Below are 71596 nucleotides of genomic sequence, written 5' to 3' on the forward strand. Positions count from 1 at the left end.
TGTTGGTGCTGACCTTTAAAGCCCTAAACGGCCTCGGTCCAGTATATCTGAAGGAGCGTCTCCTCCCCCATCGTTCTGCCCGGACACTGAGGTCCAGCTCCGAGGGCCTTCTGGCGGTTCCCTCACTGCGAGAGGCCAAGTTACAGGGAACCAGGCAGAGGGCCTTCTCGGTAGTGGCGCCCGCCCTGTGGAACGCCCTCCCATCAGATGTCAAAGCGATAAACATCTACCTGACATTCAGAAGACATCTGAAGGCAGCCCTGTTCAGGGAAGTTTTTAATATGTGACATTTTAGTTATCTTTCATCTTTGTTGGAAGCCGCCCAGAGTGGCTGGGGAAACCTAGCCAGATGGGCGGGGTACAAATAATAAATTATTATTATTATTATTATTGTTGTTGTTGTTGTTGTTGTTATTATTATTATTACCATTGTATGTCTATATATTAGTGTGGTATTATGCAGTTTTTCCTCCACCCACGCCAGGCTTGTGAGTTTTTCGCTGCCCACTCTTGGAGACAGCACACTGGGTTCCTTGGGCCTTTGATGTGCTCCAGCAAGCCGGCTCTTTGTATTTTTATGCAGGCCACACCTATCGCTCCAAAAGCACACTAGTGGATGGTGATTATCAGCCACTTTCAGGTGGGTCTCAGTGCCTGTTGCCCCCTCGCTTGTCTGCCCTGCTTGCTAGCCTCTTTCTTGGACCAACGCCAGCACCAAAAATTCCTTGCATACTGGTTAGAGGTGGCCGGGAGATGGAGATGTTCCTTGCAGAGGCCAGAAGGAAGGCTTCCTTCCTCTGAAGGGGAAGGTCTGGAGGAGGTGTTGAAGGGAATTAGAAAGAGACAAAAAGTTAATATATAATAAGAATAGATACAAATTAATCGTTACTTAAAACAAACCGGGAATGGAAAGGAAGATGACGAGGCGAAAGCTGTTATAGGAGGAAGAAGTGAACATAAAAGGACGAGGGAGGAAAGAAACGTAGGTATTTTGCAGGGGGGCGGGGAGAGACATAATAAGGTAGAGGATGAAAGGAGAATGGGAGAAGAAATCACGGGAGATGAGAAAAAATATTACTTTGAGAGGCATATAAGCATGGGAGGAGAAAATTAGAAAAGGTCTCCTCCATTTAGAGCCTCTGGCTCAGCAAATTCTGCTGAGTCACAATGGCCCCAGAGCAAACGCCTGTGCTTAACTTGAAGAAAGCTGAGCTGTGGAACTCCCTGCTACAGGAAAAAAACGTTGTGGCAAAGAATCCAGCTCTTTTGATAGGGGGGATACCGTCAGAAAGTGAGGCCAGTTATTGCCCAACCCGGCCTCTACCTTCCGCCATATTCTGACTATCTCTGCAGATAAATGTATGATATGGGTTGATTCCTCACAGTCAAAGGCCAGATTCCAGTTTCTGGAACAGAGTGTGGGAGCCTGGCAGCGGTAGCCTTAAATTTTATTTCCAGGTGGCAGAACAGACACTGCATGGCCCTGACAAGAGTGTTCCTTTTTCTGATCTCACTTGGTTGAGAATGGAAGGGCGGGCAAGCGGAGCACGGGGCACAAAAGCAATTTTTTTTGGGGGGGGGGAATATTTAGTTCGCATCGGAGCCCCCACGCCTTTTGAGCTGAGAAAAAGGAGAAGAGGACTGCAGTATCTTTTATTAGCATCCGGCTATTTCCCACAGCTGGGAATACTTTAGGTACCCTGAGTTCAAAAAAATCCGCCCCCCCTCCTCTCCAGGTAGGGGAATTGCGGCAAAAAAAGCCCCACCCCTTGGATTAGTTAACACAAGCCCTGCCTATCCCCTGCCACAAACCCCCCAGTTCAGAGCCGTGCGAAGTCTTGAATGATTGCGTGTCGCCTGCTCGAATTGTGAGCGCCAGCCTCGGTTTCTCCTTGAGTGTGACTGAACAAGCCCCGTGACCCTCGGTTTCTTTTTGCAGAGATGACCCCCCCCTCACTTCCTTTATTTAAAGGTAAAGGGACCCCTGACCATTAGGTCCAGTCGTGACCGACTTTGGGGTTGCGGTGCTAATCTCGCCGAGGGAGCCGGTGTACAGCTTCCGGGTCATGTGGCCAGCATGACTAAGCCGCTTCTGGCGAACCAGAGCAGCGCACGGAAACGCCGTTTACCTTCCCGCCGGAGCGGTACCTATTTATCTACTTGCACTTTGACGTGCTTTCGAACTGCTAGGTTGGCAGGAGCTGGGACCGAACAACGGGAGCTCACCCCGTTGCGGGGATTCAAACCGCCGACCTTCTGATCGGCAAGTCCTAAGCTCTGTGGTTTAACCCACAGCGCTTCCCGCCTCCCCCCCCCAAAAAAAGCGTACTGGTTAGCACCACCCAAATTTGATTAAATATCTTTCCCCATCCACTGACCACCCACCCGCATCCCAAGATTGCAGCATTGGGGTTAGGCAAAAACCCTTCAAGGCGTGCCCATCCCTGCTGGGCTGGAAAAGTTGGCAAGCCTCGAATGTTCAGAGTTCAAAAGTGCCAGGGCTTCTTTTGCTTTTTCCAAGGGGGTTTGTTGTCTTTGTGCAATTCACCTCTTCTTCCTCTGAAAATACCAATGCAGCCATTGGATGATGAAAGGCCAAGCCAGCAGGAAAAACCAGGTGCGAGGAGACAGCTGTGCGGGCCAACCTGGCGGTTCCTGGGGAACAAGAGAAGAGGGTGCGGGTAAAATCCTGGACTGGATTGAAGGGAAAGCACTGCGGAATGGCACCTGCTGCTGCTGCTGCTTCCCAGGACGCAATAAGGAGTCCTGCTTTCTCTAACTGGCTTACATTATTCCAATTAACCAGTCAGGCGAGAATGCAAGTTTGAATTGGTTAATAAATGGGAGCTTCGTTCATCGACCAGCATTTCCTTGCTGATTAACAGGTTGATGGCAAGCGGATCCAGGCAGGTGGGCTGCTATTTCGGATGGTCAGAAAAAGCATTTTACACATGCCCAGAGGCACACTCTTCTTTGTGATTACTTCCTGTGTTTCTGGTTTGGTGTTCTTTAATTAAACCAACCCACTTAGATGCCTGATTGCATCAAAGTGATAAAAGGCAGGGACTGCACTTAAGAAATACTTGCCACATACCTTTCTGTTGTGTGAGGAGTTTGGCTGACAAGGATTCAGCATTGACGTGTGGCCCTGGAAGGCAGAAAAATCACGGTGAGCATCTAGAAGCCTGTGCACTTTCCCAATCTATGATCTTTTAAAGGGGTTTTCTAAGGCCAAAAAGAATATTATGTAAATATTTACGTAAATATTTTTAAACGAAAAATAAAAGGATCCTTGGCAGTTTCATAACTGACGCTGCCTACCATTAATCTCTCCGTTCTTTCTCAAGATTATTGTCCATTTTTATTTTACCAAAAGAAAAAAAAAGTTGTGAATGGATACATTGCATTGTGAGCTTTCGCGCGGGGGGGTGTGTGTGTGTGTTTCTGAACTGTTTTCTAATTTTCCAGTAGTCTTTTCAGCTTCTTATGGAAATAGTTTTCTAATGTTTCCTCCTCCTTTTCTTATACTATGTTGTCTCGTATTTCATCAGGGCAGAAGGGGGGGGGGACACACAGTTGTACAACAGTTTGACAGGATCAGTGCTTTTTTTCTAGGGGGACGCATACCCCTAAACATTTTATGAATCTAAGTTTGGCCTCATTGAGGGGCAGTACAGTACAGTGGTACCTCGCAAGACGAATGCCTCGCAAGATGGAAAACTCGCTAGACGAAAGGGTTTTTGGTTTTTTGAGCTGCTTCGCAAGACAATTTTCCCTATGGGCTTGCTTCGCAAGACGGAAACGTCTTGCAAGTTTGTTTCCTTTTTCTTAACACCGTTAATACAGTTGCGACTTGACTTCGAGGAGCAACTCATAGCACGCGGTGTGGTAGCCTTTTTTGAGGTTTTTGAAGACTTTGGTGATTTTTGAAGCTTTTCCAAAACTTTCCCGACACCGTGCTTCGCAAGACGACAAAACTCGCGGAACGAATTAATTTCGTCTTGTGAGGCACCATTGTATTTCAATATGAGTAGGAAAATGAGAGTACCCCTAAACATATTTTTTTAGGAAAAGCACTGGACAGGATCATTACAAGATTATATTGTGGCCCCCCATGAAAAGAGACAAGCAAACGTGCAAGATAATCTGGGTTTAATGAATAAACTCAGAAGGCATTCATAAAAAACAACAACCCCACAGCTGAACACCTCTGGACAGTGTCACAGCTAACACCGTCCCAAAGAATTTGTGTGGAACACAGTTAAGGCCATCTTCACGAAACAGCTGCACAATGAAGTTAAACAGATACAGGCCACAAACCATAAAATCCAGAATGGAGAAATACAACTCTTGTTTCCTGCCACTGAATTATTTAACTCTTCTTATTGGTTTTAACTGAGTACAACTGCTATAGCACAAAACATATATGGGTAGTAATGTGTTACTCAGGGTTAAATAACTGTTTCTCTATCGCCATAACACGGAACCTTATAGCCAGAAAAACTTTGCCTAAAGATCCTGAAACCTTTAATTGGTGGGAAAGTTTCTCCATTAACAAAAGAACCCAGATCTTCTCCACTAGGGGGGCTGTTTGAAGTTTCTAAAGCTGGGCAGTCGGCTGCGAATAAGAGAGAATCATTAGCAGTTATTGATCCTATCGGCCAAAGTTCATCAGTGAAGGGACAAAGGCAGGAGGTTTCAGAGCAGGGGTCAGCAAACTTTTTCAGCCGTGGGCTGGTCTACCATCCCTCAGACCATGTAGTGCGCCGGACAGACTATCTATCTATCTATCTATCTATCTATCTATCTATCTATCTATCTATCTATTACCATATCTCTCTCTCTCTCTCTCTCTCTCTCTCTCTCTCTCTCTCTCATCTATCTATCATCTATCATCTATCTATCTATCTATCTATCTATCTATCTATCTATCTATCTATCTATCATCTATCTATCTATCATCTATCTATCTATCTATTATGGGGGGGGGGGTGAACGAATTCCTATGCCTCACAAAAAATAACCCAGAGATGCATTTTAAATAAAAGGACACATTCTACTCATGTTAAAAACATGCTGATTCCCGGACCATCCACAGGCCAGATTTAGAAGGCGATTGGGCCGGATTCGGCCCCCGGGCCGTAGTTTGCCTACCCCTGTTTCAGAGTCTAGCTGCAGCCACTGAGCAGGCCCTGTCTTGTGTCCTTGACAGATGCACCTCGGATGCCAGCGCAGCACAGAGGAGAATTTCTCCTAAAGATAATGCACAGACACCCTTGTATTGGCAAAGGTGATTTTGGTTTTAGGAAGTTCCTTGTTCCCAGATGTGCAGGAAGATGCACTGCCTGATGAGAGCTAGGGACTGTAAGTTTTTATACAACTCACGCAATGCATCCACAATGCTTTGCAATATCTCAGAAAGTTTTTCCCCCCAGCTGCGCTGAAAAATCAATGGATTTATTTATAAAAGAAATGAATGTGTCTCCCAACGTGCCTGGAAAGCTGCCTGGGATTCCAGGTAGCCGAGTCTCTCCATCACTTTCTTCATGTCCTCCTGCAAAGCTTGAATGGCGCTCATCACCTGCAGGTCAAGGTCTTGCTGGATCACGGCACCTGCACTGCTGCCGAGACCCCTCTCTGTAACATGGGACAGGGAGAAAGAGATCAAAAGAGATATGACTTAAAGGGTAAGCTACAGGTAAAGGGGGGACGCGGGTGGCGCTGTGGGTAAAAGCCTCAGCGCCTAGGACTTGCCGATCGAAAGGTCGGCGGTTCGAATCCCCGCGGCGGGGTGCGCTCCTGTTGCTCGGTCCCAGCACCTGCCAATCTAGCAGTTCAAAAGCACCCCCGGGTGCAAGTAGATAAATAGGGACCGCTTACTAGCGGGAAGGTAAACGGCGTTCCGTGTGCTGCGCTGGCTTGCCAGATGCAGCTTGTCACGCTGGCCACGTGACCCGGAAGTGTCTGCGGACAGCGCTGGCCCCCGGCCTATAGAGTGAGATGGGCGCACAACCCTAGAGTCTGTCAAGACTGGCCCGTATGGGCAGGGGTACCTTTACCTTTTACTACAGGTAAAGGGACCCCTGACCATTAGATCCAGTCGTGACCGGCTCTGGGGTTGCCGCGCTCATCTCGCTTTATTGGCCGAGGGAGACGGCGTACAGCTTCCGGGTCATGTAGCCAGCATGACTAAGCCACTTCTGGCGAATCAGAGCAGCGCACGGAAACACCGTTTACCTTCCCGCCGGAGCGGTACCTATTTATCTACTTGCACTTTGACGTGCTTTCGAACTGCTAGGTTGGCAGGAGCAGGGACCGAGCAACGGGAGCTCACCCGTCGTGGGGATTCGAACCGCCGACCTTCTGATCGCAAGCCCTAGGCTCTGTGGTTTAACCCACAGCGCCACCCGCGTCCCTGACTTAAAGGGGCGGAACCTTAAAAGGCAGCAGCTCTCAGATATAATCCTAGAGTTGATTTCTAAAGTGAGAGCTCCCAGGCCTCGGAAGTCACACCCATTCCAGATCTACACCTGTGACTGGGTGGTGGTGGTCAGGGAAAGGATTAAATCCTCTTGTGGATCAGGAATTGCTTAAGCGCTCCGGTCCTGCTTTCAAGTTTCCCATGAGCTTCTGGAAGGCCACTTGTGAGATGGGCAACTGGCCTGATTGGCAGGCTCTCCTTATTATGTTCTTATTCAGGGGTCAGCAACCTTTTTCAGCCGTGGGCCGGTCCACCGTCCCCCAGGTCATGTGGTGGACCGGACTATATTTTGGGAAAAAATAAACGAATTCCTATGCCCCACAAATCACCCAGAGATGCATTTTAAACAAATGCACACATTCTAGTCATGTAAAAACACGCTGATACGCGGGCCGGATTTAGAAGGCGATTGGGCCGCATCTGGCCCCTGGGTCTTAGGTTGCTTACCCCTGTTCTTAATGGTTGTGGTGTCTAGATTAGAGGAAGGAACATGGGGGGCAGCCACTTGATAACTGGGGGGGCAGCCACTTGATTGTAGTCTTTTTTCTTTTATCAGAGTCACTCCCCTCCTCTGAAAGCCACTAGGGCTTTCCATTGCATCAGAATGGATGACAAGCAAGTCTTAGTTTCTAAAATACGAGGTGGTGGAGCTCAAGCCCGCCTGGAAATGGCTCCTTGTGTTTTAAAAGGCCCTTGCCTACAGTCCCAAATGTTTGGGATAAACCTAATAATAATAATAATAATAATAATAATAATAATAATAATAATAATTTATTTATACCCCACCCATCTGGCTGGGTTTCCCCAACATAATATTAAAACCAGGATAAAACATCAAGCATTAAAAACTTCCCTAAACAGGGCTGCCTTCAGATGTCTTCTAAAAGTCAGATAGTTGTTTGTTTCCTTGACATCTGATGGAGATGTTCCACAGGGCAGGTGCCACCACTGAGAAGGCCCTCTGCCTGGTTCCCTGTAACCTCGCTTCTCACAGGGAGGGAAACTCCAGAAAGCCTTTGGAGCTGGACCTCAGTGAATGATGGGGGTGGGTGCTTGGAAACAGTTGCATGCAGAAGATTTCAGGTTTGGTGTTGCCGCCTCTAGTTAAAAGAATGTCTGAGAGCACCCCTGAAGAGTCACTACCAGTTAGTGCAGGAAGCAGTCTGACTCAGTGTGTGCTTAGCCTGCACATTCACTTTCTCAGAGACCACTCATCAAGGTCAGGAGGTTTTCTCCATTGCCCCAGTTCTGGGGTTTCCTCATTTTTCACAGGGGGCATCAAGAATTGTCTCATCAGAGACACAACGGTGAATGGTGTCAGGCCGGCATCGCTTGCCACTCTCCCCTAATTCTTGTTTCTGTAATCAACACAACATCTTTCCTGAGCATATGCAAAGACTGGGCAAAAAGGGCCCATGCTAGGCAGCACAAAACCCCACTGGAAAAGTTAGGCCAAACTTCACTGAGGAACACAGAAGGAGAAGAGGGACTGGGGAATCGGTGGAGGCAAAACATATGACCCAGCCCTATCTTCACAGGTCTGTTACTAATTAACCTCTGAGCAGATGAGAAGAATATTCCAAGATAGTAGAGAGTTGCTATGGAGGGGGTGGATGGGAAAGCACACAGGATGTTTCAGGGCTCTCAGAAAAAAAGATCATGAGGCGAGGCTAGAATCCATGCTGCCTGTCTTAAGCAATTTTATCGTGGGCAGCAAATCTTGGCTCCTGGGCACCAACCTTTCTAGATCCGGCCATTTGCAATGTGGAGAAGCACCTCCAAGATGGGCCATTTAGAGAGGCATACAAACACTCCAAGCAGATTTCCTTCAGCGGTTATTTTTTTTTAGGGTAGTACAGTCAAACCTCAGTTCCTGAACGGCTCCATTTTGGAACGTTTCGGCTCCCGAACGCCGAAAACCTAGAAGTAAATGCTCCGGTTTTCAAATGTTTTTCGGAAGCTGAACATCCGACATGGCTTCCGCTTGAGTGCAGGAAGCTCCTGCAACCCATTGGAAGCCGTGCCTCGGTTGTCGAACGTTTTGGAAGCCGAAGGGGCTTCCGGAACGGATTACGTTCGACAACTGAGGTTTGACTGTACCACGTTGTCCCAAGGTGGTGAATGGCCTAGAACAGCTCTTTGATCCCTCCATACCATGTGTATGCCTGTCACTATTTTGGAGATAGTTCCTTTTGTCACTACAGGCGTTTTTTATTTTCTATTTTAAAAGGCCAGATAAATTGTCACTTTATATGGCATTAATCGTGTGAGTGGCCCTTGCGGGTTTGTTTTCCTTTACCAAGAAACAGCCATAAAGGGAAGCGTATCAAAACATGGCAGATTTGATGCGACTCTTGTTCCCTTTTATTAGCTAGACCTACAGTAATGAGAAAGGGACGTGGGTGGCGCTGTGGGTTAAACCACAGAGCCTAGGGCTTGCCGATCGGAAGGTTGGCGGTTCGAATCCCCGCGACGGGGTGAGCTCCTGTTGCTCGATCCCTGCTCCTGCCAACCTAGCAGTTCGAAAGCACGTCAAAGTGCAAGTAGATAAATAGGTACTGCTCCAGCGGAAAGGTCAACGGCGTTTCCGTGCGCTGCTCTGGTTTGCCAGAAGCGGCTTAGTCATGCTGGCCACATGACCCGGAAGCTGTACACTGGCTCCCTCGGCCAATAAAGCGAGATGAGCGCTGCCACCCCAGAGTCAGTCACGACGGGACATAATGGTCAGGGGTCCTTTTACCTTACGGTAATGAGACTATGGCTAGGCCCCCATTGGTGTGGATATATATTCAATTGCATCTTAAGTGACTTGGGAGTGTCCATAACATTTTGTTTGCTATTAAGTGGGCTCCACGTACACCCAACTCCGTAACCTGTTGAATGACTGGCATTTTCAGTTGTGTTTGTTATCGTGGTTATGTTTTTGGAATGTCAATAAAACTTTTTAAACAAAATTGCCATGGGGGGAAGGGGCTGGCCTCCATTGGAAGCACAACACTGCGTGAGGTGGCTTTCACCGTTTGTCATAATCCAGATCAAGTCTCTCCTCTACGCCCCCCCCCCCCCCGCAAAATGGAGGCTTCCCTCCTGGGCCAATAGAAGACCCAGGATGTGTGTGACCAGGCTTTGTATCACGGTAGGAGACAAATAGATTAAAGTTAGTTTAAACAGTTTTACAGAACCCTATATGCGGGATGCGGATGGCGCTGTGGGTTAAACCACAGAGCCTAGGACTTGCTGATCAGAAGGTTGGCGGTTTGAATCCCCGCGACGGGGTGAGCTCCCGTTGCTCGGTCCCTGCTCCTGCCAACCTAGCAGTTTGAAAGCACGTCAAGTGCAACAGATAAATAGGTACTGCTCCGGCAGGAAGGTAAATGGCGTTTCCGTGTGCTGCTCTGGTTCTCCAGAAGCGACTTAGTCATGCTGGCCACATGACCCGGAAGCTGTACATCAGCTCCCTCGGCCAATAAAGTGAGATGAGCGCCGCAACCCCAGTCGGCCACAACTGGACCTAATGGTCAGGGGTCCCTTTAATGCCCTCCTGGTCAGAGAACGAGATGCCCTTTTCCTGCCTTCTGCTCCCATCGCTCGCCTTTCTCTCAAAAGGTTTGTTTCTGTTATGGTGGCAATTGTACAGCCCCGACTCTCCTGGCACATCTGCCGTTTCTTCGTAGCAAAAACTCCTGCTTTCTACCAGATCCGGGACATTGCCTCACAGACTTATCTCAGGATCAAACTGAATTAATTACACTGGGGCTTGTTTGCACTCGCAGATCAGAAAATGGCCTTTCCTTGCCAACAGTGCAAGCTGCAATGATTCTTCAACATCAACTGCATTGGACTGGTCATGTTGTGCGGATGCCTGATTATCGTCGTCCAAAGCAACTACTCTATTCCGAACTTAAAAATGGAAAGCGTAATGCCGGTGGTCAACAATAGAGCAGGGGTCAGCAAACTTATTCAGCAGGGGGCCGGTCCACTGTCCCTCAGACCTTGGGGGGGGGGGCTGGAATATATATATATATATATATATATATTATGGGGGGGGTGAACGAATTCCTATGCCCCACAAATAACCCAGAGATGCATTTTAAATAAAAGCACATATTCTACTCATGTAAAAACACGCTGATTCCCAGACCATCTGTGGGCCAGATTTAGAAGGTGATTGGGCCAGATCCATCCCCCGGGCCTCAGTTTGCCTACCCATGACAATAGAGGTTCAAAGACTCAAGTAAAATATAAAAAAATGTAGTATAAACTCCGACAACTGGGAAACACTGGCCTGCGAGTGCTCCAGTTGGAGATCAGCCTTTACCAAAGGTGTCGTGGGCTTTGAAGACGCTCGAACTCAGGTCAAAAGGGAGAAACACGCTAAGAGGAAGGCACGCTTGGCAAACCCTCATTGTAATCAACTCCCGCCCGGAAACCTGTGTCCCCACTGTGGAAGGGAGTGTGGATCCAGAATTGGCCTCCACAGTCACTTTCGCACTCACTGTTAAAACCGTGTTTATGGAAGACAATCTTACTCGGCTACGAGTGATCGCCAAAGAAGAAGAAGAAGAAAACTGCATTATTCAAGGACCTACATTGGACCTGTCTCCCCGTTTGTTTTTAAGTCAAAACGTTAGTCTTGTGTCTATACCACCTTTGTTGGGTTTCCCTTCCCTGGTTGGAGATGCTGAAGTCTTATATCCAGTCTTCTCTCCACTCTGAATATTGTTCAGGGGGAGGTTTGGCACGGCTGATAGCCTCCTATCCTGTGGGGGAAACGAGAGAGGAATTGAAATTGTATGGGCATGCCTAGACTGCTTTTTTCCCATTCCTGGCTCCGTTCCATTTTAACCGTCATGGCTTCCTCCAACAGATCTTGGGACAGTGGAGGTGCTGGTTGTTCACTGTAACATAATGATCAAGCCTTCCTTCCGCAGAACTACAATTCCCAGGGTTCCCTGGGGAGATGGAAGGATTGTGCCCCGAGGGACTGTTTCCAGTAATAGCTCTGAGCTGGATGTCTATTATGAGTTTTAGAGCTGCTGTGACTTGAATTACGGCAAAGCAAGAAGGCTCAATGCGCAGGGCTGTTCCTGTTTCCTAACAGCGTTGGCAAATGAAAGCCATTTCATTCTTCGCTAGGAAAGTATACCAAAGGTCAGACGTTAAGATGATGCATCATGTTCCATTATTTTAAGACTAATGGAAAGTATTGCGTTGTCTCTTGTTCTTTGCAGATTTGACCTTCCTTAGGTGAATTAATGTATATGTGTGTGAGTTAACCCACCAAGCTATTTACACAAAGCCAGATGGGCCAGTTATATATAATAAAATTGCTGTTGTTGCTGGAGTTTCGTTTCAGTTTTATCAATATTCCCAAGTCTGCAAACTTTGCCTCAATACACATAAATCAGTATATTTTATAAAAGTTTTTTTGGGGCGGGCAAATCTTACCTTTTTTTTTTTTTTTTAAATAGCTACTTCCTTCAAAGCGGCTCTGGTTTGATTTAGCAGCTCAGTACATGATTGCCCATCTCAATGAGGAGATTAAACTCATTTAATAATAATAATAATAATAATAATAATAATAATAATAATAATAATAATAATAATAATTTATTATTTATACCCCGCCCATCTGGCTGAGTTTCCCCAGCCACTCTGGGGAAAACCAATCAGTGTTAAAAACAGTACAGCATTACATATTAAAAACTTCCCTGAACTTTCTTTTTTAGTATTTTCTTTTTTAGTATTTTAAGTTGTATGTTTTAAAATAGAGTTGTAAATTCTTCTTGATTTTACTGTTTTAACATTGGTAAACTGCTTTGAGGCTGGGTTGTGGTTTTATTTTTTACAACCGTGCAGTGTATAATTTTTATCAAATTAATGTAATCAATTAATTAACAAGAGCATGTTCATAGCAAAAGAAAATCTAGATCAGATCTATCAAAAAGTAAGGAGAAGGCTCATAGTTAACTTCACAATTACCTCCCACCCCATTAGTCATCATCACCTCATCGGGTTCCACAGGTTCCAGGCTGTCAAAGAAGACCTCGCTCTCCGAATCGCCGGGCACATGGATGCTCTTGCTTTCTTTGTCAGCATAGCCTAGCCAGCAAGATAAAAAGTTATGGCTCAGAAACGGAAGTACAGATAGGAGGTTGTGCAAGCCGTCATATATTGAAGTACAGTGGTACCTCGGGATGCGAACGGGATCCGTTCCGGAGCCCCGTTCGCATCCTGAACATAACGTAAGATGCGACAGCGCGTCTGCGTGTGCGCGGATCGTGTTTCACTGCTTCTGCGCATGCGTGTGGTGTCATTTTGACCGCCTGCGCATGTGCGAGCGGCGAAACCCGGAAGTAACGGAGCGCGACCCGAACGCGCTCATCCTGAAGTGTATTTATCCTGAGGTATGACTGTATCCGAATGTCCAGATGTTACACACACACACTTTATTATTATTTGCATTAATCTATAAGCAAATTCAGTATCTTTATAGGGGTTCTTCTGACCCCCGGACTTCCCCCCACTCCTCTCCCTGGTTTTCAATACAGTGGTACCTCAAGTTACATACGCTTCAGGTTACAGACTCCGCTAACCCAGAAAAAATGCTTCAGGTTAAGAACTTTGCTTCAGGATGAGAACAGAAATTGTGCTCCGGCGGCACAGCGGCAGCAGGAGGCCCCATTAGCTAAAGTGGTGCTTCAGGTTAAGAACGGTTTCAGGTTAAGAACGGACTTCCGGAACAAATTAAGTACTTAACCTGAGGTACCACTGTAATTATCTCTTCTCTTTTCTGTGTCTAAATACTTTTATACAATCTATTAAATCTCTTTTTTAATATCCTTTATCAAATTATATTACAAGTGCTAATCCAATCCTGCTAACATTTTTAAGTGTTTACGTTTTTAAGTGTTTACTATAAAGTTAATCCATTCTTTTTCACATTTATTGTCCTCTTGATGTCTAATCTTCCCGGTCAATGTCCGGGTATGAAAAGAGTGTGGCTTGGGAGCCTCCATCCTTTGTTCTCAATATCTGACCCATGATAGAGAAAAGGCCAAGAAAACCAGGTGTGCATATTCTGATCACATCCTCAAATGTGTGCTAAATCCAAAAACAAGGTGCTTCGTATTTCTTTTATGCTATAGTGGGTTTCTCACACACACACACAATGAATTGGGTATCTTCTGTACCACTGTCGCAGAAGGTTTTGGATCTGGGCTGCGTAGCAACTCGGATTCAACATTTCATCTGATTTGCAAAAGAGAAGGACAAAGAGCTTAGCTTTGATCCCACTGCTTAGGCTATGCGCAGCTCATGAAGGCTCAAGAATCAAGCTGTCCTTCAGTGAACCAAAGAAAAGGCACCTAACTTAGATCTGGGTTTCCCAAGCTTGGGTCTCTAGCTGTTTTTGGACTATGATGATTTATTATTTATTCCCTGCCCATCTGGCTGGGTTTCCCCAGCCACTCTGGGCGGCTCCCAACAGAATATTAAAAACACGATAAAACATCAAACATTAAAAACTTCCCTAAAGAGGGCTGCCTTCAGCTGTCTTCTAAAAGTCAGATAGTTGTTTATTTCCTTGACATCTGGTGGGAGGGCATTCCACAGGGCTGGTGCCACTACTGAGAAGGCCCTCTGCCTGGTTCCCTGTAACCTCACTTCTCGCAGCGAGGGAACCGCCAGAAGGCCCTTGGAGGTGGACCTCAGTGTCTGGGCTGAATGACGGGGGTGGAGATACTCCTTCAGGTATACTGGGCCGAGGCCGTTTAGGGCTTTAAAGGTCAGCACCAACACTTTGTGCTTGGAAACGTACTGGGAGCCAATGAAGGTCTTTCAGGAAAGGTGTTATGTGGTCTCGGCGGTCACTCCCAGTCACCATCATCCCTAGCTAAAAGGTCAAGGATGTTGGTGACTGGGAGAAACCCTGACTTAGATGCTGGATTTTGGCATATCACGTTGTGGGAGGAGGGATGGCAGGGGCTCCCACTCCCAAATCAACCACTTGTTTCTCAAAGTGGGTATATGAACCAGCTTGGGCTCTGTCCAAACTTGAACCCTAAACTGATTTTAAAACTGGTTTAACCGACATTGCTTCTCCAGACACCTGGGTTTGTTTTCTTTTCTTAAAGCAGAGCTACAAATTTGCACATCGAGATCCTTACCGCCACCGCAGGTTATGTCGAAATACACCCACAATAATAATGAAAAAGAGAACCTCTCCTTCCTAATTAAATTAGTTCCCAACATTTCTGTCCCACTCTAATGTGACCAGGGAACACAATACCACTGAACCAAAAAGAGCAGGCTTAATTCCATGAATAGCAGGCAGCAGGTTAGTTCTCACCTCCAACAGTGTGCCTGAGTGCATCTTTTATTAGCTTCCATATCCACGGATAACTTTTCCCTATAAGAGTGGATTACAAAGTGGGGCTGCTTTGGGGACACCTGAGGTTACTGCAAACCCTGTCTGCTGGCTCTGATGGTGCACAGCTTGGCCATCACTTACAGGGATGCTGCAGTCTGCTCAGAGTTCATAAGATGCATGGTATCTTGCAGGAATTGCTGCAGGATTAAAACCCTTTCTCTGCACACATCCCACCTGTCATCTTGATAGGCATTTAGCTAGAATATCTGTAAATCTTGCCTGTTTGATTGCACTCTCCGTGTTCTGGTGGGATGTTCTTGGCCGGTCCCCTTAAAGAGCCGTTGTGGAGCGGGGCAGACTTTGAGCCCGTTTTCACTACCAAGAGAAGGGAACGGCCATCAAATCCACCCATAAAGTTTGGCTTATCTCCTACGAACCTCTGTGGCCTTTTCAAGATCTTTGATGCCATCTTTTCATTTAAACACGAGAGCATCAGCACCTTAAAGTTCGCTGGCTACAACGCAAATAATGGCACCCCTGTTTTCTGGCCTCAGAAATTCCCAAGGCCATCTCAAGATTTTAAGGTGATGACCACAACAGACCACTTATAGAGTGTCCACCCAATTATTTCCATCAAAGTAGGGTCACCTAGGGGACGCGGGTGGCGCTGTGGGTTAAACCACAGAGCCTAGGACTTGCCGATCGGAAGGTCGGCGGTTCGAATCCCCACGACGGGGTGACCTCCTGTTGCTCGGTCCCTGCTCCTGCCCACCTAGCAGTTCGAAAGCACGTCAAAGTGCAAGTAGATAAATAGGTACCGCTCCAGTGGGAAGGTAAACGGCGTTTCCGTGCGCTGCTCTGGTTTGCCAGAAGCGGCTTAGTCATGCTGGCCACATGACCTGGAAGCTGTACCAATAAAGAGAGATGAGCGCTGCAACTCCAGAGTCGGTCATGACTGGACCTAATGGTCAGGGGTCCCTTTACCTTCAGGGTCACCTAACACCAACCACAACCACCTGTCAAAATGGCCCATGGGGTAGGATGGATTAGGTTAAGGTCCAGACCCCAGGAAGTATCTGACCTCAGAGGAGATGACCTCTGCATTTCTGAATGAGTTACTCTCCAGGGTAAACTGCTTCCACTCCAACCAGGACAGGTGATGTTTGTGACTGAACGAGTCACAATACCTTGATACGGCAGACCTACCCACCCTTGAATTAAAGCCATTTACAGCAGTGGTGCAGAACCTCTAGCCCTCAAGGTGGTCTCGAACTCAACTCCCATCGGCCCCAGCCAACATGGGCAACAGTCGGGAATATTGGGAGCTGTAGTCCGAAAAGTTCTGGAGGTCCACAGGTACCCCCCCCCCCGGTTTAAAGGATCAAATGTCCGGAGTAGTGAAGCATTCGGAGATATAGCAAGCAGTCTCTACTGCAGATCATTTTGAGCTCATAGGATCCTTTGATTCTTTAAATTCATTCATTTCCCATGGCACAACCAGCAATGACAAGCACACATAAAAGGTAAAGGGGACCCCTGACCATTAGGTCCAGTCGTGGCTGACTCTGGGGTTGCAGCGCTCATCTCGCTTTATTGGCCGAGGGAGCCGGTGTACAGTTTCCAGGTCATGTGGCCAGCATGACTAAGCTGCTTCTGGCGAACCAGAGCAGCACACGGAAACGCCGTTTACCTTCCCACCGGAGCAGTACCTATTTATCTACTTGAACTTTGACATGCTTTCGAACTGCTAGGTTGGCAGGAGCAGCGACCGAGCAACGGGAGCTCACCCAGCCGCAGGGATTCGAACCGCCGACCTTCTGATCGGCAAGTCCTAGGCTCTATGGTTTAACCCACAGCGCCATACAGTTTTGGAAATATTGCCTGTTCTTTTAGCCATTGTTTGAGCTTCCCCGGCCCCTGCTGAAGTCAGGTTAGTCTACCTTTGCACAAACAGGGGCAAGCTCTCACCAGGGATATCCCCGTAAGCATTGACAAGAGAACCAGGATAAATCCACAAAACTCCTTCTCTCCCATAGTATGTGGGTCTGCACACACACACTTCTCGTTTCCAAGGGCCTTTGCTAGGAACTGCCAGTGCCTTCGGTGTGGGGGTGGAACAGGAAAGCAATAAAAACGGGAATCTGCCTGGTTCTCCCAACATCTTGATGACAATGGACTTTGCAGTCAATGAATATGATCAACTTCCCCTAAGATAAAGGAGCTGAAGTTCAATAAAAACTGGATTAGCATTCTTGGGAGACTTTTCAGCTAAACTGTAACTCGGATTTGAGGGTGTTGGATACAAATCCGGCTAAAATATTTAATCTACCACCAAATGACAGGCTCCATATAAAAGGCCCAGGAAGAGCAAACTGGTTTTTCGGTGAGGCTAGATCAGGGTTTCTCAAACTTGGGACTCCAACTGCTTTTGGACTACAATTCCCATCATCCCGGACCACTGGTCCTGATAGCTAGGGATGATGGGAGTTGTAGTCCAAAAGCAGCTGGAGACCCAAATTTGGGAAACCCAGAGCTAGATGAAACTGTTTGCTCAGATGGCCTGTCTGGGGCGCTGTGAATGACAGCAGGTAGACGGTGATGTTGTTTACGACACAGTCCATGGGCGTCCGTTCCACCATCAGATACCAGAATCCCTGGGTAGCTGCCATGGTCCCAGAGACCAGGGCGCTGGTGGCTTCCTCGAGCTCCCTGTACCCGGTGGGTTTGTAAGCCGCCATTTAAATTTCCCACAATGCTCCTGCTGTAAAGTGCCACTCTGGGGCATTGTGGGAAATTTTAAACCGCGGCATTGAACAGTCTGCTGCTCCATGCAAGCCCACAGCCAAGGGTCTGCAAATACAGTAGAGGGAGCGCCGATGGGCACTTTTTGAGCGTGGAGCTAACCCTGCTGGCAGCGCTGTTATCTCCACCGATGACCCAGGCAGCAACAGGGCTTCTGTTTACACTGTAAGAAGAGTGATAACAGCTGGGAGGTGGGCCAGATCTTTTCGATGGGGGTGGGGAAGTCAAAAGTGCTCTACAGAAGAGTTGCGCATGCCAAGATTTTAGAATGAAACGGGCAAGGGGAGGGGAAGCTCCTGATATCATTCTCACACAATATAGACTAAAATCCAAACCCCTTCCACTGTCCCAAGTTTCCCTGCTTTGCCCTTCCCATCTGTTATGTACTGAGTTGAATAGGACCCAAAATGCAGCAGTCTGATTGGTCCTAGAACAATAGGATTCAGAATGCAGCAGTCTGATTGGTCCCAGAACAATGCAGCAGTATGATTGGTCCACAGAAGCCACCCAATCCAGCTCCAAGTGGAAGTGAATCCACAACCTGATTGGCCTACAAGAGAATCCCAGAATTAGCCAATCACGTGCAGCCCCTTGTGTAAATAATGTATATAAAGCAGATATTTGGGGGGAACATCCATTCCTCCTCACCACTACGAGCTGAATAAAGAGCATGAAATCCACTCTCGACTCCGAGTATATTTCACCATCTTGGGAGGGAAAAACAAGGCAAGGAGGGAAGTTATTCAGAGAAGGAAACCCAACATGCGCTGAATCGCAAGTCGTCTTTTTCCCCTCGCCCTGCCGACAACAATCCTGCAGCAAAGTTGGGGGTGGGGGCTGTCTATACTGCCCAAACCCTAAGCAGGTCCAAGCAGGTTGGACTGCTTCACTCCCAGCTGATGAATGCAAATTGGTACTTGAGAAATTTCAGGGAGGGACAAGGATCAGGTGAGATTAAGGATCCCTTTTCCTACAGTTGCACGGCTGGGGGATGACCTGAAAGCAGGTCATCCAGCCAACATTCCCTTGCTGCGAGGCTCCACTCTCAAACACACTGAACAAGCTCTCTGCAGAAAAGACACACTTTACGGAGGCCAGATTAGATGGAAGCACCTGCAAAGCTCGCAGAGGCTGTGTCCAAGGGGAGCTGGGGAGGTGACTTCTACATTCTTATTTTAAAAACTGTGGTCTTGAAGCACACATCATAATAGCTGGAGAACCCACGCACCCCTCTGTCACCGCTAACAGACATACCTGTTTTCTTCTTGAAGAAGGAGTCAGGGGGCCTGGGCATATCGTGTATCACATCGTAGAGGGGTTCGAAGTATACAAACATGTCCTCCGACGACTCATCCAACGGCACGGTGTTGATGACCTGCCAAAAAGTCCTAGAGAGGATCCCGGGTGGTACAAGAACATTCCCTGGGATCCAGCGACCGGTCTGGGTGAACCTGATTCTGCAGCAATGTTGAAGTCTGGACCTAACTTTCCCCCCGGATCGTGGACCACCGAGAGTCCCACACAAGGGCTCTCAAGCAAATTATCTTGCAGAAGTGTAAATCTGACCCCTTCTCACTTGGATTTATTTTACAACATTGCCAGTGGAGTACGCTGCTGCATTTAGAGAATTCAAAGCAGAACTCAGCCAATGTCTTATCAGGAAGTCTAAACACCAGGCCTGGTGGTTTGTGCATTTTAAAACATCTCTCAGGGATCTCAGCTGTCCTTTCACTTTGAATCTCACAAACATTTGACACGTTTTAAAACGGCACAAAACTTCGGTTCTGTTCAAAAACCCGCTGGGTTCCTTCATGCTGAACTCCTTCATTTCAGAGCCAAAGGCTCTCCGAAATCCCCTACCCACAGAGATTTGTTCAAGCCCAAGCCCTGAGGTGCCTTCCTTGCCATTTCTGCCGTTGAATCGCTGTTAGGGTTGAGCTGCAGCCTACTCATATCTCATTGTAAGGAGTTTCCATGGCGACCCAACCAGGCAGACCAGGCCTGAATGAGGAGGGTGTTCCCCATTTCCTACCTTCTGAGCAGCCTTCTTCATCTCGGCGATATAAGCTGCCATGGCTTCCATTTTGGTCATCTTCCCCAAGCTGTTCCATGCATCCCTGCCAAAAAGCCAAACGTAACTTCTTACCTGGGGGACAGGTGCTTAATTTTGGGAAAGAAAGATGCCAAGAGTTCACACCGGCCTGAAAGTCAGGTCCTCTGAATTAGCAGCCCTCTATTATTTTTGCGATTATTCAGAAAGTCTATGCATAACTCACGAGTATTTTTACTTCTCGTTTTGATTAATTTTAAACATTCACTTTCCCATACAGTGGTACCTCGGGTTAATTCGTTCCGGAAGTCCGTTCTTAACCTGAAACTGTTCTTAACCTGAGGTACCACTTTAGCTAATGGGGCCTCCTGCTGCCGCCACACCGCCGGAGCACGATTTCTGTTCTCATCCTGAGGCAAAGTTCTTAACCCGAGGTACTATTTCTGGCTTAGCGGAGTCTGTAACCTGAAGCGTCTGTAACCTGAAGCATATGTAACCCGAAGTACCACTGTATGTCCCAAGCAGCGCGCGCACACACACACACACACGGCATGACAGCTCAGTTGGTAGGCTCTTCATCGCAGGGTTGTGGGTTCAAAGCCCCATGTTGGGTGAAAGATTCCTGCGTTGGAGGGGGTTGGACTAGATGCCCAGGGTACCTTCTACCTCTATGATTCTATGAATTCTATGTCAGTTTGCATTTCTTAGTGCCGAAAGTATTGATCTGATGTGTAGAAATCTTCCCTATTCTAATTAATTCAAGAGGGTTCTGGAAGTTTCTCTGTGTGAAAGAAGCAAGCAGAAGGTTCATGATGTTTGGGTTATCCCTTCAGAGAAGCTGACTGCAGCTGATTTAAACTGGTTCTCTTATCTCTTTCTGTGAAGGTCATGCTGACTATAAAAGTAAGGCCAGAAGGAGACTGAGTTTCACTATCTCTTTCTATGTTTTTTCCTTCTGGTGTGGTGTTCTGTACATAGTACAGTGGAACCTCGGGTTGCGAACGTGATCCGTGCAAGAGGCATGTTCGCAACCCACAGTGCCGCGTCTGCGCACGCGTAGGATGCGATTCGGTGCTTCTGCACATGTGCAAGGCGTGATTTAGTGCTTCTGCGCATGTTCCGAAACCCGGAAGTAACCCGTTCCGGTACTTCCAGGTTCGGCGCGTCCGTAACCCAAAAACGCGCAACCCACAGCGTTCGCAACCCGAGGTATGACTGTATGCTTAGTGTTAAAGTTTAGACTTATTATAAGTTATTTTAAGTTAAATCTGCTGCAACTGGATTTCCTATGGACAGTGCCAATCCTGAATGTATTGGATTTGTGAACATTCTGCTCATTTGCCTTCAGTTGCAGTAAAGCTCTGCTGGATGAAATACAATTGCCTTTGGTCTATTTTTTTGGAATCCTGCAACGTGTTTTTACTCTGCTAACTAAACACTGGAATCTACTCTGGATCAATACTGTGTAGAATTCAATGCCATTCTATGATTTGCACTATTTAAAAACGGCATGGTTATTTTATTAATAAATAGCAGGTGGCAGATGACCATTGTAAGAACAGAGGCCACCAAATCAAATGTTTGCTTGCAGTTCTTAAGGGAAACGGCTCGGTATTAGCTCCTGCTCAGAACAAAAGGCAGGGCATTCCAAAAGTAGGGGGCCACTGCAATGAAAGCCCTGCTTCTCATTCTTACAGTTTTAATCTCTTGCAATAAGGGCGTTTTTCTTTTGTTTTTCTTTTAAAGGCAGTGCTTGATCACCCGACTGCAACTTGACACAGGCCAAATACAGGGAGACGTAAGCCTTTATGGATCAAAGCCAGCGTCTAAAATTAAGCCCATAATTGCAACAGTTGCCCGTGCAATTGGAGCAATGCTAGCTTATCCCCATGCCCATCAGATAAGCAGCAGTACTTTGTACCAGCAGTGCAAGGCTGGGTCCATTTGTTCAGAACAGGATCAGGGGCTAAGTTCAAACAAAGCCAGTGCTTCACTAAGTTCTGAAAGGAGATGTTGGTTTTTGCCTTTCTTACCATTTATATCTGCCAATAGGGTCCCAAAACCCCGGCCTGGGGATCTGGCACCGACCCACCGTGGCTTGCTTGTAGTAGCTGTAGAAGCGCAGCATTTCTTCGTAGGATGGTCTGTAGGAACCTGAGAAAAGTGGGGAAGGTCAGAATCATCCGGAAGGTGGCAACACGAGAACGGGGCCTTCTCTGCAGTGGCTCCCTGTCTGTGGAATGCTCTCTTCAGGGAAGTTCGCCTGGCGCCTTCATTATACACCTTTAGGCGCCAGGCAAAAACATTCCTTTTTAACCAGGCCTTTGGCTGATCCGATTTACATCCTATGCCCTTTTAAAATGTTTTTTTTTTTTGGGGGGGGGGAAGCTATTGGGTTGTTGTTTGTATTTTTATTATGTATTTTGTGGTTTTATATCTTGATTTTAGTCTGTGAACTGCCCTGAGATCGCTGGGTATAGGGCGGTATATAAATTCAATAATAATAATAATGATGATGATTGATGATGATGATGATGATGATGATGATGTCTCTCCCTCTATGGCAGTGATGGCCAAACTTGGCCCTCCAGCTGTTTTGGGACTACATTTCCCATCATCCCTGACCACTGGTCCTGTTAGCTAGGGATGATGGGAGTTGTAGTCCAAAAACAGCTGGAGCGCCAAGTTTGGACATTACTGCTCTATGACTTCTGCCTGCAGCCTGCTTCTACCCAGACAGACCTAAACTCTGGCTTTTGTCTTTCTAACTGACAGGGGGGGTTGGGGGAGTGGGAGGCCTACCCATTTGTCATCTGGCACAGAGCCACTCCCTTTGCAGTGGCGTAGCGTGGGGGGTGCAGGGGGGCCCGGCCGCACCGGGCGCAACATCTGGGGTTAGGGCAAATCCACAGGTTAGGGGGCGCAAATCCACGGGTTAGGGGTGCAAATTACTTGCCTTGCCCCGGGTGCTGACAACCCATGCTACGCCACTGTCCCTTTGTTTCTCTTAATGACCCATTGCCCAGGCTCACCTATTAATTCCAGTAATTGAATTTGTGCTGGATCCAGGAATTAGAAGATGAAGCCCCTCCCCCTAAAATAAAACTCACAACTCACAAACATTATTCTTTATAAGCCACTTACATGCCAGAATAGCTTCTAGGTGGCCTACACTTACAATTATAATTTTATAATTATAAAACCCCTGCTCACTAAAACAATTCCATCAAAACATTTAAAACCCCACATTTAAAACACACAATCAATCATGCCCGTTAAAAACCAAAACAGTCAAAACAATTAAATTAAAACAAAACAGATTGATCAGGAAGTTCAAATTCAGTACATGCAACTCCCGATTTAGGCGCATCTGAATGACGCATGATTGTGCATGGCGCCAAACCCAATAGTAGCCCCAAAATGTCATGAAAAGGAATGGGGGCAGAGCAGGCTGTATTATTATTTATTATTTATTAATTAAAAGACTGAGCTTGAACTTCCTGATCTGAGCCAGTGTGGTGTAGTGGTTAAGAGCGGTGGACTCGTAATCTGGTGAACTGGGTTCGCGTCTCTGTTCCTCCACATGCAGCTGCTGGGTGACCTTGGGCCAGTCACACTTCTCTGAAGTCTCTCAGCCCCACTCACCTCACAGAGTGTTTGTTGTGGGGGAGGAAGGAAAAGGAGAATGTTAGCCGCTTTGAGACTCCTTAAAAGGGAGTGAAAGGCGGGATATCAAATCCAAACTCTTCTTCGTCTTCTTTTAATTGCTCAATTAATTATGTTTTTAATGGGCTTGGTAGTAATGTGCATTTTAAATACGGCTTTCAAAAACGTTTTGATGGAATCGTTATAGTTTGTGTGTATGGATTCTATAATTGATTTTATACTTGTAAATTGCTTAGAAGCTGTTCTGGCATGTAAGCAGCATGCAGCAGTGGTAGTAAGTAGTAGTAATTTATTTATATGCCTAATAATAATAATAATAATAATAATTTATATGCCGCCAAACAACAGCAACAATTTATATGCCACCCATCTGACAACAACAACAATTTATATGCTGAACAACAACAACAATTTATATGCCACTCATATAACTGGGTTCCCCCAGCCACTCTGGGCGGCTTCCAGAACATTAACATTTCAAACACAGTAAATTGGAATATAACCCATCTTGGTGAGGATAGGGAATCAGGGAGTATAACACAGCAGTAAGGGAACTATGCAAGCTTCAAACTAAGAATCTAAGTTCCAGCTCTTGAGGATCTGTAATGGTTCTAGGGGTTGCTCGTGCGTAAGCCGGTGCAAACACCTGGCTGGGTTGCCTGAGTGAACCTTTTCTGTCCGGACAGCCACTCTCCCGTGGCTGTCTCAATCGCTGGCAGAATCCGTTAGTGGGCGTTTCTTCAACTTCTTCCAGCAAAGAAGCTCTTTGACGCCTAGTCTCCTCCTACTCTCTCTGCGCGAAAGCCTTCTGTGCAAGGAGGGCGTAGGCAGCGGAGGACCTCTACTCTCCCCGGCAAGGAGTCATGGGACCGCCCCGCCGCTTCCCCCATCTGCCCCCCTTCTCCACTGGTGCTACGCTGATTCTCTTCCCCAGAAGATGGGCTGCCTCTCCCACTCCCGGGACGCTCTCTGGAATCCCTCTGGATTTTGCTCTCTCCCTCCGGCACTGATGGCAGTTCCCTGACAGAATCCCAGATTCTTTTTGGGGTTTTCAAAAGTTGTTGTTGTTGTTGTTGTCGTCTCCTTATGGCTGTACACACAAGCTTGGAGAATTTGATGTCAGAGGTCTGTGGAGTAGGTACAGCAAGTAACCATAGAGCATCCCCAAATGGGCTCTCACCATTTTTGGGCAAGCCTTGAATGACCCGGACAGCAGCGTCAAACTGCTTTTGGTAATCGGGTTCTTCTTCCTTCATCCCCATTGCCGCTGCCGCCAATCTTGGAAGAAAAGCAGAGGTGCTGAGGAAAACCGAGGGCTCTGGAGGGAGAAAGGTAAAGAGATTCGTTTGCTGCAGCTTCTCAGAGGGACAGCGCAAGAGTGATGAAACCAGCATTTGAAATTCGCCAGGTTGGCACCTGGCAATCCGCCACTTGCAACCAAGTGAAGATACTGGGGAGCCAAGATGACGCCCGATGTCTGCACCTTTTGACAGGCTGACACACAGCAACTTTTTTTTTCCTGTGGTGCTGTGACACGAGCCTGATTTTAGCTGGAGCTTTCAGCTTTGTAATCTTGTGTGTGTGTGTATATATCTATATCTATAGATATATCTATAGATATATAGATATATATCCTAAACATTCTGGATGAAATCCAAATACAGTGGTACCTCAGGTTACAGACGCTTCAGGTTACATACACTTCAGGTTACAGACTCCGCTAACCCAGAAATAGTACCTTGGGTTAAGAACTTTACCTCAAGATGAGAACAGAAATCGTGCAGCGGCAGCACAGCGGCACTGGGAGGCCCCATTAGCTAAAGTGGTACCTCAGGCTAAGAACAGTTTCAGGTTAAGAACGTATGTAGCCCAAGTACAATCTTCTTAATCCCCGCCTCCACAGAGAATTACAGACTCTCCCAGCTCTCACTGGGAGTTTTCCTTTGCTCTTCCAGTTTGGAGAACTCTGGGAGAATTTCACTTTCCTGTCTCTCAGTCAAGATACTTCTGCCATCTCTCTGCCTCTCTCATGTGCAAGTGGTCCTTGTTCCCAGGGGCATCCCAGAAGGGGAGACTCCAAAGGGCTAATACCCTTTGTATTATATAGGGGACTGGGTGGCGATGTGGTCTAAACCACAGAACCTCTTGGCCTTGCCGATCAGAAGGTCAGCAGTTCGAATCCCTGCGACAGGGTGAGCTCCTGTTGCTCGGTCCCAGCTCCTGCCAACCTAGCAGTTCGAAAGCACACCAGTGCAAGTAGATAAATAGGTACCGCTGCAGCGGGAAGGTAAATGGCGTTTCCGTGCGCTCTGGTTTCCGTCACAGCGTTCCATTGCACCAAAAGCAGTTTAGTCCTACTGGCCACATTACCCGCAAAGCTGTCTGCTGACAAACACCGGCTCCCTCAGCCTGAAAGTGAGATGAGTGCTGCAACCCCATAGTCGCCTTTGACTGGACTTAACCGTCCAGGGGTCCTTTAACTTTTTTTACCTCATACATTCAAACCTCGACTACCAAACGCCTCCGTTTTGGAACGTTTCGGCTCCTGACAGTGGCGTAGCGTGGGTTGTCAGCACCCGGGGCAAGGCAAGTAATTTGCGCCCCCTAACCCGTGGATTTGCACCCCCTAACCTGTGGATTTGCCCTAACCCCAGATGTTGCGCCCGGTGTGGCCGGCCCCCCCCTGCACCCCCCACGCTACGCCACTGGCTCCTGAATGCCGAAAACCCGGAAGTAAATGCTCTGGTTTTCAAACGTTTTTTGGAAGCTGAACGTCTGGCTTGTGTGCAGGAAGTTCTTGCAACCAATCGGAAGCTGCGCCTTGGTTGTCGAAAATTTCGGAAGCCGAACAGGATTATGTTCGACAACTGAGGTTTGACTGTACCCTGTAGTGTCTTCTCTTCAATGTGGCATTGGCCCGCTACTGGGCAGCCTGTTGCCTGGAGTATAGCTCTCTCGTGCAACTGCTACACCTCCTTACCTTACTGGTACTTTTCAAACTACACATCACATCCCGAGAACCTGGTTTCTGTTGCCAATGCCACGCTGATGCCGCCTGCTTGCCTTACCCATGCAAACAGCACTCTGGTGCTCTGTATCTAATACACTTTACTGCCTTCTTCTGATAAGAAACTCCCATTCTTCTGGTCCAATGTCCACAATTTCCATCATTCTTCCTCAGTGGCTAATGGGCACCTTGCTGTCCTACCTTGACCAGTTCACTGAATCATAGAACCATAGAATTGTAGAGCTGGAAGGATCATCTAAGTCCAAACCCCCCGTAATGCAGGAATATGCAGCTGTCCCATACAGGGATCGAACTTGCAGCCTCAGTGCTATCAGCACCACGCTCTAAGCCAGGGGTCAGCAACCTTCTTCAGCCGTGGGCCAGTCCGCCGTCCCTCAGACCATGTGGTGGGCCGGACTATATTTTGAAAAAATATTTGAACAAATTCCTTTGCCCCACAGATAACCTAGAGATGCATTTTAAATAAAAGGACAAATTCTTTTCATGTAAAAACAAGCTGATTCCCAGACAGTCCGTAGGCTGGATTTAGAAAGCGACTGGGCCGGATCCAGCCCCCAGGCCTTAGGTTGCCTACCCCTGCTCTAAGCAACTGAGTCCTTTGAGCTGAACACAGTGGCGTAGTGTGGGGGGTGCAGGGGGGGCCGGCCGCACCGGGCGCAACATCTGGGGGTTAGGGTGCGCAAATCCACGGGTAAGGGGGCGCAAATCCACGGGTTAGGGGGCGCAAATTACTTGCCTTGCCCCAGGTGCTGACAACCCACGCTACGCCACTGGCTGAACACACTATACAGTGGTACCTCGGGTTAAGTACTTAATTTGTTCCGGAGGTCCGTTCTTAACCTGAAACTGTTCTTAACCTGAAGCACCACTTTAGCTAATGGGGCCTCCTGCTGCTGCTTCTGTGCCGCCGGAGCCCAATTTCTGTTCTTATCCTGAAGCAAAGTTCTTAACCTGAGGTACTATTTCTGGGTTAGCGGAGTCTGTAACCTGAAGCGTCTATAACTTGAAGCATATGTAACCCGAGGTACCGCTGTACATGTAAAGCGTATTCAAAACACATCCTGCCCCCAAGCAAGGAAACTGTAGTTTACTGTCACAGATATACAACTCCCAGCATACTCAACAAACTACACTTGTCAGGATCCTTGGGGAGGAGGAAACATGCTTTAAATATATATGATGCGTACACAGGCTAAGGCTGAGACCCACCACAAGTGTGGCCCTCATATGTCCTGCTTTTTGCTGCCACAATGCAGGAAGCATTCATCTCTCCTGCATGGCTCAGTCAGTAGAGCACGGGGCTCTTCATCTCTGGGTTGTGGGTTTGAGCCCCACCCTGGGCAAAAGACTCCTGCGTTGCTTGGGCTTGGGCTAATGGTCCCTTTCCAACCCTACAATTCTGTTATTCTCCCCGTGCAACCCATCTTCTGCCAGCCGGGCGACAAATTGCTCCCACACTGCAATCCTTTTGCTTGCCCTTGTGGCTTGGAGCCACTCACCCCAGTGCCCACAGTCCCTTGTTCCCTGGAGCCGCTCTGCTTTTGCTTTCCGACACCTCCTCCTTTCACCTCTTGTACGATAACGTGGCTGCCCCTTCCCTTTCCCTGCCCAGTCTCCCGACTGCCAACTTCCAAGCCCAACCCAGCTACCTCCTGCCCCTTTGGGGAATCACGGAGCCATCAAACTGCAGAGTTGGAAAGGACCCTGAGGCTCATCTGGTCCAAACCCCCTAATGCAGGAATCTTCTGCCTCTCCGCAGCACTCGAACCCACGACCCTGAGATTGCAGAGTCTCATGCTCCACCGACTGAGCTATCCCAGGCCTATCCGACCACTTGCCCCCAGTGCCCACCCCCCAGCACCCGTGATCCCACGCCCTTTGCACAAGAGTCCACTTCCAGACTCACCTTGCTCCGCTCAACTTCGCTCTTTGCCCGGGCACTGCGCTGTGCCGGCGCCTGGCTTGTGTTTTTTGGCTGCTTGTCACTTTTGACCTCCTAAAGCCAGCCCACGGCTGCCCGCTTCAGGGTGAAGCGCGTCTCAGCCAACCACCGCGCTGCATCGCGTTCCACGCTTCGCGCCTCGGCCAATAGGCAGCAGCCCAGCCACCCGCCCCCCCCCCACCCGCCTTGCAGCTTGAGAAATACCGTGCTCGTGTTTTTGCTGTGATGTATAAAAGCCTCTCCTGTTTGTACGCCAGCGCCGCCCGCAGGAGAAGGAAACGGCCTTGGCTAGCAAATATTCATGGGATGCTATTCCTTGTCTAATATCGCCATCGTCGGGCGGAAGCGAAGACAGCAAGCTGATTCCTTTATCGGTGCAGTTATTCATACTGTACGTATTTATTTGCTCCAGAGGTTAAACTCAGAGACCAGAGGGATTTAAATTATGCCAGGAAGATGCAGACCGATAGCCTTCGGCTTCAGTCCAAATTCCAATTTACCCCATTGCAGGGGTGCCGACTTGAATAAAATCTTCTTCTTTGGTGATCACTCATAGCCGAGTAAGATTCTTCTTCCATAAACACACGTCCTTCCACAGTGGGGACATTTCTGCAATGCAGGAATCTCAGCTAAAGCATCCATGACAGATGGCCATCCAACCTCTGCTCAAGAAGCTCCCGGAAACGAGAATCTACCGCCTTCTGAGGGATTCCTTCTCACAGTCAAGCAGCTCTCCCTGTCAGAAAGTTCTTCCTGAAGTTGAGTCGGAATCTCCTTTCCTGTAACTTGAAGCCACGGCTTCAGGTCCTGAGGGCCTCTGGAGCAGGAGAAAATAAGCTTCTTCACTCCTCCCAGTGATGGCCCTTGAGATATTGACAGGGCTGCATGGTGTGGCTCTCATATCCATGTCCTGAGAGAGAGAGCAAAACCTTTCTCTCTCCCCTTTCTCCACCCCATGCAGAACTGCAATCCCAACTTTAATGGAGTGGCAGACAAAAAACGTTTGAATACATAGAATTGGCGAAATTGACTTATGAGATTCGGAATCAAAAAGATGCAAAGTTCGAAAAGGATTGGAGTAAATTTGTTGAATATATACGGAGTAATTGTAAGAATTTAAAAACTGTAGCAGGATTAATGTAAATCTTGTGATGTGGGTGGAGTGTACGGTAAATAAGAAACAGTAAGAAAAGACTTGAGACATGAAAACCGTTGAAGGGATGGAAGGAAGTCTGGGCGCAATAAGGCGCAGGGTAAATAAGAAGACATATAAATTTTTGAATGTAAGAGTATTTGTTTTATTTGTTGTTGTTACAAAAAAGCAATAAAAAGTATTTGCAGATTTCCAAGGGGTCAGTGCATCTGGCTGGTAAGAAGTAGGTCGGAGTTTGGAGCCCGGTCAGGGCTGGCTGTGGGCAGGATCCTGGCATTGCCGGGGGTTGGACTAGATGACCCTTGGGATCCCTTCCAACTCTGGCATGCTATGATTCTATCCAGCAGCTAAAGGAAGGGGCGGGGGAGAAAGATGCGGAACAAGGGGAGGCACAACCACACACCGCAGCAGCACACTATGGCCAGACCCACGGTGGCCTCATCCCAGCACACTTTGACCCCCCTGATTTTATTTATATTAATTCAGCTGCCTGGCAACCCATCTGCCTGGCCCCTGTGTGCCAGCTGATGCCACAAAGAGCTGCTTTGCAAGCAAGCCTTATATGGTCCTGCAAGAGGGATACCTGTCAGATGATGGTGAGAGACTTGGCAAGATCCTTGCCCGTCACTGATCATGAATAGGAACTGTGAAGGTAGGAGGAGCACGAGGCCCAGAGGAGAGGAGTGGCACAGAATTATTATTATTATTATTATTATTATTATTATTATTATTATTACTACTACTACAGTGGTACCTCAGATTAAGAACATAATTCATTCTGGAGGTCCGTTCTTAACCTGAAGCGTCTGTAACCTGAGGTACCACTATATTATCACCATCATTATCATTACAGTGGTACCTCGGGTTACATACGCTTCAGGTTACAGACTCTGCTAACCCAGAAATAGTGCTTCAGGTTAAGAACTTTGCTTCAGGATGAGAACAGAAATCGTGCTCCAGCGGCGTGGCGGCAGCAGGAGGCCCCATTAGCTAAAGTGGTGCTTCAGGTTAAGAACGGACCTCTGGAATGAATCAAGTACTTAACCCGAGGTACCACTGTATTAGCATCACCCATCACTGATGCATGTGGCTTGGCTCCCTGGCTTGACTTGTCGACAGCTGTAGATAGCTTGCCAGGTCCCTGCCTCTCAGAAATGCAGCTCTGCAGACCTAGCCCCTTTTCATGCTGCAGGGGCCCCCAATGGATCCTTTGGTTTTAAGGGAAAGGCATCTAGAGGGCTTCATCTTGCACGGGGCAGGAGTGTAGCGAGATTTATTTTGTGTTATTTGTTTGCACCGTCGCTGCGTGTGACCCTTGAGAAAGAGGTTCCTGCCCCGAGGGGCTTACAATCTTAAATTTGACACAGGGAGGGAACAGAGAAAGGTTGAGGTCCAAGGTGGCTCCTGAGTCCTCCTGCGAGACAGAAGTCAGGGTCTGTGAGTTTAGATTTTGGGATTCCTGGACATTTCCCATCTGTAACCTCTTCCTCTGTTTTCGCAATAGGGTAATTAAGGTGATTCTATTAGAATTCCCGGACGCGGGTGGCGCTGTGGGTAAAAGCCTCAGTGCCTAGGGCTTGCTGATCGAAAGGTCGGTGGTTCGAATCCCCGCGGCGGGGTGCGCTCCCGTTGCTCGGTCCCAGTGCCTGCCAACCTAGCAGTTCGAAAGCACCCTCGGGTGCAAGTAGATAAATAGGGACCGCTTACTGGCGGGAAGGTAAACGGCGTTTCCGTGTGCTGCGCTGGCTCGCCAGATGCAGCTTTGTCACGCTGGCCACGTGACCCGGAAGTGTCTCCGGACAGCGCTGGCCCTCGGCCTCTTAAGTGAGATGGGCGCACAACCCTAGAGTCTGTCAAGACTGGCCCGTACGGGCAGGGGTACCTTTACCTTTACCTTATTAGAATTCCCAGGTGTATGTCAAGCAAGGAGGGGGGGGGGGAGAGAGTGGAATTCTGGTGGAGACGGAAGGTTGCAGGAGGCTTAGAAAGGGAGAGTGAATGTTGGGGGGGAGGCTGTTTAGAGTCGGTTGAGAGTGGTGGGTTCTAGAAGAGGGGCACTTGGTGGGGGACCTGAAGCTGGGCTGGGCAGCTCTTCAGGATCAGAAGCCTAGTAGTAGGATCAAGTGTGCCCATCAGTGACCATGAGAAGGAACTCTGAAGGTAGGAGAAGATCCGAGGCCCAGAGGAGATGAGTGGCATATTATTATTATTATTATTATTATTATTATTATTATTATTATCACTGGTGCATGTGGCTTGGCTCCCTGGCTTGACTTGTCCACAGATGTTGAAAGCTTGGCAGATCCTCAGCTGTGGTCCCCAGATTATATTTTCTGTTGTGAATATCTGGTTGCTTACAAGGTTGAACCTCTACAGTGGTACCTCTGGTTACGTACTTAATTCGTTCTGGAAGTCCATTCTTAACCTGAAACTGTTCTTAACCTGAAGCACCACTTTAGCTGATGGGGCCTCCTGCTGCTGCCGCACCAGTGGAGCATGATTTCTGTTCTCATTCCTGATGGGTTTGGCCTAGAGTTGGTTAATCGCTTAATTGGTGAGCTATGAAATGAAGGGGAGGGTCAGATGCCTTGTCAATCCCAGAATGCCTTGTCAACCAATCAGAGGCAGCTTTGTCAATCCCACCAGCAGGTATCAAACTGGACGACCAGGCCTGCCCAGGCCCACTTTGCACAATCTGGAAGAGAGTGAAAGATGGAAAGAGTGGCAAAGGAATTAACAAAACAACAAACCAAAACCCGATAATAGGTGTGCAGGCCTGGCAGGCCTATGGCAGGAGTTGGAAGTTTTTTGAAAAAATCCCTAAGCCCTGGGGTCACAATTTCAGCAAAAATCTGACTTTTGGAAATCGAGTCAGATATGGTGCCGAACCCTTGCAAATACTCTCCTGAAAGCTTTGGTGATAGAAACAGAAGGCTTTTTATCACAGGACAAGAAATCAGCCCTCGACAACTTAACCGGTGTTAAGGGTAAAGGTATTAAAGGAAATGATTCATAAGGATCAAACAGGTTTCCTTCCTGGTAGGCAGATGAAAGATAACATAAGAAATATAATTAATATAATAGAGTATCTGTCAAACAGGAAGGATAAACAAGCAATGTTGATATTTGTGGACGCCGAGAAGGCCTTTGATAATATTTCTTGGGAATTTATGTTAAAGAATTTGGAATATAGGGATATGGGTCAATCTTTCCTGAGTGGTATAAAGGCAATATATTCGGAGCAGAGAGCAAAATTAATTGTTAACAATGTTATAACAGAAAACATTGCCATAACTAAGGGTACAAGACAAGGGTGTCCTTTATCTCCGTTATTATTCATTTCGGTCCTAGAAGTCTTCCTAAGAACACTAAGAAATAATGGAAAAATAAAAGGTGTGACAGTTGGTTGTAATGAATACAAGGTTAAAGCCTTTGCCGATGACTTGGTTATAACTATAGAAGATCCTAAGCAGAGTGTCAAAGATGTGTTAGAAGAGATAGAACATTTTGGTCAGGTGTCCGGCTTTAAGTTAAATAAGAAAAAAACTAAAATAATTGCTAAGAATATGGATCAGGAGACAATAGAAAAAATACAGCAACAAACAGAGATGAATGTGGTTAAGAAAGTTAAGTATTTAGGGATTACGTTAACTCCCAGGAGTATTGACCTGTTTCAAAACAACTATGTACCAATATGGAATAAAATTAAACGTGATCTAGAGGTGTGGGGAAGAATGAAACTATCATTATGGGGAAGAATTGCAACGATAAAGATGAGCGTGCTACCGAAAATGTTGTTTCTGTTCCAAACAATTCCAATAATTAAAGGTGTGACAATATTCAAAGAATGGCAAAGAATAACGTCAAGATATATCTGGCAGGGCAAGAAGCCAAGAATAAAATTTAAGATATTAACAGATGCAAAAATAGAGGAGGCTTTGCCCTGCCAGATTTAAAGTTATATTATGAAGCTTCGTGCCTTTGCTGGGTGAAAGAATGGATAAAGTTAGAAAACACAGAATTGTTGGATTTAGAAGGTTATGATAATAGATTCGGTTGGCACGCGTATTTATGATGTGAAAAGAATAGAGTGCATAAAGGTTTTGAAAACCACATCTTTAGAGGATCGTTGATTGAAGTCTGGAATAGGTATAAAAATTTATTAGAGTTTAAAACTCCATATTGGCTATCACCATTGGAGATAATGAGTGTGAAAAAGATCAATATCCCAGGGAGATGGATTACATATGAGAATTTGATAATCAAAGAAGGTAATATATGGAAATTGAAACCATATGAAGAAGTTAAAGAAAATGTGAATGATTGGTTGCACTATTTTCAGTTGAATGCAATGTTCAAAAAAGAGATGTCAGAAAGAGGTTTTCAGGAAAAGAAATCTAGGTTTCATCAAGAAATCTTGAATACTGATGCTAAAATTTTATCAAAAAGGTACAAATTATGACTTGAGTGGCATACAAAGGACAAAGAAATAAAATCAGTTATGATTCAGTGGGCCAAAGATTTTGGTTATAATATACAATTTGATGAGTGGATAAAATTGTGGAAAGAAGGAATGAAATTCACTGCATGCACTACAAAAAAGAAAATGTTATGAAAATGATATATAGATGCTATGTAACACCAGTGAAACTTGGTAAGATGTATAAAGTCAGTAATAAATGTTGGAAATGTCAGGAAAAAGAAGGAACATTTTATCACATGTGGTGGGAGTGTAAGAAAGTGAAAGGTTTCTGGGAAATGATTTATAATGAGATGAAGAAAATGTTGAAATATACTTTTGTTATGAAACCAGAAGCATTGTTATTAGGAATTTTAGGGAATGAAATTAAAAAGAAGGATGTGAAGTTATTTAGGTATGCAGTGACAGCTAGAATTTTGATGGCCCAGAAATCGAAACAGGAGGAAATGCCAACGAGGGAAGAATGGAGAATGAAAGTGATGGAATATGCAGAAATGGACAAATAAACGGGGAAATTCGGAACCAACGCGATCAGAGATTCACCGAGGACAGGAATAAATTTACAGAGTATATAAAAAATGTATGTGAGGAGCAATTAACGCTTGTTGGCTTTCAAGAAGCTCTGTGAAAATGATTGATAGAAATGTTGCTTAAAAGATATGATAAGATTAAGATTGTTAAAGCGCAATATAAATTTAAGAAATGTGAGTAAGTGTGATAATTTGGAAAATTGTCAGATAGGCTGAGGGAAGTCTAAAAGATGTATATGTTAGAAGTCGATGTTAAACATGGATGGAATGTATATTGGAAATTGAATAAAAATTATTTATTAAAAAAATCAGACCTCGAAAACATAACCGGCGGAAAAAGATTTTTTGGAAAAAATCCCTAAGCCCCGGACTCAAAATTTCAGCAAAAATCTGACTTTTGGCAATTCACTCAAAAATGGTGCCAAACACTTGGAAATCCTCCCCTGAAAGGTTTGCCAGTCGAAACAGAAGGCTTTTTATAACGGGAAAAGAAATCAGCCCTCAGCAACTTAACCGGCGATTTTTTTTTTTTTTTTTAATGCCTAAGCCCCGGGGTCACAATTTCAGCAAAAATCTGACTTTTTATCACAGGACAAGAAATCAGCCCTCGAAAACATAACCGGCGGAAAAAGATTTTTTGGAAAAAATCCCTAAGCCCCGGACTCAAAATTTCAGCAAAAATCTGACTTTTGGCAATTCACTCAAAAATGGTGCCAAACACTTGGAAATCCTCCCCTGAAAGGTTTGGCAGTCGAAACAGAAGGCTTTTTATCACAGGACAAGAAATCAGCCCTCGACAACTTAACCGGTAGAAAAAAAAATTTGGGGAAAAAAAGCAAAAATCAGACTTTTGACAATTCACTCAAAAATGGTGCCAACCGGTTGCAAATGCTCCCCTGAAAGATTTGGCGATGGAAACAGAAGGCTTTTTATCAGAGGACAAGAAATCAGCCCTCGACAACTTAAATGGTGGAAAAAGATTTTTTTAAAAAAATCCCTAAGCCCAGAGGTCACAATTTCAGCAAAAATCTAACTTTTGGCAATTCACTCAAAAATGGTGCCAAACGCTTGCAAATGCTCCCCTGAAAGGTTTGGCAGTCGAAACAGAAGGCTTTTTATCACAGGACAAGAAATCAGTCCTCGACAACTTAACTGGCAAATTTTTTTTTTGGGAAAAAATCCCTAATCCCTGGGGTCACAATTTCAGCAAATATATGAGTTTCAGGAATTCAGTCAAATATGGTGCCGAACGTTCGCAAATGCTCCCCTGAATGGTTTGCCAGTCGAAACAAAAGGCTTTTTATCACAGGACAAGAAATCAGCCCTCGACAACTTAACCGGTAGAAAATTTTTTTTGGGAAAAAAAAGCAAAAATCAGCTTTTGGACAATTCACTCAAAAATGGTGCCAAACGATTGCAAATGCTCCCCTGAAAGGTTTGGTAGTCGAAACAGAAGGGTTTTTATCACAGGAAAAGAAATCAGCCCTCGACAACTTAACCGGCGGAAACAGATTTTTTTAATAAAATCCCTATGCCCTGGGCTCACAATTTCAGCAAAAATCTGACTTTTGGCAATTCACTTAAAAATTGTGCCAACCGGTTGCAAATGCTCCCCTGAAAGGTTTGGTAGTTGAAACAGAAGGCTTTTTATCAAAGGACAAGAAATCAGCCCTCAGGAACTTAACCGGCGGAAAAAGATTTTTTTGAAAAAATTCCTAAGGCCCGGGGTCACAATTTCAGCAAAAATATGAGTTTTGGAAATTCAGTCAAATATGGTGCTGAACGGTCACAAATGCTCCCCTAAACGCTTTGGCGATGGAAACAGAAGGCTTTTTATAACAGGAGAAGAAATCAGCCCTCAACAACTTAACCGGCGAATTTTTTATTTTTTTTTTAAATCCCTAAGCCCCGGGGTCACAATTTCATCAAAAATCTGACTTTCGGCAATTCACTCAAAAATGGTGCCAAACGGTTGCTAATGCTCCCCTGAAAGGTTTGGCGGTCGAAACAGAAGGCATTTAATCACAGGAAAAGAAATCAGCCCTCGACAACTTAAGCGGGAGAAAAAGATTTTTTTGAAAAAATTCTAAGCCCCGGGGTCACAATTTCATAAAAAATCTGACTTTCGGCAATTCACTTAAAAATGGTGCCAAATGGTTGCAAATGCTCCCCTGAAAGTTTTGGCGGTCGAAACAGATGGCTTTTTATCAGAGGACAAGAAATCAGCCCTCGACAACTTAACCGGCAGAAACAGATTTTTTTGAAAAAATCCCTAAGCCCCGGGGTCACAATTTCATAAAAAAATATGACTTTCGGCAATTCAGTCAAAAATGGTGCCAAACGGTTGCATATGATCCCTTGAGAGGTTTGGCGGTCGAAACAGAAGGCATTTAATCACAGGGGGGAAAATCAGCCCTCGACAACTTAACCGGCAGAAAAAGATTTTTTTGAAAAAATCCGTAAGCCCCGGGGTCACAATTTCATAAAAAATCTGACTTTTGGCAATGCTCTCAAAAATTGTACCAAACGGTTCGAAATGCTCCTCTGAAAGGTTTGGTGGTCGAAAGAGAAGGATTTTAATCACAGGAAAAGAAATCAGACCTCGACACCTGAACCGGTAGAAAAATATTTTTTTCAAAAAATCCTAAGCCCCGGGGTCACAATTTCATAAAAAATCTGACTTTCGGCAATTCACTCAAAAATGGTGCCAAACGGTTGCAAATGATCCCTTGAGAGGTTTGGCGGTCGAAACAGAAGGCTTTTTATCACAGGAACAGAAATCAGCGCCGGACAACTTAACCGGCAGAAAAAGATTTTTCGAAAAAATCCCTAAGGTCACAATTTCATAAAAAATCTGACTTTTGGCAATTCACTCAAAAATGGTGCCAAACGGTCGCAAATGCTCCCCTAAGAGGTGTGGCGATTGAAACAGAAGGATTTTAATCACAGGAAAATAAATCAGACCTCGACAACTGAACCTGCAGAAAAAGATTTTTTTGAAAAAATCCCTAAGTCCCGGGGTCACAATTTCATAAAAAATCTGACTTTCGGCAATGCACTCAAAAATGGTGCCAAACGGTTGCAAATGATCCCTTGAGAAGTTTGGCGGTCGAAACAGAAGGCTTTTTATCACAGGAAAAGAAATCAGCCCTCGAGAACTTAAGAGGCAGAAAATGATTTTTTGAAAAAATCCGTAAGCCCCGGGGTCACAATTTCATAAAAAATCTGACTTTCGGCAATTCACTCTCAAAAATGGTGCCAAACAGTTGCAAATGCTCCCCTGAAAGCTTTGGCGGTCGAAACAGATGGCTTTTTATGAGAGGACAAGAAATCAGCCCACGATAACATAAGAGGCAGAAAAAGATTTTTTTGAAAAAATCCCTAAGCCCCGGTGTCACAATTTCATAAAAAATCTAACTTTCGGTAATTCACTCAAAAATGGTGCCAAACGATTGCAAATTCTCTCCTGAAAGGTTTGGCGGTCGAAACAGAAGGCTTTTTATCACAGGAAAAGAAATCAGCCCTCGAGAACTTAACCGGCAGAAAAAGATTTTTTTGAACAAATCCCTAAGCCCCGGGGTCACAATTTCATAAAAAATCTGACTTTCGGCAATTCACTCAAAAATGGTGCCAAACGAGTGCAAATTCTCTCCTGAAAGGTTTGGCGGTCGAAACAGAAGGCTTTTTATCACAGGAAAAGAAATCAGCCCTCGACAACTTAACCGGGAGAAAAAGATTTTTTTAAAAAAATTCTAAGCCCCGGGGTCACAATTTCATAAAAAATCTGACTTTCGGCAATTCACTCAAAAATCGTGCCAAACGGTTGCAAATGCTCCCCTGAAAGCTTTGGCGGTCGAAACAGATGGCTTTTTATCAGAGGACAAAAAATCAGCCCTCGACAACTTAACCGGCAGAAAAAGATTTTTTTGAAAAAATCCATAAGCCCCGAGGTCACAATTTCATAAAAAATCTGACTTTCGGCAATTCACTCAAAAATGGTGCCAAACGGTTGCAAATGCTCCCCTGAAAGCTTTGGCGGTCGAAACAGAAGGCTTTTTATCACAGGAACAGAAATCAACACCCGACAACTTAACCGGCAGAAAAAGATTTTTTTAAAAAATCCCTAAGGTCACAATTTCATAAAAAATCTGACTTTCGGCAATTCACTCAAAAATGGTGCCAAACGGTTGTAAATGCTCCCCTGAAAGGTTTGGCGGTCGAAACAGAAGGTTTTTTATCACAGGAACAGAAATCAGCGCCCGACAACTTAACCGGCAGAAAAAGATTTTTTGAAAAAATCCCTAAGGTCACAATTTCATAAAAAATCTGACTTTTGGCAATTCACTCAAAAATGGTGCCAAACGGTTGCAAATGCTCCCCTGAGAGGTTTGGCGATCGAAACAGAAGGATTTTAATCACAGGAAAAGAAATCAGCCCACGACAACTTAAGTGGGAGAAAAAGATTTTTTTGAAAAAATTCTAAGCCCCGGGGTCACAATTTCATAAAAAATCTGACTTTCGGCAATTCACTCAAAAATGGTGCCAAACGGTTGCAAATGCTCCCCTGAAAGTTTTGGCGGTCGAAACAGATGGCTTTTTATCAGAGGACAAGAAATCAGCCCTCGACAACTTAACCGGCAGAAACAGATTTTTTTGAAAAAATCCCTAAGCCCCGGGGTCACAATTTCATAAAAAAATCTGACTTTCGGCAATTCAGTCAAAAATGGTGCCAAACGGTTGCATATGATCCCTTGAGAGGTTTGGCAGTCGAAACAGAAGGCATTTAATCACAGGGGGGAAAATCAGCCCTCGACAACTTAACCGGCAGAAAAAGATTTTTTTGAAAAAATCCCTAAGCCACAATTTCATAAAAAATCTGACTTTCGGCAATGCACTCAAAAATGGTGCCAAACGGTTGCAAATGATCCCTTGAGAGGTTTGGCGGTCGAAACAGAAGGCTTTTTATCACAGGAAAAGAAATCAGCCCTCGAGAACTTAAGAGGCAGAAAATGATTTTTTGAAAAAATCCGTAAGCCCCGGGGTCACAATTTCATAAAAAATCTGACTTTCGGCAATTCACTCAAAAATGGTGCCAAACGGTTGCAAATGCTCCCCTGAAAGCTTTGGCGGTCGAAATAGATGGCTTTTTATGAGAGGACAAGAAATCAGCGCCCGACAACTTAACCGGCAGAAAAAGATTTTTTTGAAAAAATCCCTAAGCCCCGGGGTCACAATTTCATAAAAAATCTAACTTTCGGTAATTCACTCAAAAATGGTGCCAAAAGATTGCAAATTCTCTCCTGAAAGGCTTGGCGGTCGAAACAGAAGGCTTTTTATCACAGGAAAAGACATCAGCCCTCGAGAACTTAACCGGCAGAAAAAGATTTTTTTGAAAAAATCCCTACGCCCCTGGGTCACAATTTCATAAAAAATCTGACTTTCGGCAATGCACTCAAAAATGGTGCCAAACGGTTGCAAATGATCCCTTGAGAGGTTTGGCGGTCGAAACAGAAGGCATTTAATCACAGGAAAAGAAATCAGCCCTCGACAACTTAAGCGGGAGAAAAAGATTTTTTTGAAAAAATTCTAAGCCCCGGGGTCACAATTTCATAAAAAATCTGACTTTCGGCAATTCACTCAAAAATGGTGCCAAACGGTTGCAAATGCTCCCCTGAGAGGTTTGGCGATCGAAACAGAAGGATTTTAATAACAGGAAAAGAAATCAGACCTCGAGAATTGAACCTGCAGAAAAAGATTTTTTTGAAAAAATCCCTAAGCCCCGGGGTCACAATTTCATAAAAAATCTGACTTTGGGCAATGCACTCAAAAATGGTGCCAAACGGTTGCAAATGATCCCTTGAGAGGTTTGGCGGTCGAAACAAAAGGCATTTAATCACAGGAAAAGAAATCAGCCCTCGACAACTTAACCGGGAGAAAAAGATTTTTTTGAAAAAATTCTAAGCCCCGGGGTCACGATTTCATAAAAAATCTGACTTTCGGCAATTCACTCAAAAATGGTGCCAAACGGTTGCAAATGCTCCCCTGAAAGTTTTGGCGGTCGAAACAGATGGCTTTTTATCAGAGGACAAGAAATCAGCCCTCGACAACTTAACCGGCAGAAACAGATTTTTTTGAAAAAATCCCTAAGCCCCGGGGTCACAATTTCATAAAAAAATCTGACTTTCGGCAATTCACTCAAAAATGGTGCCAAACGGTTGCAAATGCTCCCCTGAAAGCTTTGGCGGTCAAAACAGATGGCTTTTTATCAGAGGACAAGAAATCAGCCCTCGACAACTTAACCGGCAGAAAAAGATTTTTTTGAAAAAATCCCTAAGCCCCGGGGTCACAATATCATAAGAAATCTGACTTTCGGCAATTCACTCAAAAATGGTGCCAAACGGTTGCAAATGCTCCCCTGAAAGCTTTGGCGGTCGAAACAGATGGCTTTTTATGAGAGGACAAGAAATCAGCCCACGATAACATAAGAGGCAGAAAAAGATTTTTTTGAAAAAAATCCCTTTGCCCCTGGGTCACAATTTCATAAAAAATCTGACTTTCGGCAATGCACTCAAAAATGGTGCCAAACGCTTGCAAATGATCCCTTGAGAGGTTTGGCGGTCGAAACAGAAGGCATTTAATCACAGGAAAAGAAATCAGCCCTCGACAACTTAAGCGGGAGAAAAAGATTTTTTTGAAAAAATTCTAAGCCCCGGGGTCACAATTTCATAAAAAATCTGACTTTCGGCAATTCACTCAAAAATGGTGCTAAACGGTTGCAAATGCTCCCCTGAAAGTTTTGGCAATCGAAACAGATGGCTTTTTATCAGAGGACAAGAAATCAGCCCTCGACAACTTAACCGGCAGAAACAGATTTTTTTGAAAAAATCCCTAAGCCACAATTTCATAAAAAAATCTGACTTTCGGCAATTCAGTCAAAAATGGTGCCAAACGGTTGCATATGATCCCTTGAGAGGTTTGGCGGTCGAAACAGAAGGCATTTAATCACAGGGGGGAAAATCAGCCATCGACAACTTAACCGGCAGAACAAGATATTTTGAAAAAATCCCTAAGGTCACAATTTCATAAAAAATCTGACTTTTGGCAATTCACTCAAAAATGGTGCCAAACGGTTGCAAATGCTCCCCTAAGAGGTTTGGCGATCGAAACAGAAGGATTTTAATCACAGGAAAAGAAATCAGACCTCGACAATTGAACCTGCAGAAAAAGATTTTTTTGAAAAAATCCCTAAGCCCCGCGGTCACAATTTCATAAAAAATCTGACTTTCGGCAATTCACTCAAAAATGGTGCCAAACGGTTGCAAATGCTCCCCTGAAAGGTTTGGCGGTTGAAACAGAAGGCTTTTTATCACAGGAACAGAAATCAGCGCCCGACAACTTAACCGGCAGAAAAAGATTTTTTTGAAAAAATCCGTAAGCCCCGGGGTCACAATTTCATAAAAAATCTGACTTTCGGCAATTCACTCAAAAATGGTGCCAAACGATTGCAAATTCTCTCCTGAAAGGTTTGGCGGTCGAAACAGAAGGCTTTTTATCACAGGAAAAGAAATCAGCCCTCGACAACTTAACCGGGAGAAAAAGATTTTTTTTAAAAAAATTCTATGCCCCGGGGTCACAATTTCATAAAAAATCTGATTTTCGGCAATTCACTCAAAAATGGTGCCAAACGGTTGCAAATGCTCCCCTGAAAGCTTTGGCGGTCGAAACAGATGGCTTTTTATCAGAGGACAAAAAATCAGCCCTCGACAACTTAAGCGGGAGAAAAAGATTTTTTTGAAAAAATTCTAAGCCCCGGGGTCACGATTTCATAAAAAATCTGACTTTCGGCAATTCACTCAAAAATGGTGCCAAACGGTTGCAAATGCTCCCCTGAAAGGTTTGGCGGTCGAAACAGAAGGCTTTTTATCACAGGAACAGAAATCAGCGCCCGACAACTTAACCGGCAGAAAAAGATTTTTTGAAAAAATCCCTAAGGTCATAATTTCATAAAAAATCTGACTTTTGGCAATTCACTCAAAAATGGTGCCAAACGGTTGCAAATGCTCCCCTGAGAGGTTTGGCGATCGAAACAGAAGGATTTTAATCACAGGAAAAGAAATCAGCCCACGACAACTTAAGTGGGAGAAAAAGATTTTTTTGAAAAAATTCTAAGCCCCGGGGTCACAATTTCATAAAAAATCTGACTTTCGGCAATTCACTCAAAAATGGTGCCAAACGGTTGCAAATGCTCCCCTGAAAGTTTTGGCGGTCGAAACAGATGGCTTTTTATCAGAGGACAAGAAATCAGCCCTCGACAACTTAACCGGCAGAAACAGATTTTTTTCAAAAAATCCCTAAGCCCCGGGGTCACAATTTCATAAAAAAATCTGACTTTCGGCAATTCAGTCAAAAATGGTGCCAAACGGTTGCATATGATCCCTTGAGAGGTTTGGCAGTCGAAACAGAAGGCATTTAATCACAGGGGGAAAAATCAGCCCTCGACAACTTAACCGGCAGAAAAAGATTTTTTTGAAAAAATCCCTAAGCCCCGGGGTCACAATTTCATAAAAAATCTGACTTTCGGTAATTCACTCAAAAATGGTGCCAAAAGATTGCAAATTCTCTCCTGAAAGGCTTGGCGGTCGAAACAGAAGGCTTTTTATCACAGGAAAAGACATCAGCCCTCGAGAACTTAACCGGCAGAAAAAGATTTTTTTGAAAAAATCCCTACGCCCCTGGGTCACAATTTCATAAAAAATCTGACTTTCGGCAATGCACTCAAAAATGGTGCCAAACGGTTGCAAATGATCCCTTGAGAGGTTTGGCGGTCGAAACAGAAGGCATTTAATCACAGGAAAAGAAATCAGCCCTCGACAACTTAAGCGGGAGAAAAAGATTTTTTTGAAAAAATTCTAAGCCCCGGGGTCACAATTTCATAAAAAATCTGACTTTCGGCAATTCACTCAAAAATGGTGCCAAACGGTTGCAAATGCTCCCCTGAAAGTTTTGGCGGTCAAAACAGATGGCTTTTTATCAGAGGACAAGAAATCAGCCCTCGACAACTTAACCGGCAGAAACAGATTTTTTTGAAAAAATCCCTAAGCCCCGGGGTCACAATTTCATAAAAAAATCTGACTTTCGGCAATTCACTCAAAAATGGTGCCAAACGGTTGCAAATGCTCCCCTGAAAGCTTTGGCGGTCAAAACAGATGGCTTTTTATCAGAGGACAAGAAATCAGCCCTCGACAACTTAACCGGCAGAAAAAGATTTTTTTGAAAAAATCCCTAAGCCCCGGGGTCACAATATCATAAGAAATCTGACTTTCGGCAATTCACTCAAAAATGGTGCCAAACGGTTGCAAATGCTCCCCTGAAAGCTTTGGCGGTCGAAACAGATGGCTTTTTATGAGAGGACAAGAAATCAGCCCACGATAACATAAGAGGCAGAAAAAGATTTTTTTGAAAAAAATCCCTTTGCCCCTGGGTCACAATTTCATAAAAAATCTGACTTTCGGCAATGCACTCAAAAATGGTGCCAAACGCTTGCAAATGATCCCTTGAGAGGTTTGGCGGTCGAAACAGAAGGCATTTAATCACAGGAAAAGAAATCAGCCCTCGACAACTTAAGTGGGAGAAAAAGATTTTTTTGAAAAAATTCTAAGCCCCGGGGTCACAATTTCATAAAAAATCTGACTTTCGGCAATTCACTCAAAAATGGTGCCAAACGGTTGCAAATGCTCCCCTGAAAGTTTTGGCGGTCGAAACAGATGGCTTTTTATCAGAGGACAAGAAATCAGCCCTCGACAACTTAACCGGCAGAAACAGATTTTTTTCAAAAAATCCCTAAGCCCCGGGGTCACAATTTCATAAAAAAATCTGACTTTCGGCAATTCAGTCAAAAATGGTGCCAAACGGTTGCATATGATCCCTTGAGAGGTTTGGCAGTCGAAACAGAAGGCATTTAATCACAGGGGGAAAAATCAGCCCTCGACAACTTAACCGGCAGAAAAAGATTTTTTTGAAAAAATCCCTAAGCCCCGGGGTCACAATTTCATAAAAAATCTGACTTTCGGTAATTCACTCAAAAATGGTGCCAAAAGATTGCAAATTCTCTCCTGAAAGGCTTGGCGGTCGAAACAGAAGGCTTTTTATCACAGGAAAAGACATCAGCCCTCGAGAACTTAACCGGCAGAAAAAGATTTTTTTGAAAAAATCCCTACGCCCCTGGGTCACAATTTCATAAAAAATCTGACTTTCGGCAATGCACTCAAAAATGGTGCCAAACGGTTGCAAATGATCCCTTGAGAGGTTTGGCGGTCGAAACAGAAGGCATTTAATCACAGGAAAAGAAATCAGCCCTCGACAACTTAAGCGGGAGAAAAAGATTTTTTTGAAAAAATTCTAAGCCCCGGGGTCACAATTTCATAAAAAATCTGACTTTCGGCAATTCACTCAAAAATGGTGCCAAACGGTTGCAAATGCTCCCCTGAAAGTTTTGGCGGTCAAAACAGATGGCTTTTTATCAGAGGACAAGAAATCAGCCCTCGACAACTTAACCGGCAGAAACAGATTTTTTTGAAAAAATCCCTAAGCCCCGGGGTCACAATTTCATAAAAAAATCTGACTTTCGGCAATTCACTCAAAAATGGTGCCAAACGGTTGCAAATGCTCCCCTGAAAGCTTTGGCGGTCAAAACAGATGGCTTTTTATCAGAGGACAAGAAATCAGCCCTCGACAACTTAACCGGCAGAAAAAGATTTTTTTGAAAAAATCCCTAAGCCCCGGGGTCACAATATCATAAGAAATCTGACTTTCGGCAATTCACTCAAAAATGGTGCCAAACGGTTGCAAATGCTCCCCTGAAAGCTTTGGCGGTCGAAACAGATGGCTTTTTATGAGAGGACAAGAAATCAGCCCACGATAACATAAGAGGCAGAAAAAGATTTTTTTGAAAAAAATCCCTTTGCCCCTGGGTCACAATTTCATAAAAAATCTGACTTTCGGCAATGCACTCAAAAATGGTGCCAAACGCTTGCAAATGATCCCTTGAGAGGTTTGGCGGTCGAAACAGAAGGCATTTAATCACAGGAAAAGAAATCAGCCCTCGACAACTTAAGCGGGAGAAAAAGATTTTTTTGAAAAAATTCTAAGCCCCGGAGTCACAATTTCATAAAAAATCTGACTTTCGGCAATTCACTCAAAAATGGTGCTAAACGGTTGCAAATGCTCCCCTGAAAGTTTTGGCGGTCGAAACAGATGGCTTTTTATCAGAGGACAAGAAATCAGCCCTCGACAACTTAACCGGCAGAAACAGATTTTTTTGAAAAAATCCCTAAGCCACAATTTCATAAAAAAATCTGACTTTCGGCAATTCAGTCAAAAATGGTGCCAAACGGTTGCATATGATCCCTTGAGAGGTTTGGCGGTCGAAACAGAAGGCATTTAATCACAGGGGGGAAAATCAGCCATCGACAACTTAACCGGCAGAACAAGATATTTTGAAAAAATCCCTAAGGTCACAATTTCATAAAAAATCTGACTTTTGGCAATTCACTCAAAAATGGTGCCAAACGGTTGCAAATGCTCCCCTAAGAGGTTTGGCGATCGAAACAGAAGGATTTTAATCACAGGAAAAGAAATCAGACCTCGACAATTGAACCTGCAGAAAAAGATTTTTTTGAAAAAATCCCTAAGCCCCGCGGTCACAATTTCATAAAAAATCTGACTTTCGGCAATTCACTCAAAAATGGTGCCAAACGGTTGCAAATGCTCCCCTGAAAGGTTTGGCGGTTGAAACAGAAGGCTTTTTATCACAGGAACAGAAATCAGCGCCCGACAACTTAACCGGCAGAAAAAGATTTTTTTGAAAAAATCCGTAAGCCCCGGGGTCACAATTTCATAAAAAATCTGACTTTCGGCAATTCACTCAAAAATGGTGCCAAACGATTGCAAATTCTCTCCTGAAAGGTTTGGCGGTCGAAACAGAAGGCTTTTTATCACAGGAAAAGAAATCAGCCCTCGACAACTTAACCGGCAGAAAAAGATTTTTTTGAAAAAATCCCTACGCCCCTGGGTCACAATTTCATAAAAAATCTGACTTTCGGCAATGCACTCAAAAATGGTGCCAAACGGTTGCAAATGATCCCTTGAGAGGTTTGGCGGTCGAAACAGAAGGCATTTAATCACAGGAAAAGAAATCAGCCCTCGACAACTTAAGCGGGAGAAAAAGATTTTTTTGAAAAAATTCTAAGCCCCGGGGTCACAATTTCATAAAAAATCTGACTTTCGGCAATTCACTCAAAAATGGTGCCAAACGGTTGCAAATGCTCCCCTGAAAGTTTTGGCGGTCAAAACAGATGGCTTTTTATCAGAGGACAAGAAATCAGCCCTCGACAACTTAACCGGCAGAAACAGATTTTTTTGAAAAAATCCCTAAGCCCCGGGGTCACAATTTCATAAAAAAATCTGACTTTCGGCAATTCACTCAAAAATGGTGCCAAACGGTTGCAAATGCTCCCCTGAAAGCTTTGGCGGTCAAAACAGATGGCTTTTTATCAGAGGACAAGAAATCAGCCCTCGACAACTTAACCGGCAGAAAAAGATTTTTTTGAAAAAATCCCTAAGCCCCGGGGTCACAATATCATAAGAAATCTGACTTTCGGCAATTCACTCAAAAATGGTGCCAAACGGTTGCAAATGCTCCCCTGAAAGCTTTGGCGGTCGAAACAGATGGCTTTTTATGAGAGGACAAGAAATCAGCCCACGATAACATAAGAGGCAGAAAAAGATTTTTTTGAAAAAAATCCCTTTGCCCCTGGGTCACAATTTCATAAAAAATCTGACTTTCGGCAATGCACTCAAAAATGGTGCCAAACGCTTGCAAATGATCCCTTGAGAGGTTTGGCGGTCGAAACAGAAGGCATTTAATCACAGGAAAAGAAATCAGCCCTCGACAACTTAAGCGGGAGAAAAAGATTTTTTTGAAAAAATTCTAAGCCCCGGAGTCACAATTTCATAAAAAATCTGACTTTCGGCAATTCACTCAAAAATGGTGCTAAACGGTTGCAAATGCTCCCCTGAAAGTTTTGGCGGTCGAAACAGATGGCTTTTTATCAGAGGACAAGAAATCAGCCCTCGACAACTTAACCGGCAGAAACAGATTTTTTTGAAAAAATCCCTAAGCCACAATTTCATAAAAAAATCTGACTTTCGGCAATTCAGTCAAAAATGGTGCCAAACGGTTGCATATGATCCCTTGAGAGGTTTGGCGGTCGAAACAGAAGGCATTTAATCACAGGGGGGAAAATCAGCCATCGACAACTTAACCGGCAGAACAAGATATTTTGAAAAAATCCCTAAGGTCACAATTTCATAAAAAATCTGACTTTTGGCAATTCACTCAAAAATGGTGCCAAACGGTTGCAAATGCTCCCCTAAGAGGTTTGGCGATCGAAACAGAAGGATTTTAATCACAGGAAAAGAAATCAGACCTCGACAATTGAACCTGCAGAAAAAGATTTTTTTGAAAAAATCCCTAAGCCCCGCGGTCACAATTTCATAAAAAATCTGACTTTCGGCAATTCACTCAAAAATGGTGCCAAACGGTTGCAAATGCTCCCCTGAAAGGTTTGGCGGTTGAAACAGAAGGCTTTTTATCACAGGAACAGAAATCAGCGCCCGACAACTTAACCGGCAGAAAAAGATTTTTTTGAAAAAATCCGTAAGCCCCGGGGTCACAATTTCATAAAAAATCTGACTTTCGGCAATTCACTCAAAAATGGTGCCAAACGATTGCAAATTCTCTCCTGAAAGGTTTGGCGGTCGAAACAGAAGGCTTTTTATCACAGGAAAAGAAATCAGCCCTCGACAACTTAACCGGGAGAAAAAGATTTTTTTAAAAAAAATTCTAAGCCCCGGGGTCACAATTTCATAAAAAATCTGATTTTCGGCAATTCACTCAAAAATGGTGCCAAACGGTTGCAAATGCTCCCCTGAAAGCTTTGGCGGTCGAAACAGATGGCTTTTTATCAGAGGACAAAAAATCAGCCCTCGACAACTTAAGCGGGAGAAAAAGATTTTTTTGAAAAAATCCATAAGCCCCGAGGTCACAATTTCATAAAAAATCTGACTTTCGGCAATTCACTCAAAAATGGTGCCAAACGGTTGCAAATGCTCCCCAGAAAGGTTTGGCGGTCGAAACAGAAGGTTTTTTATCACAGGAAAAGAAATCAGCGCCCGACAACTTAACCGGCAGAAAAAGATTTTTTGAAAAAATCCCTAAGGTCACAATTTCATAAAAAATCTGACTTTTGGCAATTCACTCAAAAATGGTGCCAAACGGTTGCAAATGCTCCCCTGAGAGGTTTGGCGATCGAAACAGAAGGATTTTAATAACAGGAAAAGAAATCAGACCTCGAGAATTGAACCTGCAGAAAAAGATTTTTTTGAAAAAATCCCTAAGCCCCGGGGTCACAATTTCATAAAAAATCTGACTTTGGGCAATGCACTCAAAAATGGTGCCAAACGGTTGCAAATGATCCCTTGAGAGGTTTGGCGGTCGAAACAAAAGGCATTTAATCACAGGAAAAGAAATCAGCCCTCGACAACTTAACCGGGAGAAAAAGATTTTTTTGAAAAAATTCTAAGCCCCGGGGTCACGATTTCATAAAAAATCTGACTTTCGGCAATTCACTCAAAAATGGTGCCAAACGGTTGCAAATGCTCCCCTGAAAGGTTTGGCGGTCGAAACAGAAGGCTTTTTATCACAGGAACAGAAATCAGCGCCCGACAACTTAACCGGCAGAAAAAGATTTTTTTGAAAAAATCCCTAAGGTCATAATTTCATAAAAAATCTGACTTTTGGCAATTCACTCAAAAATGGTGCCAAACGGTTGCAAATGCTCCCCTGAGAGGTTTGGCGATCGAAACAGAAGGATTTTAATCACAGGAAAAGAAATCAGCCCACGACAACTTAAGTGGGAGAAAAAGATTTTTTTGAAAAAATTCTAAGCCCCGGGGTCACAATTTCATAAAAAATCTGACTTTCGGCAATTCACTCAAAAATGGTGCCAAACGGTTGCAAATGCTCCCCTGAAAGTTTTGGCGGTCGAAACAGATGGCTTTTTATCAGAGGACAAGAAATCAGCCCTCGACAACTTAACCGGCAGAAACAGATTTTTTTCAAAAAATCCCTAAGCCCCGGGGTCACAATTTCATAAAAAAATCTGACTTTCGGCAATTCAGTCAAAAATGGTGCCAAACGGTTGCATATGATCCCTTGAGAGGTTTGGCAGTCGAAACAGAAGGCATTTAATCACAGGGGGAAAAATCAGCCCTCGACAACTTAACCGGCAGAAAAAGATTTTTTTGAAAAAATCCCTAAGCCCCGGGGTCACAATTTCATAAAAAATCTGACTTTCGGCAATGCACTCAAAAATGGTGCCAAACGGTTGCAAATGATCCCTTGAGAGGTTTGGCGGTCGAAACAGAAGGCTTTTTATCACAGGAAAAGAAATCAGCCCTCGAGAACTTAAGAGGCAGAAAATGATTTTTTGAAAAAATCCGTAAGCCCCGGGGTCACAATTTCATAAAAAATCTGACTTTCGGCAATTCACTCAAAAATGGTGCCAAACGGTTGCAAATGCTCCCCTGAAAGCTTTGGCGGTCGAAATAGATGGCTTTTTATGAGAGGACAAGAAATCAGCGCCCGACAACTTAACCGGCAGAAAAAGATTTTTTTGAAAAAATCCCTAAGCCCCGGGGTCACAATTTCATAAAAAATCTAACTTTCGGTAATTCACTCAAAAATGGTGCCAAAAGATTGCAAATTCTCTCCTGAAAGGCTTGGCGGTCGAAACAGAAGGCTTTTTATCACAGGAAAAGACATCAGCCCTCGAGAACTTAACCGGCAGAAAAAGATTTTTTTGAAAAAATCCCTACGCCCCTGGGTCACAATTTCATAAAAAATCTGACTTTCGGCAATGCACTCAAAAATGGTGCCAAACGGTTGCAAATGATCCCTTGAGAGGTTTGGCGGTCGAAACAGAAGGCATTTAATCACAGGAAAAGAAATCAGCCCTCGACAACTTAAGCGGGAGAAAAAGATTTTTTTGAAAAAATTCTAAGCCCCGGGGTCACAATTTCATAAAAAATCTGACTTTCGGCAATTCACTCAAAAATGGTGCCAAACGGTTGCAAATGCTCCCCTGAAAGTTTTGGCGGTCGAAACAGATGGCTTTTTATCAGAGGACAAGAAATCAGCCCTCGACAACTTAACCGGCAGAAACAGATTTTTTTGAAAAAATCCCTAAGCCCCGGGGTCACAATTTCATAAAAAAATCTGACTTTCGGCAATTCACTCAAAAATGGTGCCAAACGGTTGCAAATGCTCCCCTGAAAGCTTTGGCGGTCAAAACAGATGGCTTTTTATCAGAGGACAAGAAATCAGCCCTCGACAACTTAACCGGCAGAAAAAGATTTTTTTGAAAAAATCCCTAAGCCCCGGGGTCACAATATCATAAGAAATCTGACTTTCGGCAATTCACTCAAAAATGGTGCCAAACGGTTGCAAATGCTCCCCTGAAAGCTTTGGCGGTCGAAACAGATGGCTTTTTATGAGAGGACAAGAAATCAGCCCACGATAACATAAGAGGCAGAAAAAGATTTTTTTGAAAAAAATCCCTTTGCCCCTGGGTCACAATTTCATAAAAAATCTGACTTTCGGCAATGCACTCAAAAATGGTGCCAAACGCTTGCAAATGATCCCTTGAGAGGTTTGGCGGTCGAAACAGAAGGCATTTAATCACAGGAAAAGAAATCAGCCCTCGACAACTTAAGCGGGAGAAAAAGATTTTTTTGAAAAAATTCTAAGCCCCGGGGTCACAATTTCATAAAAAATCTGACTTTCGGCAATTCACTCAAAAATGGTGCTAAACGGTTGCAAATGCTCCCCTGAAAGTTTTGGCGGTCGAAACAGATGGCTTTTTATCAGAGGACAAGAAATCAGCCCTCGACAACTTAACCGGCAGAAACAGATTTTTTTGAAAAAATCCCTAAGCCACAATTTCATAAAAAAATCTGACTTTCGGCAATTCACTCAAAAATGGTGCCAAACGGTTGCAAATGCTCCCCAGAAAGGTTTGGCGGTCGAAACAGAAGGTTTTTTATCACAGGAAAAGAAATCAGCGCCCGACAACTTAACCGGCAGAAAAAGATTTTTTGAAAAAATCCCTAAGGTCACAATTTCATAAAAAATCTGACTTTTGGCAATTCACTCAAAAATGGTGCCAAACGGTTGCAAATGCTCCCCTGAGAGGTTTGGCGATCGAAACAGAAGGATTTTAATAACAGGAAAAGAAATCAGACCTCGAGAATTGAACCTGCAGAAAAAGATTTTTTTGAAAAAATCCCTAAGCCCCGGGGTCACAATTTCATAAAAAATCTGACTTTGGGCAATGCACTCAAAAATGGTGCCAAACGGTTGCAAATGATCCCTTGAGAGGTTTGGCGGTCGAAACAAAAGGCATTTAATCACAGGAAAAGAAATCAGCCCTCGACAACTTAACCGGGAGAAAAAGATTTTTTTGAAAAAATTCTAAGCCCCGGGGTCACGATTTCATAAAAAATCTGACTTTCGGCAATTCACTCAAAAATGGTGCCAAACGGTTGCAAATGCTCCCCTGAAAGGTTTGGCGGTCGAAACAGAAGGCTTTTTATCACAGGAACAGAAATCAGCGCCCGACAACTTAACCGGCAGAAAAAGATTTTTTGAAAAAATCCCTAAGGTCATAATTTCATAAAAAATCTGACTTTTGGCAATTCACTCAAAAATGGTGCCAAACGGTTGCAAATGCTCCCCTGAGAGGTTTGGCGATCGAAACAGAACGATTTTAATCACAGGAAAAGAAATCAGCCCACGACAACTTAAGTGGGAGAAAAAGATTTTTTTGAAAAAATTCTAAGCCCCGGGGTCACAATTTCATAAAAAATCTGACTTTCGGCAATTCACTCAAAAATGGTGCCAAACGGTTGCAAATGCTCCCCTGAAAGTTTTGGCGGTCGAAACAGATGGCTTTTTATCAGAGGACAAGAAATCAGCCCTCGACAACTTAACCGGCAGAAACAGATTTTTTTCAAAAAATCCCTAAGCCCCGGGGTCACAATTTCATAAAAAAATCTGACTTTCGGCAATTCAGTCAAAAATGGTGCCAAACGGTTGCATATGATCCCTTGAGAGGTTTGGCAGTCGAAACAGAAGGCATTTAATCACAGGGGGAAAAATCAGCCCTCGACAACTTAACCGGCAGAAAAAGATTTTTTTGAAAAAATCCCTAAGCCCCGGGGTCACAATTTCATAAAAAATCTGACTTTCGGCAATGCACTCAAAAATGGTGCCAAACGGTTGCAAATGATCCCTTGAGAGGTTTGGCGGTCGAAACAGAAGGCTTTTTATCACAGGAAAAGAAATCAGCCCTCGAGAACTTAAGAGGCAGAAAATGATTTTTTGAAAAAATCCGTAAGCCCCGGGGTCACAATTTCATAAAAAATCTGACTTTCGGCAATTCACTCAAAAATGGTGCCAAACGGTTGCAAATGCTCCCCTGAAAGCTTTGGCGGTCGAAATAGATGGCTTTTTATGAGAGGACAAGAAATCAGCGCCCGACAACTTAACCGGCAGAAAAAGATTTTTTTGAAAAAATCCCTAAGCCCCGGGGTCACAATTTCATAAAAAATCTAACTTTCGGTAATTCACTCAAAAATGGTGCCAAAAGATTGCAAATTCTCTCCTGAAAGGCTTGGCGGTCGAAACAGAAGGCTTTTTATCACAGGAAAAGACATCAGCCCTCGAGAACTTAACCGGCAGAAAAAGATTTTTTTGAAAAAATCCCTACGCCCCTGGGTCACAATTTCATAAAAAATCTGACTTTCGGCAATGCACTCAAAAATGGTGCCAAACGGTTGCAAATGATCCCTTGAGAGGTTTGGCGGTCGAAACAGAAGGCATTTAATCACAGGAAAAGAAATCAGCCCTCGACAACTTAAGCGGGAGAAAAAGATTTTTTTGAAAAAATTCTAAGCCCCGGGGTCACAATTTCATAAAAAATCTGACTTTCGGCAATTCACTCAAAAATGGTGCCAAACGGTTGCAAATGCTCCCCTGAAAGTTTTGGCGGTCGAAACAGATGGCTTTTTATCAGAGGACAAGAAATCAGCCCTCGACAACTTAACCGGCAGAAACAGATTTTTTTGAAAAAATCCCTAAGCCCCGGGGTCACAATTTCATAAAAAAATCTGACTTTCGGCAATTCACTCAAAAATGGTGCCAAACGGTTGCAAATGCTCCCCTGAAAGCTTTGGCGGTCAAAACAGATGGCTTTTTATCAGAGGACAAGAAATCAGCCCTCGACAACTTAACCGGCAGAAAAAGATTTTTTTGAAAAAATCCCTAAGCCCCGGGGTCACAATATCATAAGAAATCTGACTTTCGGCAATTCACTCAAAAATGGTGCCAAACGGTTGCAAATGCTCCCCTGAAAGCTTTGGTGGTCGAAACAGATGGCTTTTTATGAGAGGACAAGAAATCAGCCCACGATAACATAAGAGGCAGAAAAAGATTTTTTTGAAAAAAATCCCTTTGCCCCTGGGTCACAATTTCATAAAAAATCTGACTTTCGGCAATGCACTCAAAAATGGTGCCAAACGCTTGCAAATGATCCCTTGAGAGGTTTGGCGGTCGAAACAGAAGGCATTTAATCACAGGAAAAGAAATCAGCCCTCGACAACTTAAGCGGGAGAAAAAGATTTTTTTGAAAAAATTCTAAGCCCCGGGGTCACAATTTCATAAAAAATCTGACTTTCGGCAATTCACTCAAAAATGGTGCTAAACGGTTGCAAATGCTCCCCTGAAAGTTTTGGCGGTCGAAACAGATGGCTTTTTATCAGAGGACAAGAAATCAGCCCTCGACAACTTAACCGGCAGAAACAGATTTTTTTGAAAAAATCCCTAAGCCACAATTTCATAAAAAAATCTGACTTTCGGCAATTCAGTCAAAAATGGTGCCAAACGGTTGCATATGATCCCTTGAGAGGTTTGGCGGTCGAAACAGAAGGCATTTAATCACAGGGGGGAAAATCAGCCATCGACAACTTAACCGGCAGAACAAGATATTTTGAAAAAATCCCTAAGGTCACAATTTCATAAAAAATCTGACTTTTGGCAATTCACTCAAAAATGGTGCCAAACGGTTGCAAATGCTCCCCTAAGAGGTTTGGCGATCGAAACAGAAGGATTTTAATCACAGGAAAAGAAATCAGACCTCGACAATTGAACCTGCAGAAAAAGATTTTTTTGAAAAAATCCCTAAGCCCCGCGGTCACAATTTCATAAAAAATCTGACTTTCGGCAATTCACTCAAAAATGGTGCCAAACGGTTGCAAATGCTCCCCTGAAAGGTTTGGCGGTTGAAACAGAAGGCTTTTTATCACAGGAACAGAAATCAGCGCCCGACAACTTAACCGGCAGAAAAAGATTTTTTGAAAAAATCCCTAAGGTCACAATTTCATAAAAAATCTGACTTTTGGCAATTCACTCAAAAATGGTGCCAAACGGTTGCAAATGCTCCCCTGAGAGGTTTGGCGATCGAAACAGAAGGATTTTAATCACAGGAAAAGAAATCAGCCCTCGACAACTTAACCGGGAGAAAAAGATTTTTTTGAAAAAATCCCTAAGCCCCGGGGTCACAATTTCATAAAAAATCTGACTTTCGGCAATTCACTCAAAAATGGTGCCAAACGATTGCAAATTCTCTACTGAAAGGTTTAGCGGTCGAAACAGAAGGCTTTTTATCACAGGAAAAGAAATCAGCCCTCGAGAACTTAACCGGCAGAAAAAGATTTTTTTGAAAAAATCCCTACGCCCTGGGGTCACAATTTCATAAAAAATCTGACTTTCGGCAATTCACTCAAAAATGGTGCCAAACGGTTGCAAATGCTCCCCTGAAAGCTTTGGCGGTCGAAACAGATGGCTTTTTATCAGAGGAGAAGAAATCAGCCCTCGACAATTTAACCGGCAGAAAAAGATTTTTTTGAAAAAATCCCTAAGCCCCGGGGTCACAATTTCATAAAAAATCTAACTTTCGGTAATTCACTCAAAAATGGTGCCAAACGGTTGCAAATGCTCCCCTGAAAGGTTTGGCGGTCGAAACAGAAGGCTTTTTATCACAGGAACAGAAATCAGCACCCGACAACTTAACCGGCAGAAAAAGATTTTTTAAAAACATCCCTAAGGTCACAATTTCATAAAAAAATCTGACTTTCGGGAATTCACTCAAAAATGGTGCCAAACGGTTGCAAATGCTCCCCTGAAAGGTTTGGCGGTCGAAACAGAAGGCTTTTTATCACAGGAACAGAAATCAGCGCCCGACAACTTAACCGGCAGAAAAAGATTTTTTGAAAAAATCCCTAAGGTCACAATTTCATAAAAAGTCTGACTTTTGGCAATTCACTCAAAAATGGTGCCAAACGGTTGCAAATGCTCCCCTAAGAGGTTTGGCGATCGAAACAGAAGGATTTTAATCACAGGAAAAGAAATCAGACCTCGAAAATTGAACCTGCAGAAACAGAATTTTTTGAAAAAATCCCTAAGCCCCGGGGTCACAATTTCATAAAAAATCTGACTTTCGGCAATGCACTCAAAAATGGTGCCAAACACTTGCAAATGATCCCTTGAGAGGTTTGGCGGTCGAAACAGAAGGCATTTAATCACAGGAAAAGAAATCAGCCCTCGACAACTTAAGCGGGAGAAAAAGATTTTTTTGAAAAAATTCTAAGCCCCGGGGTCACAATTTCATAAAAAATCTGACTTTCGGCAATTCACTCAAAAATGGTGCCAAACGGTTGCAAATGCTCCCCTGAAAGTTTTGGCGGTCGAAACAGATGGCTTTTTATCAGGACAAGAAATCAGCCCTCGACAACTTAACCGGCAGAAACAGATTTTTTTGAAAAAATCTCTAAGCCCCGGGGTCACAATTTCATAAAAAATCTGACTTTCGGCAATTCACTCAAAAATGGTGCCAAACGGTTGCAAATGCTCCCCTGAAAGTTTTGGCGGTCGAAACAGATGGCTTTTTATCAGAGGACAAGAAATCAGCCCTCGACAACTTAACCGGCAGAAACAGATTTTTTTGAAAAAATCTCTAAGCCCCGGGGTCACAATTTCATAAAAAAATCTGACTTTCGGCAATTCAGTCAAAAATAGTGCCAAACGGTTGCATATGATCCCTTGAGAGGTTTGGCGGTCGAAACAGAAGGCATTTAATCACAGGGGGGAAAATCAGCCCTCGACAACTTAACCGGCAGAAAAAGATTTTTTTGAAAAAATTCCTAAGCCCCGGGGTCACAATTTCATAAAAAATCTAACTTTCGGTAATTCACTCAAAAATGGTGCCAAAAGATTGCAAATTCTCTCCTGAAAGGCTTGCCGGTCGAAACAGAAGGCTTTTTATCACAGGAAAAGACATCAGCCCTCGAGAACTTAACCGGCAGAAAAAGATTTTTTTGAAAAAATCCCTACGCCCCTGGGTCACAATTTCATAAAAAATCTGACTTTCGGCAATGCACTCAAAAATGGTGCCAAACGGTTGCAAATGATCCCTTGAGAGGTTTGGCGGTCGAAACAGAAGGCATTTAATCACAGGAAAAGAAATCAGCCCTCGACAACTTAAGCGGGAGAAAAAGATTTTTTTGAAAAAATTCTAAGCCCCGGGGTCACAATTTCATAAAAAATCTGACTTTCGGCAATTCACTCAAAAATGGTGCCAAACGGTTGCAAATGCTCCCCTGAAAGTTTTGGCGGTCGAAACAGATGGCTTTTTATCAGAGGACAAGAAATCAGCCCTCGACAAATTAACCGGCAGAAAAAGATTTTTTTGAAACAATCCCTAAGCCCCGGGGTCACAATTTCATAAAAAATCTGACTTTCGGCAATTCACTCAAAAATGGTGCCAAACGGTTGCAAATGCTCCCCTGAAAGCTTTGGCGGTCGAAACAGATGGCTTTTTAAGAGAGGACAAGAAATCAGCCCACGATACCATAAGAGGCAGAAAAAGATTTTTTTGAAAAAATCCCTAAGCCCCGGGGTCACAATTTCATAAAAAATCTAACTTTCGGTAATTCACTCAAAAATGGTGCCAAACGATTGCAAATTCTCTCCTGAAAGGCTTGGCGGTCGAAACAGAAGGCTTTTTATCAGAGGACAAAAAATCAGCCCTCGAGAACTTAACCGGCAGAAAAAGATTTTTTTGAAAAAATCCCTACGCCCCGGGGTCACAATTTCATAAAAAATCTGACTTTCGGCAATGCACTCAAAAATGGTGCCAAACGGTTGCAAATGCTCCCCTAAGAGGTTTGGCGATCGAAACAAAAGGCATTTAATCACAGGAAAAGAAATCAGCCCTCGACAACTTAACCGGGAGAAAAAGATTTTTTTGAAAAAATTCTAAGCCCCGGGGTCACGATTTCATAAAAAATCTGACTTTCGGCAATTCACTCAAAAATGGTGCCAAACGGTTGCAAATGCTCCCCTGAAAGGTTTGGCGGTCGAAACAGAAGGCTTTTTATCACAGGAACAGAAATCAGCGCCCGACAACTTAACCGGCAGAAAAAGATTTTTTGAAAAAATCCCTAAGGTTACAATTTCATAAAAAATCTGACTTTCGGCAATGCACTCAAAAATGGTGCCAAACGCTTGCAAATGATCCCTTGAGAGGTTTGGCGGTCGAAACAGAAGGCATTTAATCACAGGAAAAGAAATCAGCCCTCGACAACTTAAGCGGGAGAAAAAGATTTTTTTGAAAAAATTCTAAGCCCCGGGGTCACAATTTCATAAAAAATCTGACTTTCGGCAATTCACTCAAAAATGGTGCCAAACGGTTGCAAATGCTCCCCTGAAAGTTTTGGCGGTCGAAACAGATGGCTTTTTATCAGAGGACAAGAAATCAGCCCTCGACAACTTAACCGGCAGAAACAGATTTTTTTGAAAAAATCCCTAAGCCCCGGGGTCACAATTCCATAAAAAAATCTGACTTTCGGCAATTCAGTCAAAAATGGTGCCAAACGGTTGCATATGATCCCTTGAGAGGCTTGGCGGTCGAAACAGAAGGCATTTAATCACAGGGCGGAAAATCAGCCCTCGACAACTTAACCGGCAGAAAAAGATTTTTTTGAAAAAATCCGTAAGCCCCGGGGTCACAATTTCATAAAAAATCTGACTTTCGGCAATTCACTCAGAAATGGTGCCAAACGGTTGCAAATGCTCCCCTGAAAGGTTTGGCGGTCGAAACAGAAGGCTTTTTATCACAGGAACAGAAATCAGCGCCCGACAAATTAACCGGCAGAAAAAGATTTTTTTGAAAAAATCCCTACGCCCTGGGGTCACAATTTCATAAAAAATCTGACTTTCGGCAATTCACTCAAAAATCGTGCCAAACGGTTGCAAATGCTCCCCTGAAAGCTTTGGCGGTCGAAACAGATGGCTTTTTATCAGAGGACAAGAAATTAGCCCTCGACAACTTAACCGGCAGAAAAAGATTTTTTTGAAAAAATCCCTAAGCCCCGGGGTCACAATTTCATAAAAAATCTGACTTTCGGCAATTCACTCAAAAATGGTGCCAAACGGTTGCAAATGCTCCCCTGAAAGGTTTGGCGGTCGAAACAGAAGGCTTTTTATCACAGGAACAGAAATCAGCGCCCGACAACTTAACCGGCAGAAAAAGATTTTTTGAAAAAATCCCTAAGGTCACAATTTCATAAAAAATCTGACTTTTGGCAATTCACTCAAAAATGGTGCCAAACGGTTGCAAATGCTCCCCTAAGAGGTTTGGCGATCGAAACAGAAGGATTTTAATCACAGGAAAAGAAATCAGACCTCGACAATTGAACCTGCAGGAAAAGATTTTTTTGAAAAAATCCCTAAGCCCCGGGGTCACAATTTCATAAAAAATCTGACTTTCAGCAATTCACTCAAAAATGGTGCCAAACGGTTGCAAATGCTCCCCTGAAAGCTTTGGCGGTCGAAACAGATGGCTTTTTATCAGAGGACAAAAAATCAGCCCTCGACAACTTAAGCGGCAGAAAAAGATTTTTTTAAAAAAATCCATAAGCCCCGAGGTCACAATTTCATAAAAAATCTGACTTTCGGCAATTCACTCAAAAATGGTGCCAAACGGTTGCAAATGCTCCCCTGAAAGCTTTGGCGGTCGAAACAGAAGGCTTTTTATCACAGGAACAGAAATCAGCACCCGACAACTTAACCGGCAGAAAAAGATTTTTTAAAAAAATCCCTAAGGTCACAATTTCATAAAAAATCTGACTTTCGGGAATTCACTCAAAAATGGTGCCAAACGGTTGCAAATGCTCCCCTGAAAGCTTTGGCGGTCGAAACAGAAGGCTTTTTATCACAGGAACAGAAATCAGCACCCGACAACTTAACCGGCAGAAAAAGATTTTTTGAAAAAATCCCTAAGGTCACAATTTCATAAAAAATCTGACTTTCGGCAATTCACTCAGAAATGGTGCCAAACGGTTGCAAATGCTCCCCTGAAAGGTTTGGCGGTCGAAACAGAAGGCTTTTTATCACAGGAACAGAAATCAGCGCCCGACAACTTAACCGGCAGAAAAAGATTTTTTTGAAAAAATCCCTACGCCCTGGGGTCACAATTTCATTAAAAATCTGACTTTCGGCAATTCACTCAAAAATGGTGCCAAACGGTTGCAAATGCTCCCCTGAAAGCTTTGGCGGTCGAAACAGATGGCTTTTTATCAGAGGACAAGAAATTAGCCCTCGACAACTTAACCGGCAGAAAAAGATTTTTTTGAAAAAATCCCTAAGCCCCGGGGTCACAATTTCATAAAAAATCTGACTTTCGGCAATTCACTCAAAAATGGTGCCAAACGGTTGCAAATGCTCCCCTGAAAGGTTTGGCGGTCGAAACAGAAGGCTTTTTATCACAGGAACAGAAATCAGCGCCCGACAACTTAACCGGCAGAAAAAGATTTTTTGAAAAAATCCCTAAGGTCACAATTTCATAAAAAATCTGACTTTTGGCAATTCACTCAAAAATGGTGCCAAACGGTTGCAAATGCTCCCCTAAGAGGTTTGGCGATCGAAACAGAAGGATTTTAATCACAGGAAAAGAAATCAGACCTCGACAATTGAACCTGCAGGAAAAGATTTTTTTGAAAAAATCCCTAAGCCCCGGGGTCACAATTTCATAAAAAATCTGACTTTCAGCAATTCACTCAAAAATGGTGCCAAACGGTTGCAAATGCTCCCCTGAAAGCTTTGGCGGTCGAAACAGATGGCTTTTTATCAGAGGACAAAAAATCAGCCCTCGACAACTTAAGCGGCAGAAAAAGATTTTTTTAAAAAAATCCATAAGCCCCGAGGTCACAATTTCATAAAAAATCTGACTTTCGGCAATTCACTCAAAAATGGTGCCAAACGGTTGCAAATGCTCCCCTGAAAGCTTTGGCGGTCGAAACAGAAGGCTTTTTATCACAGGAACAGAAATCAGCACCCGACAACTTAACCGGCAGAAAAAGATTTTTTAAAAAAATCCCTAAGGTCACAATTTCATAAAAAATCTGACTTTCGGGAATTCACTCAAAAATGGTGCCAAACGGTTGCAAATGCTCCCCTGAAAGCTTTGGCGGTCGAAACAGAAGGCTTTTTATCACAGGAACAGAAATCAGCACCCGACAACTTAACCGGCAGAAAAAGATTTTTTGAAAAAATCCCTAAGGTCACAATTTCATAAAAAATCTGACTTTCGGCAATTCACTCAAAAATGGTGCCAAACGGTTGCAAATGCTCCCCTGAGAGGTTTGGCGATCGAAACAGAAGGATTTTAATCACAGGAAAAGAAATCAGACCTCGACAATTGAACCTGCAGAAAAAGATTTTTTTGAAAAAATCCCTAAGCCCCGGGGTCACAATTTCATAAAAAAATCTGACTTTCGGCAATGCACTCAAAAATGGTGCCAAACGGTTGCAAATGATCCCTTGAGAGGTTTGGCGGTCGAAACAGAAGGCATTTAATCACAGGAAAAGAAATCAGCCCTCGACAACTTAACCGGGAGAAAAAGATTTTTTTGAAAAAATTCTAAGCCCTGGGGTCACAATTTCATAAAAAATCTAACTTTCGGTAATTCACTCAAAAATGGTGCCAAAAGATTGCAAATTCTCTCCTGAAAGGCTTGGCGGTCGAAACAGAAGGCTTTTTATCACAGGAAAAGACATCAGCCCTCGAGAACTTAACCGGCAGAAAAAGATTTTTTTGAAAAAATCCCTACGCCCCTGGGTCACAATTTCATAAAAAATCTGACTTTCGGCAATGCACTCAAAAATGGTGCCAAACGGTTGCAAATGATCCCTTGAGAGGTTTGGCGGTCGAAACAGAAGGCATTTAATCACAGGAAAAGAAATCAGCCCTCGACAACTTAAGCGGGAGAAAAAGATTTTTTTGAAAAAATTCTAAGCCCCGGGGTCACAATTTCATAAAAAATCTGACTTTCGGCAATTCACTCAAAAATGGTGCCAAACGGTTGCAAATGCTCCCCTGAAAGTTTTGGCGGTCGAAACAGATGGCTTTTTATCAGAGGACAAGAAATCAGCCCTCGACAACTTAACCGGCAGAAAAAGATTTTTTTGAAACAATCCCTAAGCCCCGGGGTCACAATTTCATAAAAAATCTGACTTTCGGCAATTCACTCAAAAATGGTGCCAAACGGTTGCAAATGCTCCCCTGAAAGCTTTGGCGGTCGAAACAGATGGCTTTTTAAGAGAGGACAAGAAATCAGCCCACGATACCATAAGAGGCAGAAAAAGATTTTTTTGAAAAAATCCCTAAGCCCCGGGGTCACAATTTCATAAAAAATCTAACTTTCGGTAATTCACTCAAAAATGGTGCCAAACGATTGCAAATTCTCTCCTGAAAGGCTTGGCGGTCGAAACAGAAGGCTTTTTATCAGAGGACAAAAAATCAGCCCTCGAGAACTTAACCGGCAGAAAAAGATTTTTTTGAAAAAATCCCTACGCCCCGGGGTCACAATTTCATAAAAAATCTGACTTTCGGCAATGCACTCAAAAATGGTGCCAAACGGTTGCAAATGCTCCCCTAAGAGGTTTGGCGATCGAAACAAAAGGCATTTAATCACAGGAAAAGAAATCAGCCCTCGACAACTTAACCGGGAGAAAAAGATTTTTTTGAAAAAATTCTAAGCCCCGGGGTCACGATTTCATAAAAAATCTGACTTTCGGCAATTCACTCAAAAATGGTGCCAAACGGTTGCAAATGCTCCCCTGAAAGGTTTGGCGGTCGAAACAGAAGGCTTTTTATCACAGGAACAGAAATCAGCGCCCGACAACTTAACCGGCAGAAAAAGATTTTTTGAAAAAATCCCTAAGGTTACAATTTCATAAAAAATCTGACTTTCGGCAATGCACTCAAAAATGGTGCCAAACGGTTGCAAATGATCCCTTGAGAGGTTTGGCGGTCGAAACAGAAGGCATTTAATCACAGGAAAAGAAATCAGCCCTCGACAACTTAAGCGGGAGAAAAAGATTTTTTTGAAAAAATTCTAAGCCCCGGGGTCACAATTTCATAAAAAATCTGACTTTCGGCAATTCACTCAAAAATGGTGCCAAACGGTTGCAAATGCTCCCCTGAAAGTTTTGGCGGTCGAAACAGATGGCTTTTTATCAGAGGACAAGAAATCAGCCCTCGACAACTTAACCGGCAGAAACAGATTTTTTTGAAAAAATCCCTAAGCCCCGGGGTCACAATTTCATAAAAAAATCTGACTTTCGGCAATTCAGTCAAAAATGGTGCCAAACGGTTGCATATGATCCCTTGAGAGGCTTGGCGGTCGAAACAGAAGGCATTTAATCACAGGGCGGAAAATCAGCCCTCGACAACTTAACCGGCAGAAAAAGATTTTTTTGAAAAAATCCGTAAGCCCCGGGGTCACAATTTCATAAAAAATCTGACTTTCGGCAATTCACTCAGAAATGGTGCCAAACGGTTGCAAATGCTCCCCTGAAAGGTTTGGCGGTCGAAACAGAAGGCTTTTTATCACAGGAACAGAAATCAGCGCCCGACAACTTAACCGGCAGAAAAAGATTTTTTTGAAAAAATCCCTACGCCCTGGGGTCACAATTTCATAAAAAATCTGACTTTCGGCAATTCACTCAAAAATGGTGCCAAACGGTTGCAAATGCTCCCCTGAAAGCTTTGGCGGTCGAAACAGATGGCTTTTTATCAGAGGACAAGAAATTAGCCCTCGACAACTTAACCGGCAGAAAAAGATTTTTTTGAAAAAATCCCTAAGCCCCGGGGTCACAATTTCATAAAAAATCTGACTTTCGGCAATTCACTCAAAAATGGTGCCAAACGGTTGCAAATGCTCCCCTGAAAGGTTTGGCGGTCGAAACAGAAGGCTTTTTATCACAGGAACAGAAATCAGCGCCCGACAACTTAACCGGCAGAAAAAGATTTTTTGAAAAAATCCCTAAGGTCACAATTTCATAAAAAATCTGACTTTTGGCAATTCACTCAAAAATGGTGCCAAACGGTTGCAAATGCTCCCCTAAGAGGTTTGGCGATCGAAACAGAAGGATTTTAATCACAGGAAAAGAAATCAGACCTCGACAATTGAACCTGCAGGAAAAGATTTTTTTGAAAAAATCCCTAAGCCCCGGGGTCACAATTTCATAAAAAATCTGACTTTCAGCAATTCACTCAAAAATGGTGCCAAACGGTTGCAAATGCTCCCCTGAAAGCTTTGGCGGTCGAAACAGATGGCTTTTTATCAGAGGACAAAAAATCAGCCCTCGACAACTTAAGCGGCAGAAAAAGATTTTTTTAAAAAAATCCATAAGCCCCGAGGTCACAATTTCATAAAAAATCTGACTTTCGGCAATTCACTCAAAAATGGTGCCAAACGGTTGCAAATGCTCCCCTGAAAGCTTTGGCGGTCGAAACAGAAGGCTTTTTATCACAGGAACAGAAATCAGCACCCGACAACTTAACCGGCAGAAAAAGATTTTTTAAAAAAATCCCTAAGGTCACAATTTCATAAAAAATCTGACTTTCGGGAATTCACTCAAAAATGGTGCCAAACGGTTGCAAATGCTCCCCTGAAAGCTTTGGCGGTCGAAACAGAAGGCTTTTTATCACAGGAACAGAAATCAGCACCCGACAACTTAACCGGCAGAAAAAGATTTTTTGAAAAAATCCCTAAGGTCACAATTTCATAAAAAATCTGACTTTCGGCAATTCACTCAAAAATGGTGCCAAACGGTTGCAAATGCTCCCCTGAGAGGTTTGGCGATCGAAACAGAAGGATTTTAATCACAGGAAAAGAAATCAGACCTCGACAATTGAACCTGCAGAAAAAGATTTTTTTGAAAAAATCTCTAAGCCCCGGGGTCACAATTTCATAAAAAATCTGACTTTCGGCAATGCACTCAAAAATGGTGCCAAACGGTTGCAAATGATCCCTTGAGAGGTTTGGCGGTCGAAACAGAAGGCATTTAATCACAGGAAAAGAAATCAGCCCTCGACAACTTAACCGGGAGAAAAAGATTTTTTTGAAAAAATTCTAAGCCCTGGGGTCACAATTTCATAAAAAATCTGACTTTCGGCAATGCACTCAAAAATGGTGCCAAACGGTTGCAAATGCTCCCCTGAAAGCTTTGGCGGTCGAAACAGATGGCTTTTTATCAGAGGACAAGAAATCAGCCCTCGACAACTTAACCGGCAGAAAAAGATTTTTTTGAAAAAATCCATAAGCCCCGAGGTCACAATTTCATAAAAAATCTGACTTTCGGCAATTCACTCAAAAATGGTGCCAAACGGTTGCAAATGCTCCCCTGAAAGCTTTGGCTTTTTATCACAGGAACAGAAATGAGCGCCCGACAACTTAACCGGCAGAAAAAGATTTTTTGAAAAAATCCCTAAGGTCACAATTTCATAAAAAATCTGACTTTTGGCAATTCACTCAAAAATGGTGCCAAACGGTTGCAAATGCTCCCCTGAGAGGTTTGGCGATCGAAACAGAAGGATTTTAATCACAGGAAAAGAAATCAGACCTCGACAATTGAACCTGCAGAAAAAGATTTTTTTGAAAAAATCCCTAAGCCCCGGGGTCACAATTTCATAAAAAATCTGACTTTCGGCAATGCACTCAAAAATGGTGCCAAACGGTTGCAAATGATCCCTTGAGAGGTTTGGCGGCCGAAACAGAAGGCATTTAATCACAGGAAAAGAAATCAGCCCTCGACAACTTAACCGGGAGAAAAAGATTTTTTTGAAAAAATTCTAAGCCCCGGGGTCACAATTTCATAAAAAATCTGACTTTCGGCAATGCACTCAAAAATGGTGCCAAACGGTTGCAAATGCTCCCCTGAAAGCTTTGGCGGTCGAAACAGATGGCTTTTTATCACAGGAAAAGAAATCAGCCCTCGACAACTTAACCGGCAGAAAAAGATTTTTTTGAAAAAAACCCTAAGCCCCGGGGTCACAATTTCATAAAAAATCTGACTTTTGGCAAAGCACTCAAAAATGGTGCCAAACGGTTGCAAATGCTCCCCTGAAAGGTTTGGCGATTGAAACAGAAGGATTTTAATCACAGGAAAAGAAATCAGACCTTGACAATTGAAGCTGCAGAAAAAGATTTTTTTGAAAAAATCCCTAAGCCCCGGGGTCACAATTTCATAAAAAAATTGACTTTCGGCAATTCACTCAAAAATGGTGCCAAACGGTTGCAAATGATCCCCTGAAAGCTTTGGCGGTCGAAACAGATGGCTTTTTATCAGAGGACAAAAAATCAGCCCTCGACAACTTAAGCGGCAGAAAAAGATTTTTTTAAAAAAATCCATAAGCCCCGAGGTCACAATTTCATAAAAAATCTGACTTTCGGCAATTCACTCAAAAATGGTGCCAAACGGTTGCAAATGCTCCCCTGAAAGCTTTGGCGGTCGAAACAGAAGGCTTTTTATCACAGGAACAGAAATCAGCACCCGACAACTTAACCGGCAGAAAAAGATTTTTTAAAAAAATCCCTAAGGTCACAATTTCATAAAAAATCTGACTTTCGGGAATTCACTCAAAAATGGTGCCAAACGGTTGCAAATGCTCCCCTGAAAGCTTTGGCGGTCGAAACAGAAGGCTTTTTATCACAGGAACAGAAATCAGCACCCGACAACTTAACCGGCAGAAAAAGATTTTTTGAAAAAATCCCTAAGGTCACAATTTCATAAAAAATCTGACTTTCGGCAATTCACTCAAAAATGGTGCCAAACGGTTGCAAATGCTCCCCTGAGAGGTTTGGCGATCGAAACAGAAGGATTTTAATCACAGGAAAAGAAATCAGACCTCGACAATTGAACCTGCAGAAAAAGATTTTTTTGAAAAAATCTCTAAGCCCCGGGGTCACAATTTCATAAAAAATCTGACTTTCGGCAATGCACTCAAAAATGGTGCCAAACGGTTGCAAATGATCCCTTGAGAGGTTTGGCGGTCGAAACAGAAGGCATTTAATCACAGGAAAAGAAATCAGCCCTCGACAACTTAACCGGGAGAAAAAGATTTTTTTGAAAAAATTCTAAGCCCTGGGGTCACAATTTCATAAAAAATCTGACTTTCGGCAATGCACTCAAAAATGGTGCCAAACGGTTGCAAATGCTCCCCTGAAAGCTTTGGCGGTCGAAACAGATGGCTTTTTATCAGAGGACAAGAAATCAGCCCTCGACAACTTAACCGGCAGAAAAAGATTTTTTTGAAAAAATCCATAAGCCCCGAGGTCACAATTTCATAAAAAATCTGACTTTCGGCAATTCACTCAAAAATGGTGCCAAACGGTTGCAAATGCTCCCCTGAAAGCTTTGGCTTTTTATCACAGGAACAGAAATGAGCGCCCGACAACTTAACCGGCAGAAAAAGATTTTTTGAAAAAATCCCTAAGGTCACAATTTCATAAAAAATCTGACTTTTGGCAATTCACTCAAAAATGGTGCCAAACGGTTGCAAATGCTCCCCTGAGAGGTTTGGCGATCGAAACAGAAGGATTTTAATCACAGGAAAAGAAATCAGACCTCGACAATTGAACCTGCAGAAAAAGATTTTTTTGAAAAAATCCCTAAGCCCCGGGGTCACAATTTCATAAAAAATCTGACTTTCGGCAATGCACTCAAAAATGGTGCCAAACGGTTGCAAATGATCCCTTGAGAGGTTTGGCGGCCGAAACAGAAGGCATTTAATCACAGGAAAAGAAATCAGCCCTCGACAACTTAACCGGGAGAAAAAGATTTTTTTGAAAAAATTCTAAGCCCCGGGGTCACAATTTCATAAAAAATCTGACTTTCGGCAATGCACTCAAAAATGGTGCCAAACGGTTGCAAATGCTCCCCTGAAAGGTTTGGCGATTGAAACAGAAGGATTTTAATCACAGGAAAAGAAATCAGACCTTGACAATTGAAGCTGCAGAAAAAGATTTTTTTGAAAAAATCCCTAAGCCCCGGGGTCACAATTTCATAAAAAAATTGACTTTCGGCAATTCACTCAAAAATGGTGCCAAACGGTTGCAAATGATCCCCTGAAAGCTTTGGCGGTCGAAACAGATGGCTTTTTATCAGAGGACAAAAAATCAGCCCTCGACAACTTAAGCGGCAGAAAAAGATTTTTTTAAAAAAATCCATAAGCCCCGAGGTCACAATTTCATAAAAAATCTGACTTTCGGCAATTCACTCAAAAATGGTGCCAAACGGTTGCAAATGCTCCCCTGAAAGCTTTGGCGGTCGAAACAGAAGGCTTTTTATCACAGGAACAGAAATCAGCACCCGACAACTTAACCGGCAGAAAAAGATTTTTTAAAAAAATCCCTAAGGTCACAATTTCATAAAAAATCTGACTTTCGGGAATTCACTCAAAAATGGTGCCAAACGGTTGCAAATGCTCCCCTGAAAGCTTTGGCGGTCGAAACAGAAGGCTTTTTATCACAGGAACAGAAATCAGCACCCGACAACTTAACCGGCAGAAAAAGATTTTTTGAAAAAATCCCTAAGGTCACAATTTCATAAAAAATCTGACTTTCGGCAATTCACTCAAAAATGGTGCCAAACGGTTGCAAATGCTCCCCTGAGAGGTTTGGCGATCGAAACAGAAGGATTTTAATCACAGGAAAAGAAATCAGACCTCGACAATTGAACCTGCAGAAAAAGATTTTTTTGAAAAAATCTCTAAGCCCCGGGGTCACAATTTCATAAAAAATCTGACTTTCGGCAATGCACTCAAAAATGGTGCCAAACGGTTGCAAATGATCCCTTGAGAGGTTTGGCGGTCGAAACAGAAGGCATTTAATCACAGGAAAAGAAATCAGCCCTCGACAACTTAACCGGGAGAAAAAGATTTTTTTGAAAAAATTCTAAGCCCTGGGGTCACAATTTCATAAAAAATCTGACTTTCGGCAATGCACTCAAAAATGGTGCCAAACGGTTGCAAATGCTCCCCTGAAAGCTTTGGCGGTCGAAACAGATGGCTTTTTATCAGAGGACAAGAAATCAGCCCTCGACAACTTAACCGGCAGAAAAAGATTTTTTTGAAAAAATCCATAAGCCCCGAGGTCACAATTTCATAAAAAATCTGACTTTCGGCAATTCACTCAAAAATGGTGCCAAACGGTTGCAAATGCTCCCCTGAAAGCTTTGGCTTTTTATCACAGGAACAGAAATGAGCGCCCGACAACTTAACCGGCAGAAAAAGATTTTTTGAAAAAATCCCTAAGGTCACAATTTCATAAAAAATCTGACTTTTGGCAATTCACTCAAAAATGGTGCCAAACGGTTGCAAATGCTCCCCTGAGAGGTTTGGCGATCGAAACAGAAGGATTTTAATCACAGGAAAAGAAATCAGACCTCGACAATTGAACCTGCAGAAAAAGATTTTTTTGAAAAAATCCCTAAGCCCCGGGGTCACAATTTCATAAAAAATCTGACTTTCGGCAATGCACTCAAAAATGGTGCCAAACGGTTGCAAATGATCCCTTGAGAGGTTTGGCGGCCGAAACAGAAGGCATTTAATCACAGGAAAAGAAATCAGCCCTCGACAACTTAACCGGGAGAAAAAGATTTTTTTGAAAAAATTCTAAGCCCCGGGGTCACAATTTCATAAAAAATCTGACTTTCGGCAATGCACTCAAAAATGGTGCCAAACGGTTGCAAATGCTCCCCTGAAAGCTTTGGCGGTCGAAACAGATGGCTTTTTATCACAGGAAAAGAAATCAGCCCTCGACAACTTAACCGGCAGAAAAAGATTTTTTTGAAAAAAACCCTAAGCCCCGGGGTCACAATTTCATAAAAAATCTGACTTTTGGCAAAGCACTCAAAAATGGTGCCAAACGGTTGCAAATGCTCCCCTGAAAGGTTTGGCGATTGAAACAGAAGGATTTTAATCACAGGAAAAGAAATCAGACCTTGACAATTGAAGCTGCAGAAAAAGATTTTTTTGAAAAAATCCCTAAGCCCCGGGGTCACAATTTCATAAAAAAATTGACTTTCGGCAATTCACTCAAAAATGGTGCCAAACGGTTGCAAATGATCCCCTGAGAGGTTTGGCGGTCGAAACAGAAGGCTTTTTATCACAGGAAAATAAATCAGCCCTCGAGAACTTAAGATGCAGAAAAAGATTTTTTGAAAAAATCCTAAGCCCCGGGGTCACAATTTCATAAAAATTTTGACTTTTGGCAATGCACTCAAAAATGGTGCCAAACGGTTTCAAATGATCCCCTGAGAGGTTTGGCTGTCGAAAGAGATGGCATTTAATCACAGGAAAAGAAATCAGCCCTCGACAACTTAACCGGCAGAAAAAGATTTTTTTGAAAAAATCCCTAAGCCCCGGGGTCACAATTTCATAAAAAATCTGACTTTCGGCAATTCACTCCAAAATGGTGCCAAACGGTTGCAAATGCTCCCCTGAGAGGTTTGGCGGTCAAAACAGAAGGATTTTAATCATGGGGACAGAAATCAGACCTCGACACCTGAACCGGCAGAAAAATATTTTTTTGAAAAAATCCTAGGCCCCGGGGTCACAATTTCATAAACAATCTGACTTTCGGCAATGCACTCAAAAATGGTGCCAAACGGTTGCAAATGATCCCTTGAGAGGTTTGGCGGTCGAAACAGAAGGCATTTAATCACAGGAAAAGAAATCAGCCCTCGACAACTTAAGCGGGAGAAAAAGATTTTTTTGAAAAAATTCTAAGCCCCGGGGTCACAATTTCATAAAAAATCTGACTTTCGGCAATTCACTCCAAAATGGTGCCAAACGGTTGCAAATGCTCCCCTGAGAGGTTTGGCGGTCAAAACAGAAGGATTTTAATCATGGGGACAGAAATCAGACCTCGACACCTGAACCGGCAGAAAAATATTTTTTTGAAAAAATCCTAGGCCCCGGGGTCACAATTTCATAAACAATCTGACTTTCGGCAATGCACTCAAAAATGGTGCCAAACGGTTGCAAATGATCCCTTGAGAGGTTTGGCGGTCGAAACAGAAGGCATTTAATCACAGGAAAAGAAATCAGCCCTCGACAACTTAAGCGGGAGAAAAAGATTTTTTTGAAAAAATTCTAAGCCCCGGGGTCACAATTTCATAAAAAAATTGACTTTCGGCAATTCACTCAAAAATGGTGCCAAACGGTTGCAAATGCTCCCCTGAAAGGTTTGGCGATTGAAACAGAAGGATTTTAATCACAGGAAAAGAAATCAGACCTTGACAATTGAAGCTGCAGAAAAAGATTTTTTTGAAAAAATCCCTAAGCCCCGGGGTCACAATTTCATAAAAAAATTGACTTTCGGCAATTCACTCAAAAATGGTGCCAAACGGTTGCAAATGATCCCCTGAGAGGTTTGGCGGTCGAAACAGAAGGCTTTTTATCACAGGAAAATAAATCAGCCCTCGAGAACTTAAGATGCAGAAAAAGATTTTTTGAAAAAATCCTAAGCCCCGGGGTCACAATTTCATAAAAATTTTGACTTTTGGCAA

The 71596-nt window shown here is 43.7% G+C and overlaps 1 protein-coding gene across 3 annotated transcripts; it reads right to left on the reverse strand.

The window, feature by feature from the left end:
• Window positions 1–1639: 1639 nt before the first annotated feature.
• ACBD4 (acyl-CoA binding domain containing 4) lies at window positions 1640–28446 on the reverse strand. Of its 3 annotated transcripts, XM_077917459.1 has the most exons (11): window positions 28305–28446; window positions 24551–24688; window positions 21738–21858; window positions 19687–19771; window positions 18909–19029; window positions 15132–15227; window positions 12489–12583; window positions 11130–11241; window positions 5495–5637; window positions 3095–3148; window positions 1640–2655 (listed from the first exon to the last, which is right to left on the reverse strand). In XM_077917459.1, exons 2-11 carry the CDS (start codon window positions 24630–24632, stop codon window positions 2545–2547), a joined length of 1020 nt encoding a protein of 339 aa, XP_077773585.1. In that variant the 5' UTR covers window positions 24633–24688; window positions 28305–28446; the 3' UTR covers window positions 1640–2544. The 3 variants fall into 3 exon arrangements, with proteins under 3 accessions (XP_077773585.1, XP_077773588.1, XP_077773587.1); XM_077917462.1 differs by lacking the exon at window positions 15132–15227; XM_077917461.1 differs by lacking the exon at window positions 11130–11241 and having other exon boundaries at window positions 12464–12583.
• Window positions 28447–71596: the final 43150 nt, after the last annotated feature.

Source organism: Podarcis muralis, chromosome 13, assembly GCF_964188315.1.
Source record: "Podarcis muralis chromosome 13, rPodMur119.hap1.1, whole genome shotgun sequence".
Lineage (NCBI taxonomy): Eukaryota > Metazoa > Chordata > Lepidosauria > Squamata > Lacertidae > Podarcis > Podarcis muralis.

What these genes read in the sequence shown, in the direction of transcription:
- ACBD4 (XM_077917459.1), bottom strand. Translation starts at nt 24,632, where the DNA reads ATGGGGATGAAGGAAGAAGAACCCGATTACCAAAAGCAGTTTGACGCT. An exon ending in CTTCTTCAAGAAGAAAACAG is followed by an intron (nt 15,228 to 18,908) that starts GTATGTCTGTTA and finishes TTCTCTTGGTAG; the next exon opens with TGAAAACGGGCTCAAAGTCT. An exon ending in GGAAGGGAAACCCAACAAAG is followed by an intron (nt 5,638 to 11,129) that starts GTGGTATAGACA and finishes CCCATGTTACAG; the next exon opens with AGAGGGGTCTCGGCAGCAGT.